A 72,089-nucleotide genomic window follows, 5' to 3' on the forward strand; every position below is an offset into this window, starting at 1 on the left:
ACACTTCTTTGCGCTTGAGACAGTAACATATAATACTCATTCATGAATAGCTCATTATGAGTTCAAATAACAACATATAATCTAACTGCTCACAAAGAATTATAACAATACATTTTCGTACAGCACAAGTTCATAATTTGCAAGATACAAAACTAATAAAAATGAACCTAATATCATTAAAGTGTTAAAATATATTTTTTTTCTATAACAAGACTGAAGATTTGTTGAATGACTTTTGTTTATATGACATTATACAAGGATGCCATCTGTTACCTGAAGGGACACAGGAATGAAAAACGAGATCGTTTTGCATCTATTCCCACATGCCCACAGACTGTTTAACCTTTAAAGATGTCAACATAGAAATCTTATATATTGATCTGAAATTGAAATATCGAGTGCCCACAGATTGTAATTCTTGCAATCACAGTGTATTAAAGCAATCACAAATGAAAATTTGCTGAAAGTTTTCACACCCCTCAGGCCAGCCAATATGTAGATGAGTTTGTTACTTCACCAGAACAGATTTGGATCAATTTAGCATTACATCACAAGAAACAAACTACATCTTGGGTAAGAAAATGTTTAGCAAATTAAAATTTTTGGATGAACAATTCCTTTAATATACCAATAATCAAAGCAATTTTGTTCAGGTTTCAAACATGTAACTGTGCGTTCAAGAAGATAAAGGGGTGTTAAGCTCAAGCTATCTGACCACTGCTGATGCTGGAGATGTACTTTCCGTATCAATTCTAGATTTGCACCCAAGGCTGGGCATCCACTGAGGACAGATGGTGGGTGGGCAGAACATGGTGTTTTAAAGCAGCTCAGGGTCAGTCCAGCTTGCATCGCATTCCCATTTGGCCTAATGAGCATCGGCATATGAAGTTGAATCCCAACACTGGGAGTGGGCAATTACTGTAGAGTGACAGAGCAATTTTCTCTGACGATTGCTATTAAGATATCTCCTATATTTTATATACAGCACTGTCTGTATTCTTTTGGTACAAAGTTTTATTTATTTATTTATTTATTTGTGTGTGTGTCTGTGTCCAGCAGCTGTCAGTGTTACTGTCCCCAGGCCGGACAGAGTCTCAGGTGTCTCAAACAAGAGGCCTATGAACAGTTTGAAGCATGGCAGCCTGTGTTGTGTCTGCTGAAGACGTGCTTTAGGCACATTATTTTCTTTTACTGTCTTTTATGTGGAGACTCAAAAAGGCGTAAAGGAACAATGAATATAAGGCAGCAAATGAGTCACAAGTTTCAGTCACACCAGAGAAGAGGCAAAATGGGAAAGGAGGGATAAGATCCAACACAACCTGGGGTAAAGATTTCTTGATTAATGACATTAAATCTCACAAAAGTTACTAAATCTCGTGTCAGTACATTATAGCTTTCAACTAAACATTTAACCCTTAAATGCATGAATGTTTCGCCAAGCATTATTACATATTCGGGTCTTTAGCGACCCGGACCTATATATGGATCTCTAACTGCTGCAATAGCAAAAATCTCTCTTGATATTTTAAGAACAATTACAGAAGAATACAATAAAGCATATTTCGATACCCTTTGAAACTTAAAAGAGTTCCATTTTTAACAGATGATTTTACCATTGCTGTCATCGTCAGAGCGCACTTCCACATACATTCAGCATCTGTCTCATATTTGCGATATCAACCATATTCTCAAAACTGTAATTTTCAATGACTTCAAAATCAATATTTTGATCACTGGCAGCTTATTCACCACATCCACCATCAAATGACAGTGACATTTATAAGTTCATTGCGTATAGTAATTGCTCTGCAGTAAAGCCATTCAAACCAGTTCAAATTTTTGCTGATGATATTCTTTTGTTTTATGCTTGCGGTAATTATGAGTGAAACCTCATGTCATCATTGTGAATCAAACAGTGCCACCTCGAGGAATAAATGTGCATTGCACATATTGAGTCATCAGATATGTAGTTGTGCAGGAAAAAAATACTTACACATTTACATACCTCGAGATTCTAGCGACTCTATATACACTTTGTGGCAGTATGGGACAATATATAAGGATTTTTTTTTATGTGTTATGGCCGCAGAGGATGGAAATCAATTATCGGGAAGTGAGGAAATGTGTATTTAGGGTGGAGCTGCAGGAGAGCGCGGCGGTAATGAGCAGAGAGATGCAGATCACCTGAACTAAATCAGACGGCGTCGCTGCATCTAGACTGGAAGGACGAATTTAATAAATTTAATTAAGATATAGTAAGTCAAAGGGAGACAATAGATGGCAGTAATGCAACACTATGGACGCCAACTGCCGTAAAACTCCAACGAAGAAGAAGAAGGCGTCTCTGCATTACGGAGACCTCGCTGTTTTTGGGCAGGGTGGATCGCTACGAGCGTGAGTTGCCAGGCGCTTGAGTGTGCGTGCTGCACCTCCGGACACCCGCTGCAGAGCGGAGCAAGTCTCTTATGCTGACAAGTGCGAGCGGGATCTCAAGGGAGTGGTGAATCTGTTGGGGTTTACATGCATCAGTGAAACTGCTACCTCAGAGGCACCTTCTTCCATTTTCGTTCAAGTTTTATTTTTTGTTATTTGTTGAACTACGCAACTAGTGGAAAGGGAACTTTGTTGGAACTTAGCCATAAAGCTGGTTTTGTGTTTTTGTTTTTTGACTTGGGTGAATGGGTGGAAAATTGAATGGGAATCAAAGAATGTATTTGAACTTGAACCAAAGTACTAAGTTGTCTGTTTGATTCCATATTGCATGTTGAAAATACCACTGTGAACTGAGATTGCATTTAAACTGAACTAAAGTTTTTTTTCTGTTTCTTTTTTTTTTTTTTTTTGTTAAATACAACTTTGAAACCATTATGTGTAACCAGTGGCTTAAAAAGCTACTCTGGGTAAAACAGATATATTTGACAAGACTGAGCTTGTCTGGCGCTCGAACTAATCTAAATAGACTGTTCAATTTATTAAATTAATTTTTGTAATAGTTTCTCCTTAAATCTGGTAGAATTTCTTTCAGGGCCCGCCACCACTGCAACTTTTTACAAAACATTAATCAGAAAACAGGCATTCTTTTATATATATTTTTTCTTGTTGTATTGTTTATATAATGAATAGATTGAGGAATACTAAGACAGTTGATGTCTAATTTTAAAAAATGGAGGGAGAGGATAGAGAATGATGTCTCGGGTCTCTAAAGACCTGAGGTGTGCATTTAAGGGTTAATGTATAGTTTACCCCAAAATTAGAATTCATCATTTACAAACCCTTATCTTATTGTATTTATGTCTTACTGGGTAATAGTGAACTGTGTATTTATATTATTCTGGATTCTGGATAATATTCTTTAATTAAGTTCATAAAGTACAAGTATTGTTTTTATTTTCATGTGAAAAGGTAATTTAGACCTTTAGGGTACAAAATATCTCCTCATAATTGGGACAGAAGGCCCCTAGTGGCATGTTTTGTGTTTAAGGTATTTAATATTTATTATAATTAATGGACTTATAATTAATTATTTAATGCTTTCATAAAAATTAGACCTATATTGTTCATTACCTTCATTATTCATCATAACCCACAGGCTACTTGAGTGTCATTATTCAATTTGGGTTCAGCTAAATAATATAAATGTATAATTTTACATAAAATATTTTATTTAATATTTTTCAAAAACTAAATTATTACATGTTGTTTTAAATATGCCTGATATATTCTGGGAAAAGTCAACATGCTTCCTACGACTGTTAAAGTCATTAAGATATCCTGCTTTTTATTTAAAGTCAAATCTGAGTATGTACAACATGATGTGACGTTTTGGTCAATTGCCTTTTGTTTATATAATACTCCATATTTCATAATAGGTAAATTAGCAACATACCATTATATTTAACAACAGGCTTGTCCACCACATCAAAGATATGAAGTATTGACAGTTTAATGAATTACAGTGCTGTGCTATTGTAAAACAAGTGTAGTAGTGAGGCACCATTCAATCAATCAAGACAAAACTAATTATGCCCATGCTGTGTGGTGTAAAGAACTCATTTGTTATGGACTGAGACAGTGTCGTGAATTGATAGACTGGGACTGCAGGTTCAGCACAGATAATGAGAGGAGTACACAGCTGCTATTTCTTTTGATGGGCTTGAAACTGCTGATAATGCGCGTAATGACAAGGTTAAGGTTATGGATTTTTAAGCAAGAGCTATTAGATGCTCTTAATGAGAAATAAATACAGTGTGACACCATGGAATGGCAAACCTGTGTTCTCATAAAATGTGATGCTGAAGATTGCACAACATGTCCAAGGTTTAATCCAGATCTTAAATAGGTTATGTTATATTATGCAATATAATACGATATACTGCAACCATTAATAACTGCATGTTCACAAATATTTGTTTTGATTACGACAAATGCAGAGTTAGGCAGATTAGGCATATATCACATTTTCTGTGAGCAAGACATGTTTTATTCATCTGCTGAAAGCTCAGCCCTACCTCACTGTCACACTCGTTCTCTCATTATCAGATTTGTTCCACCGCTAGAGGAGGGACAGGACGACTCTCTATCAGTGACAAAGACATGATGGACAGATATCCAGGCAGCTCTTCCTCTAAAGCCTGCGGTATGATTAGTGCTGACTGCCATGAAAAGCTGTATCAGGTTTGTGCCCATGTGTAGCTGTGTAAATGCTTTTATTTATTTATCTATATTTGTCTGTCTTTCTTTTTGTTATAAACAATAAGAGATACTGTACTTATATCTATAATTTTCTTATGTTTATTGTAATTTATCTTTTTTATTTTACACTTTATTTACTTTTATTTTGAATTTATTATAATTTTGTGTACGTTGGGATGGGAAAGCTGTAATTGTTCTGTATTGATAACATATACTGTATATATATATATATATATATATATATATATATAATTTAGAATTCTAAAATCTAAAGTGAAATTTGCTTGTTCATCCATTTCTACACTACTAATCCAGGTATTGGCAATTAATTATTTTCTTTAAAATGATTTAGCTCATCGAGAATAGTGTTATTTGTGGTTATTTTTGTATCTATTATAGTTTTTACTAATATTTTTAGTTGGTTTTTATTTTATACTGTCTGCTTTCATTTTAAAGTATTTAGTTAAATTATTTTATTTCAGTTAAAGCAAGGGTCACCAAGTTCGGTCCTGGAGGGCCGGTGTCCTGCAGAGTTTAGCTCCAACCCTAATCAAACACACCTGAAGCATCTAATCAAGGTCTTACTAGGTATACTTGAAACTTCCAGGCAGGTGTGTTGAGGCAAGTTGGAGCTAAACTGGCCCTCCAGGATCAAGTTTGATGACCCGCGATACGCATCTTGATGCATAGCCAACGATATGATACATTGAAGATACATACAAAGCAGCTAGCGATACGATTCACCCCTATTACGATGTAGTTCGGTTCGATTTCGATTCGATTCAACACAATGCGATTCGATGCAATACAATGCAATTGAAAAAATATGATCACTTTTATTTCTTTGGTTCAGACAGACAGCAAATCATAAATTAACTTATATGTCTTCTGACTTCTAACGCCTCGAGGCCTGTTTCATAAAACAAGTTTACCAAATAGGCCAGGCTTATTTCAGTTAGTCTGACTCACCGTCAAATGATTTGGTTCCATAAAGCAAATTTAACAAAGATTTGCTGGAAAGCTAACCTGGTTGAGGGCAGGCAAACTGACTTTCTAACATTTCCAGATGAAAAATATACTCGTGACATGTCAGTTAAGCACTGAGGAAATCAAAACGTCTCAAATGCATTAAACAGCACAGATACAGTATATTCGCTGTTTGTCATGGTGGATCGATTTGATCCATGATCGTCATTAAGGGCTGCTTAAGAATAAGCGTGCACAAATTAGTTAGATTGTGCGAACTTACATTGTCGTTTATAACCGCTTTAGCCTCGATTGATTTGTTAGGTTATTTCAAGTCAGGTTTTGGACTTTAATCCCCGCTTTTCCTCAGGTCTCCATGGTGTTGTGATTCGTTATATTCACGCGCAGCGGTGATGAGAGAACGCGCTTGAGACACAGTTTTGAGAGGAGAAATCAATCTACATATAAAATATTGGTCACAGACTGTTGGTCACTTTCTAAACAATAAAAGTGTAGCGCATCCACTAGTCATTATATATAAATAAATAGTTTTTTACCGATGCAAAATGTGTTAGAAACGATGCATCGCAATCCAAATACCAATTTGTATCCGATGCACACTTTTTAAACCGATGCATCGTAAACTTTTTTTGCCGATGCACTGAGCGAATCAGGGAATCTTCCCATTCCTAATCTGTGGTGATTGGTCCGGTTGGTCTCATTTTCATTTCATCATGCCTGTATGCCTGATAAAGCAGTGTTTGTGAGCTCAGTGCTGCTTTGTGTACAGCGTTACTGGGGAAACCGCAATTTTTTACCGCTCCAAAACAAAGACTATAAGCTGTGTCTCATTTAGAAGGCTGCACCCTCCGGAGGTCGCATTCAAAGGCTGCATACGTCATCGAGGCTGTCTCATTTCAGAAAAGCAAGTAGGACACTCTGAATGCAACCTTCGAATGCGACCTTATTTCACAGGAATGCGGAGGATGCACTAGGTGTATCCTTCGCTGCTACAGATAACCCACAATTCTTTGTGTCGCCGTAAACCGGCAGATGTACACACAAGCGCAGATGTGGTGTTTACAACTTACCTTAAATCTCCTCCGGTAAAAACGGATAAACTTTGTTCTTAATATCCTCCTCCTTTTTTCTCTAACAGATGTCTGTTGTACATACGCTGCAGCTCCTCAAACATTGAACAAAATAAAACAAGTAAAAGCATTTTTTTTTTTTAATTACTTTCCAAATTTAGAAATCAAAACTATCTGTTGTGAATCTTATTTAGTGTTGTCTGTCCAAAAAACTAGCATCACAATAAGCTCCACAATGTCAAAAAGTGCATCAAAAACTAAGCACTTGGGCGAGGGCAGATCTCACGCTCCCCCATGTCGGGACCGAGGTGGCTCTGGGTTGGGGGCTTCGAAGGCTAAGCCAAATCTGTGGACCATCCTTCAGTCTAAGAAGTCCTCAACCAAGAAGCCCTGACATGCATGGCCCAGGACTTATGAGGGCAGGCCACTCTGGGGAAGAGCGGGTTACACCGCATTACACAGTGTCCGTCTCTCCTCAGTGCCCTCAGGAGATCAGTTTGCCAACCCTGCCAGAGTTCCAGGGCACAGCGGTCTCCAGCGGTCTCCAGCGAGCGCTTCTCTCAGTTACTTCCGCTCGGAAACGTAGTTCGCACGGGTCTCCAGCGAGCGCTTCTCACAGTTACTTCCGCCTGGAAACGTAGCGGAGCTGAGAGGTTCGCCGCCCCTTCGGTAGTCTCTAGAGCTGGTTTGGCCATCTCCTGCCAGTCCTCCGCTTCAGGGCACCGAGCTAGCAGCTCTAAGTACACCAGAGGCCAGTCTCGAGAGACTGGTTCCCTTAGTAGACTATTTACTACTACGCCCTTCAACAGGATGATTCCCACACTGGTGGGCCCCGAGCAGGCTCTGGTCATGGAACAGGAAGTAGACACTCTCTTGAGGAAGGAGGCCATCGAGGTGGTCCCTCCTCACGAAAGAGGGTCCGGGTTCTACAGCCAGTACTTCATAGTTCCACAGAAGGATGGAGGGTTGCGTCCCATTTTAGATCTGTGTCAGTTGAACCACTCAGTCATGCGACTGAAGTTCAAGATGCTCACTCTCAGACAGGTTGTGTCTCAGATCAGGTCCGAGGACTAATGCGATCTAAAAGACGCATACTTCCACGTCTCCATCCTTCCCACTCACAGGAAGTTCCTGAGGTTTGCTTTCAGGGGCAAAGCATACCAATACCGGGTTCTTCCCTTCGGCCTTGCACTCTCACCCCACACTTTCACAAAGTGTGTGGATTCTGCTCTGGCTCCTCTGCGACTCCAGGGCATCCGCATACTGAACTATATCGACGAATGGTTGATTCTAGCTCAATCGGAGCAGTTGGCGATTCAACATCAAGATGTCATTCTCGCCCACATGAAAGAGCTGGGGTTAGGACTAAACGCCAAGAAAAGTGTACTTTCTCCAGTACAGAGAACCACTTATCTGGGCGTGGTGTGGGATTCAACCACAATGTAGGCACGTATGTCCGCTGCTCGGATCGAGTCGATCCTCACGTTAGTCAAGAGAGTGAGAGAAGGCCTGTCACTCACTGTCAAGCAGTTTCAGAGACTGCTGGGTCTGATGGCAGCTGCGTTCAACGTGATACCTCTTGGCCTGCTGTACATGAGACCCCTACAGTGGTGGCTCAAGACCAAGGGGAAACCAACTCCGCACTTTCAAGTTCACGAGGCGATGCATACGTGCCTTAGACATGTGGAGACACCCTTGGTTCTTCTCTCGGGGCCCGATGCTGGGAGCTCCTTGTCGCCGCGCAATGCTAGCGACAGTCGCGTCCCTCACCGGTTGGGGAGCGGTCATGAGTGGCCACCCTGCCCGTGGTCTGTGGAGCGGCCGCCATCTCACGTGGCACATCAACTGCCTGGAGATGCTGGCCGTGTTTCGAGCACTGAAACATTTTCTCCCAGACCTAAGAGATCACCATGTGTTGGTCAAGTCAAGTCAAGTCACCTTTATTTATATAGCACTTTTAACAATACAGATTGTGTCAAAGCACTTAACAGTATCAAATTAGAGGATAGTGTGTCAGTAATGTATAATGATAAGATTAAACACTCAATTTTCAATTTTCAGTTAAAATAATTTCATTATTGAATTCAGAGATGTCATTGTCTAGCTCAGTTTAGTTTAAATATTATCTGTGCAATCAAATCGGCGATAATCGCTAGAAATTAAGTGTCCCCAACTGAGCAAGCCAGAGGCGACAGCGGCAAGGAACCAAAACTCCCTCTGTGACAGAATGGAGAAAAAAAAAAAAAACCTTGGGAGAAACCAGGCTCAGTCGGGGGGCCAGTTCTCCTCTGACCAGACAAAACCCGCAGTTCAAAAGTTTATATTTCTATTTTAATTTTGTTGCAATTTCTAACAATAGTAGTATTATGTAGTTAGGTATTTTATTATATTTTAGTTATTTTGTTATTGTATTCAATCGAGGTTTTCACTGGGGATATGTCTCCGGGGGTCATCTGGGTGTCCTGGTCTCCGCTGACGATCAGGGCTGTAGACATCATCTCTTGGTGCTGATACACCATCTGACCGGATACGGACTGAGAAGCAGAAGAGGAAAGAAACAGACAAATATTAGCGTAGATGCCATTCTACTTAAAATGTAACGAGTACATCGTGTGTTATGGGGAGTGTTCCCGGTTCCGGTTGATCTAATTAATGCAGCCTAACAATCCTTTAACGGATTTGAATAATAGAAGCGTATTAGTGTATGTGTAAGCCAGGCTAAAGAGATGGGTCTTTAATCTATATTTAAACTGATAGAGTGTGTCTGCCTCCCGAACAGTGTTAGGTAGATTGTTCCAGAGTTTGGGTGCTAAATAGGAATAGGATCTGCCGCCCGCAGTCGATTTTGATATTCTAGGTATTATCAAACGATCAAGCGTGCAGAACAACCACCCAATAAAGCATTACAATAGTCTAACCTTGAGGTCATAAACGCATGAATTAACATTTCTGCATTTGACGTTGAGAGCATTGGTCGCAATTTAGATATGCTTTTGAGATGAAAAAATGCAGTTTTACAGATGCTAGAAACATGGCTTTCAAATGAAAGATTGCTATCAAACAGCACACCTAGGTTCCTGACTGATGAAGAAGAATTGACAGAGCAGCCGTCAAGTGTTAGATAAAGTTCTAAGTTATTACATGTGGGGTTTTTAGGTCCGATAATTAACACCTCTGTTTTTTCAGAATTTAGCAGTAAAAAATTACTCGTCATCCAGTTTTTTATATCGACTATGCATTCCGTTAGTTTCTCAATTTGGTGTGTTTCACCAGGCCGTGAAGAAATATAGAGCTGAGTATCATCAGCATAACAGTGAAAGCTAACACCATGTCTCCTGATAATATCTCCCAAGGGTAACATGTAAAGCGTGAAAAGTAACGGCCCTAGTACTGAGCCTTGAGGTACTCCATACTGCACTTGTGATCGATATGATACCTCTTCATTCACTGCTACGAACTGATGGCGGTCAGATAAGTACGATTTGAACCATGCTAAGGCGCTTCCACTAATGCCAACAAAGTTTTCTAGTCTATTCAAAAGAATGTTGTGGTCGATAGTGTCGAACGCAGCGCTAGGATCCAGTAGAACTAATAAAGAGATACAACCACGATCAGATGATAGAAGCAGGTAATTTGTAACTCTAATGAGAGCAGTCTCAGTACTATGATACGATCTAAATCCTGACTGGAATTCCTCACAGATATCATTTTTCTCTAGGAAGGAATATAATTGTGAGGATACTACCTTTTTTAGTATCTTTGACAGAAAAGGGAGATTTGAGATCGGTCTGTAATTCTTTGACAGAAGATATTATCTTTGACAGAAAAGGGAGATTTGAGATCGGTCTGTAATTAACTAGATCTTTGGGGTCAAGTTGTGGTTTTTTAATGAGAGGCTTAATAACAGCCAATTTGAAGGTTTTGGGGACATATCCTAATGACAATGATGAATTAATAATAGCCAAAAGAGGATCTATGACTTCTGGAAGCAGCTCTTTTAGTAGTTTAGATGGAATCGGGTCTAACATACATGTTGTTGGTTTAGGTGATTTAACAAGTTTATACAATTCTTCCTCTCCCACAGTAGAGAATGAATGGAATTGTTCCTCAGGGGATCTATAATGTGCTATCTGATGCGATACAGTAGCTGATGGCTGCAAGGATACAATTTTATCTCTGATAGTATCGATCTTGGAAGTGAAGTAGTTCATAAAGTCATTACTGCTATGCTCTTGGGAAGTGCCAACTCCTGTTGATGCTTGATTTTTCGTTAATTTAGTTACTGTATTGAATAAATACCGAGGGTTATGTTTGTTTTCTTCTAGAAGAGACGAAAAGTAATCAGATCTAGTAGTTTTTAATGCTTTTCTGTAGGATAGGGTACTTTCCCGCCAAGCTAAACGAAATACCTCTACTTTAGTTTTCCTCCAGCTGCGCTCCATTTTCCGGGCTGCTCTCTTTAGGGCACGAGTGTGCTCATTATACCACGGTGTTGGGCTCTTATCCTTAATCTTCCTTAAGCGTAAAGGAGCAACCGCATCTTAAGTGCTAGAAAAGAGAGAGTCCATAGTTTCAGTTACATCATCAAGTTGTTCTGAGCTATTGGATATGCTGAGGAACTGAGATAAATCAGGAAGATTATTTATAAAGCAGTCTTTTGTGGTAGAGGTAATGGTTCTACCATATTTGTAACAAGGAGTTGGCTTTACAGCTTTAGCTATATGGAATATACAGGAGACTAGATAATGATCTGAGATATCATCGCTCTGCTGCCAAATTTCAATGCCACTGACATCAATTCCATGTGACAGTATTAAATCTAGAGTATGATTTCGACAATGAGTAGGTCCTGACACGTGTTGTTTAACACCAATAGAGTTTAGAATGTCTATAAGTGCTGATCCCAACGAATCTCTTTCATTATCAACATGGATATTAAAATCACCAACGATTAGGACTTTATCTGCAGTCAGCACTAACTCCGATAGAAGATCAGAAAATTTTTTAATAATGTCTGTATGGTGCCCTGGTGGCCTGTATACAGTAGCCAGTACAAACATCACAGGGGATTTATCATTAACACTTGTTTCTTTGGATAACGTTATATGAAGCACCATTACTTCGAACGAATTATACTTGAAACCCGACCTCTGAGAGATACTGAAAATATTGCTATAAATTGTAGCAACACCTCCCCCTTTACCTTTTAGAAGCGGTTCATGTTTGTAACAGTAATCTTGGGGTGTAGACTCGTTTAAAGTAATGTAATCATCTTGTTTTAGCCAGGTTTCTGTCAGACAAAGCACATCTAGTTCATGGTCAGTGAACATATCATTTACAAAAAGTGCTTTTGAAGAAAGGGATCTAATATTCAATAAGCCAAGCTTTATCATGTGTTTATCTGTATTATATCGTTTTTTTATTTGTTGAACATCAATTAAATTGTTACTATTACTTTGGTTTGGATGTTTTCTCTATTTTCTAGTTCGGGGAACAGACACAGTCTCTATAGAGTGATATCTAGGTGAAAAAGTTTCTATGTGCTGAGAGTTAACTGACTTCTGTGGCGTGAGGCGGCTAGCAGACGATCGGTTTAGCCAGTCTGTCTGCTTCCTGACCTGGGCTCCAGTTAAGTCAAGTACGAACTCTAAGACTATGTGCCATATTTCTAGAGAGAAGAGCGGCACCACCCCAGGAGGGATGAACACCATCTCTTTTCAACAGGTCAGGTCTGCCCCAAAAATTCTTCCAATTGTCTATAAAGCCTATGTTATTTTGCGAGCACCACTTAGACATCCAGCCATTAAGTGATGACAGTCTGCTATGACTCATCACCCCGGTAAGCAGGGAGCGGACCAGAGCATATTACAGTGTCTGACATCGTACTTGCAAGTTCACACACCTCTTTAACATTATTTTTAGTGTTCTCCGACTGGCGAAGTCGAACATAATTAACGCCAACGTGGATAACAATCTTACTGAATTTACGTTTAGCATTAGTCAGCACTTTTAAATTTGCCAAGATGTCAGGCGCTCTGGCTCTTGGTAAACAATGGACTATGGTGGCTGGTGTCTCTATTTTCACGTTCCGTACAATAGAATCGCCAATAACTAGAGCACTTTCATCAGGTTTCTCAGTGGGTGCGTCACCGAGTGGGGAGAACCTGTTTGATGTTCTGATCGGAACGGAAGAGTGGTGTTTTGACCCGCGACTAGGCCACCTCACTGTCACCCAGTTGCCCTGCTGCACGGGCTCAACCGAAACCGAACAATGTACAGGACTCCCTGAGCTAGTCGCATCCAAAGCAGTATGTACAGCCCTCACATTCTTACTGTCCTCAACTAAAGTTTGGATGCGTGTCTCTAGTTCTAAAACCTTCTCTGTCAGCCTAACTATTTCCCTGCATTTATCACATGTGAATCCCTCGCTGCTGACAGAGACAGATAAACTATACATGTGGCAAACAGTGCAAACAACAATAACAGGAGAAGAAGCCATTACTCACCGTGATTGATGAATGATACCAACTTAACTTACCACTTACCACTGTTGTTTGATGAGGTCGTGAAAAACGGAGCGAGGAAAAAATAAAAAAATAATAGGCGCGAATAGAAATGCAAATGAAACTGCAAGTGACAAGCTAACGGGCTAACAAGCTGCACTCGCGGTTTTTAAAGGCGAACGATCAAATTAGTTAGATTAGTTTGAAAGATAACACCAGAAATATGGTGGGAATTAAGTTATATATTATCACTTTAGACAAAAGGGAGTGAAAGTAAGGTAGAGATTCAATAAAACGCGAAGGTACACGGAGCTACAAACACAAACTTCTCAGCAGCACAACAGACTGAAGCAATCGAACAGTAATGTGTTGTCGGTGCACACCGACAACACAGCGGTGGTCTCTTACATCAACCACCAGGTTGTCCTTGTTGTCCTTGTGTGGTCCCAGGACAGACTCCTCTCGCTGAGAGCCATCTACATTCCTGGGTATCTCAATGTGGGAGCAGACTAGGGACTAGTAGCCCCGTTCTGGCCGGGCCGAGTATGGTTCTCGGACTTGATTTCTCTCCTCGACGGCTCTCCATGGGAGATTCCCATCAGGAGGGATCTCCTCTCACAGGCGGGGGGCACTATCATCCACCCTCGCCCGGAGCTGTGGAAGCTGTGGGTGTGGCCGCTGAGGGGGCACATCTCATAGCTTCCGGTCTCTCATTCGAGGTTGTTGAGACCATCCTCCAATCCAGAGCTCCCTCTACGAGGAAACTGTATGCACTTTAAAAAATGCTGGGTTAAAAACAACCCAGCACTGGGTGAAATATAGACAAACCCAGCGATTGGGTTGTTTTGACCCAGCAGATGGATTAAACGTTTAACCCAACCTTCTGGGTAGTTTTATTTAACTCAACTATTGCTCAAAAACGACTGTATTTCTCACTTAAAATTAACCCAAAATAGGTTTGAAATGAACATTTATTAACTTGTTCAATAAATTCACATTTATTAATAAGAGGTGGGGGCTCAAACAGTCAAATTGTTTTTTTGTTTTGTTTGTTTGTTTGTTTATTTATAATTTGCATGAACTGTCTGATTGAATATTCTGAATGAATCAAACCTTCCAACTATAAATATGAGAACTGTTCATGCCTTTAATCAATCAAACTTTCCAATGTTACTCAAATAGAGAGTGAAAGGACTGTTCAGACGAAACAAGTCACTAGAATGAAATTGACATTCTAACTCTACTCATATGACAGAGACAGGACTGTTCAGGGTGAAGCGAGTCACTAAAAATGAGTTATACTTACTAACTCTACTCATTTGAGAAAAAGGAACATTTAGGATGAATCAATTCACAAAGTACTGCCAAACTACTTAAGATGAGTAGTTTACCTACTTTTAGTGAGTAACACCCCAATGCTGTTTTTGTAGTGCAGTACATACCTAAATACTACCATACATTATTTTAATGAAGAGATGTTACAAAGTTAACCATTCTCTTATAGTATTTATCCAGCTCAGCAGACTTCATTTATGACGATTAAAAAAAAATCTTCTCTTTGAATAGAGATCTGAAGCAGCTTATGATCACTTTTCCTGTGGTGATATTTTTAATACACCTAATACCTAACACAATCACAGCCTGTCTGTGTCTATGCAAATTATCCATCTGCTCCTGGGAACCTCATGAGGGTCTATTGTGGAGAGCAGCGTGATTGGGTCCTATTGTCTGTCTTATCTGCTGTGTTCGTTGCAGATTGGGAAGCACTGCTCATTTCCTTGTCTTTTGATGCCAATGGGAGTTGGATTTTTGACGGGATTTTTCTGTTGCTATTGCTCCTTGAAAACCTTGAGACACTGTGATGATGAGTGACTATATTTATTTATTAAAGTTTAAATGTGTTCTCATTAAAAAAGAAGAAAAGTCAATCAAACCACTACCATCTTTTTAAAAGGACAGGCATTAACTTGGGTAAATGTAAACAAGTTGTTTTCCTGATTTTGCAGAACTAAATTTATCTTGCATGACAGGCTATTTTTCATTATCACTCCTAAATGTGTAAAGATGTTTACCTCATCACACCAGCTATAAAATATGCTTTAGCTTTTCAGTCAAATTTACGTTATGGTTTATGCATTGAAATCATGGATGAAGTTGGATGTTGCCTCATAAACCAGACACTAGCAATTTGTAACACCAAGATAATGAAAGTTAATACTGGCCAATAGTTAACAAAATGGCACATTAATCAAGCTATTCATTATAGAAGAAAGATGACTGCGCTGCTGTATCCAAACAACACAATAAGCACCCTTTGCTTTACCCTCATATATTTTGTAACATGTTTTCCTGTATTTAATATTCATTAACGCTTCTATTTATGCCTTAAGTACCAACTCAATTTGTCTCTGGCTTATAAAGGACTACGGCTGTGTAAATTCAACCCTGCTAAAGTGTTTTATTGCCCTAATCCATAATATGTAATTGCATTCATAACCAGAACAATATATTTGTGCCAAGAAGTAAGCAAACAAACAAATGCATTAAAAAATCATGACAATTTCCCTTTTCAATCAGTGACTTGAGGTCATTTTGAAAGCAATCATTTCATCTGTATAAATCAACAGCTCCCCCAGATGGGTCAGCGTGCCTCCCTGAAATTAATTTTAGAGATGCATATGTTAAGCAAAATGAAACAATAAATCACTTGCATTGGAAGAAAGACAAAAATTGGATAGAGTGAGAGAATCTGTGGGACGGAAAGAGAGATAAAATGTATTTGCATGCGTACATGAGCAGGTTTAAGTGTCTGTGGGCGTCCTGACTGGGTTTATGCATTTGCCATCCAGCAGGACCTTGAGGGCAGACCTCACACACTCATTTTCGCAATCACTGTCATTCACCTTAGACACAATGACCACATTTACGAGCCCCGGCATCCAATTTACATGAGAGCTCATAAAACCTGACCACAATTTTATATCATTGGCCATTAATGACAGGGATCACTGCCTTCACCATCAGGACAGAAGAAGAATGGAAAATGAAGCCCAAAGGGACATCAGGCAGCACGTATGGAAGGATGTTACACTCACATACACGCATCATTACAGCCATGAAAAAAACAGTGGGTCAATAAGTCATAAAAATGTCTCTTGTTAGCAACCTCGTGTTTTTTTTTTTTTTAGGCCTTAGAATAAATGACCCCTAAAACTTATAAAGCGTCATGTCCACAATGTTTCAGCAATAAAAAAATAAAATAAAATAATCTGTTCCACACAGTACATAGTCGGTTATTTTAAATATTTGCTTAATATTTTATTGTTCAATAATATCTATTTTATTTTTCATATCCACAGTAATTAATTCATTTTTGAAAAATTATGTAAATAAAATGGAAATACAGAGTCATTCCTGTTAGGGGCTATTCGCAGACAATATGCACTCAATATTTTTGAGGGGGCACGAGTGAAGCGGGGGGTTGTGGGGGGGATCTTGTCTGACACAGCAGCCATGATAGAACTGTAGATCGGATATAGGCTTATGTTTAATTAAAATATTTATTTATTTATTTTTATTCGAAATTCTTCCAAACGTCTTAACAATATGACATATCTCGATTCTCAAATATGTGTAAGTAAATGCATTTTGCACTTTTATAGATTATAGTTGATCTATAATGGGCGATGGGCAAAGTAGGCTAATAGTGTAATAATCTTAGCTATGCATTAAAAACCCGTATTTTTACTTAAGTACCAGATATGGGTTTCATGCCATAAAATATTTTTAATAGGCTACAACTGACTTTATATTTAATGTGAATTTAATAAAAAAAAAAATAATAATAAGTTAGGTAACTAATTATAACACATTGTACAGAAGCAAATAACATTTACATTATCAAAGAACATTTTCATTGTCTAGCCAGAGTTCAAGCACTCTCAAAAACTCCCATTATAATCACTGAAGCTGTTTATACTGTGAAATGAATATCTTACATTCTTACATCAGCACTTCATTGTTTCTGATTGTTTCACTTCATTTCGGAGAATGCGCCAGTCAGCTAGCAAGTAAAGAAAACACCGGCATTTCAGAGATGACTCATCTGAACGCCTCTGATTGGTCATTGCATTCATAAGCTCAACAGAATCGAGTGTGATTGATTATTATGCGCAGCGCTGTCAAAACGCCTTTGTCTTTGGCTCAGCGCCAGCCAGCGAACTCAATTTGAATTTATCAGCTAGTGACGTGACTCACTGAACGTTCAAATGACGCCGGTGTGATTTGTATCAAACATATACATATAAAAAATAATATTCGGCTAATTTTTTTTTTTTTTTTTGGAAGCTGCATTCAAAATCCACTTGGCTCAAAAATCTGAGGGGGCACATGCCCCTTTAGTTTTAATGGGCATGACGCCTCTGATGGACATGTTTTTATATAAAAAATATTAAATAAATAATGAGCTAGGTATTGCTAAGTGGGGGGTTGAGAATTCTAATCTAAATTTTATTAGTATTTTGAAATTTTGATAATGTCAAATTTATTTCTGCAGTTTTATCTACAGGATGGAATATTTTAGAATAAGTGAAACAAACTACAACCACAAAACATTACAGAATTCATCAGATCCACTGCTTATACTTTTACCGTTGTTTTACTCAAAAATATTAAAAAAGATTCAAGTACATGGCACAACCAATTACAATAATATTCTCAAGAAAGAATTAAAGGAGGAAAAATTACATTGTCAACTTTTCATATTAGATCTTTTAAATGACATGGGGCATGACTAAAATGGCAACATCCACTCAAACCACAGTTATTTAAAATCCACTCCTATGTTTATTTAATTATGATATTGAGACAAATACTAACTAACTAATATGATTAATGAAAATGGCTCATTGAACATTTAATATAAAAATATATATTGTGAGTTTAATATTTTATCCAACAACGTATTAGTTACAGTATGATGTATATATGTGAAAATGTACAGCATAAGAGGAATGACCCAGTTTTTCTGCAGAGATGGTTTGTAGATGAATCTCTCTGTTCTGAGAGAAGCTCTGGTGCACTTTCCATCACACTGCTGAGGGAATTTATTGTTCCATGCACAAAAACTAAATCAATAGACGATTATGTGGATGGAATGGTCAGACATTATCGCTCTACCGAATCATGCCTGCAAACACACACATACACACAGACTCACAGATAAGGGGTGAGATGGATGTCTCACTAAAAATACAATAGCAGTCAATCGATAGTGCTGAGATGGATCCAGATTCCGTCAGAGATGAAACTGTTACCTCTCCATATTAAAAACTCATAAACAAACCCAGCTAAGACAACATTAACTGTCATTAAGACCAGCAGTAATAAAACACTCAGGGAATAACCGTTTGGCTCTGGTTGTTTTGAACAAACTAAGATAAATGCCAAGGTTTCTAATCCACATTGAAACTACTTTATTTTTTTTTATTATTATCATTATTACTATTATTATTATTTTTATTATTATTATTATTTTTAGAATTAACATTACAAATAACCGATTAATTGTAAATGAAGAGTTATAATGAAGTTATAAGTGAAATATAATGAAGTTATGAGTAAAATATTTGGGGTTTAAAACAACTATTGTAATGCAATCATGATTTCAAAGAGTAGGGTGAATTAAGGTTGATTGGGACACTTTTTCTAAGTAATTTCAATGACAAAAAGTGTCCCAATCGTTTGATTTTGTAAACTATCCAATATCACAATAATAAAATATAGTTATATAGTTATATTATCTCAAACTGACTGTCAAAGTGCAAAATTGCTACAAATGTAACATCAACGCAAGAACAAAATGTATCCAACTTAAACTGGATACGGATGAGTCCTAAAATAAGCGAAGACTGGGATTGGGAAACGCTGCTTTAAGTTGTTTTTCAGTGATTCCAGTGATTGGTTAACCCGTAACCGATTTGTAGATTTGAATATATCATTCAGAGTGGTTTTGAATCAGTTGGTGCATTGAACAGACTTATTTTAGTGTTTTTTTTTTTTTTTTTGTTTAAGTAACCACTGTTTTCTTTTGATTCAACTATCCTTATTAATGCCAAGTTCTGTCATAAAACTCTAGATGCCGCAGGCTGTTGGGTCATTAACACAAACTGGTGATTTTCACAGCGTTAAACTACTTGGCCCAAGCTGATTGGTTCATGTGGCTTTCGCAGTCAATGAGTTTAAATGGCTGGTTTGCATTCACTAGAGCATTTTGCAGCACACTTCAGAGCTCCTCTGAAACCCTTCACCTTCCCCAGCTCCACCTGTACAGATGTGCTATGGGTTATTATATACTCAACAGCAGCAGCATCGGGACAAAATTCGGTGTATTCCAGCCTTTATTTGAAAACAATTTTTTTTTAAAGAAATTAAAAAGATCAATTTCATAAGAATTGTTTATTGTTACGTCTGCCTTGAACTCTCATTATACACCATATAGAACTACTAATGAGTGAATGTTCAAATCTGCAGTGAATAACAGCTCAAATTAAACTCTAACATAAAGCTTGAGAAGACTTATGGCCCCTTTTTTGATAACTGTATGGTCTTTTTTTGTACTTTTCCTCATTCACTTTTTATTTTTTTGAATATAATTGACAGAATATTTTCCTTTTGTGTTCTAAGGAGTATGAAAATCCATGAGTAAATGTGAGTAAATTATTAGTTTCTGAGTGAACTCTCTTGCAAGTCTCTTTAAGTTTGTTATTTATGTGCAAGATAAGCATTCAGGCTGACAACACTTATAAAGCACTCTGATTTAGTATAATAAATATGTAGAAAAATGGATAGGTCAGAAGCATTTTAAAAGCCAGAGCATGAAGTAAAAAAAGTCGAGTTCAGACAATGCCCCAACCTTTCTAAAAATTCTCACACATCTTCCAACGAGAGTGTGGCAGACAGGGTGATGTCTTCTGTCTCAGAGCAGTGTTCCATGGTGACCCGAGTCGACGAGCTAGAACACAGTTGGAGACATTCACACACATATTTGAGTTTGGACGCCAAGAGAAGTGCGAACTGGGAATTGTTTTTGCAGAAAGTGAAACTCTGAAAACACAAGCATAAGCTGCCCTCTGTGACAAAGAACAAAAGATGAGATGCCAGAATGCCGCCTGAATGTTTGTGGCAGTTTTTGTTTGTACGTGACTATGCACTCTGCTCATGAAAGAACAGACTAGACAACATAATCAGTCTATTTAGACGCTTCTAGTTAGTAGCATTCACTTTTAACACAAAAGCCTTGTGTACCAGCACAGTGTGAAGGACTATGGCAACTCAATTTAAAGATGATGCAAAACACTTCTGCAACACTCAAAACAAGCTGAGCTACTGAAATGATGATGATTATAGACACCAGAAAGATAGTATTACCCTTGAGCAAAAGCAAAAGGGCACCCATTCCTTCTGAATTTATTTTGCTTGCTTCAAAATGTTCTAGGACCAGGTCAAGGACTCTCTATCCTATTATGCCGATTAGACTCAATTCCAGCTGTCCTGAGCTCTGTAATGTTATCTCGACATGGCCAAATCTCATTTTAAACCTGTCTTGCTAAGTCAAATAAAATCAGATGTGGTTGTGGTTGTCCAGAATTCCAAGTAAACATTAAACATGACAGATGTGTCTTTAGGGGTTTCCATCATTGTAGCGTATGTTTTTGTACAGTCCTACCAACCTTTCTAGAATGACCCCGAAATGAAGCTTTGACCGGTCTAATCAGGGCCAATAGGATCAAATTCTCAGCGTCTTGCCCTCTATGCTGATATGATAAAGGACATTTGTTAGACATCTGTTGACCTCAGGCATAGGCTGGGACAAAAAGCAGCCCGGGACTCACAGTATGCTGGCAACACAATTCAGTTACAGAGAAAAAAGTAACAGTGAAGCATTTAGATGGTTGCAAAGATAAAAATCTTGAAATCACAGAGACAGTTTAAATCAAGATGTTCGATAAATTCAGAAAAATTTTTTTACCAAAGTTTTTGTTAAATTGTCAGTACTAAAGTTTTTGTGAAATTGATTTCTCCATTTTGAGAATTTGTTTTTATAATAGAAACAATTACAGAATATTATCAATCTGATGTGTATATATACATATATACATTTGGCTGTGAAAATACCCCCAAAAGATTATTTAATGCAATTTTTGTGTTAAAGTATTAAGTAGACATTGCAAATAGTATCTTTAGGACAAAATATTTTATTTGATTCAACATAAAATTTGTTACACATAAACGTTTAGGCTTCAACGCCCTAACATAAACTATGGAACACAAAAGAAGATGATTTGAGAAGCATCTCAGTTTTTTTTTTTTTTTCTTTCCTGCAATTCTTTCTTTCATTGGTAACCAAAACAGCTTTGTTAACAACAGTCTTAAAAATACCTTATTTTATGTTCAACAAAAGAAAGCAAGTCATTTAGGTTTGAGTAAATGATGACAAAATTAAAATATTTTGGGTGAACTATACCTTTTGAAGTTTTCTTTTTTTTTTTTTAAGGGGTCATATGACGTTGCTAAAAAGAACATTATTTTGTGTATTTGGTGTAATGCAATGTGTTTATGAGGTTTAAGGTTAAAAAAAAAAACACATTATTTTCCACATACTGTACATTATTGTTGCTCCTCTATGCCCCACCTTTCTGAAACGCTCCGATTTTTACAAAGCTCATCGTTCTGAGAAGTGAGGTGTGCTCTGATTGGCCAGCTATCCAGTGCGTTGTGATTGGCTGAATACCTCAACCGTGAGACGGAAATGTTACGCCCCTTATGGTATTGTGATACCATGTCCCCGGCGCGACGACACAAAAACAATAAAACCCATTACAAGCGATGCATTTGTTGCATCAAGTGGGGACATAATTACTGATTATAATGACTTATACTGTCTTTATACGCCCAGCATTGCATCGCGCTGCGTAACCATTACCATGTCTGCATTTGTGATCGGAGAAACGACAAACAACAAGCACTACTCTACACAACTCAAAACTCACGTTTGAATAGTCAGTGGCAAATTCTTTAAATATGAAAACATACTTACAGGCTGTGAGTCAGAAGCATCAGACTGTCCTTGCAAAGTTGGAATTACCCCACTTTACGGAAACAGTCTTTGAGCATATATAGCTGGCAGGCTACTCCCAGGTTCAGGAAATAGTCCTCCGTAAAATGCGTTGCACACACTCTAATATTTGGGTTGAACTGTTCTGATTCTGTTCTGAACTTATTTCTAGTTGCGTCCTCTTTTGGAAGCCCAAACAAAGTAGTTTCACTTTCACAACGAAACACAGCATCTCCAGGACATGATGCCGGCGGCAACAACAATACTACAGCGAGAATAATAGTTCCGCCCTCTTTCTTTGAGTATATGTTTGGGCGGTGTTTTGCAAATCTTTCCACACCGTAATGTAGACATGTGGGGGCGTGTTTGAATGAGCCGTTTTAGGGGGGTGTGGTCGAGTCTTAACTTTTATAAAAAATATCTCTTTGGTTTTGAGACTTTAGTCTTTGCAACTTCAGGGATCTTATCTATGCACAAACAGCTTGTAACTCTCCAAAGAGAAAGGAAAACTTAAAATCGCATCATATGACCCCTTTAAATGAAATGATACTCTATATAATAAAACTAACTAAAACTGCCAGCAGGTGGTGGAAAATGTCTTTATGAGTCTTTCATATGATCCATTCAAAAGGCTGATTTATTCAGGAATTAAGTAAACAGCTCTCTTTATGAATGGGCCTTTGAATCATTGATTCACCTCATTTCATTCAGAAACTAAACAGCGCTGTGTTTCTCAGAGGCGCACAACAGTTCTTCTGTGGCTTTATAGGTAATATTTTTGTTGGCAAAACTAAGCAAAAACATACAATATTGTGTTTAAAATATAACACAATATTAACTTCTTATTTTCTGAACTGTTGTGCAAAATCACATTTGCACTCGTGCTATTCGGGACAAACAGCACTCTTGTGATATTGCTCTCGTTGCTGGTGTAATATCGTATATGTGATATAATATCAGACAAAAACTCACACAGGAGCATATGTGCCCCAATATCTTGAATTTTAGGGCATAATTGCATTTATGAAGTTGTTGCCCTGCATCATATTTGTCAACAGTCAACTGTATTAAATGTAAGATGACATACAGGTCTGGGGACGGGGCCAGTGCGTTAACTGCATTAAAATATTTTAATCGCGCTATTTTTTCATAACTAATTAATTAAGTTAACACGTTAAACTGACATTTATATATTAAATATATGAAGGGTTTGGTTCCAAAATGCTATAAATCCATTTTGATTAATTTGAGTAAAAATGTGTTTTCTTTACCAAGAAAGTGGCAAGATGAAAACCACTATTTCACATAGCATCTTTAGGTTATAATAACATTAAAAATTCTAATCCAGATTTTTATTTTTTATATTTAGATTTATTATAAAAACTTCTATTATTTTTCCCCAAAATGCAATAAATCCATTGAATCAATATAAAAGTAATTTTTCATATTGAAACTGTTGAAGATACACAACAAACTAAGTTGATCCACATATGTGTCACACAGTCACCAGCGGAACCAGCCTCCTACACACGCTCCCTCTCTCCTGATTACTGATCACCTGCACGCACTTACCAACACCACATTTAAGCACACTCCACTCACTCACTCATCGGCTAGTCTCAAGGTAGCAAGCTATTCTCTGGTTGCTGTCTACCTCTTGCCTCGGATCTGCCGGCCTGCAGTTTGCCCGCCAAGGAAGGAACGAGGGCCCATATAAGACTCTTTATACTGCTTCCTCAGATGTTTTAGTTACTCTTTACCTGGAAGCATGATCTTTTGATTTGAGAATAAATTTACTCACCTGCTTGCCTGAACCCTCTTGTCTGCCTACTTGACCAGACTGTTACAATATGACAGCCTCTGAACTTGGTCAATATAATCTTATACAGGCACTGGACTAAAATAGCCTACATTCAATCAGTCATCACCCCAAAAATTAATTCAGCAGGTTATCTTGTTAATGCTTTAAATGAATTTCAACAATAAAAGAAAATTTCATCATGAACAAGATCATGAACAACATCACATTACACCACAGAAATTCCAAAATGACATTTCCCTTACATTCAACTCCCAAACATGCATTGATCTTCACCATGTTATATTCATTTAGTTGACTAGTGCTATACGCTGTATAACAAAACATTAACAGCATTAATAAAACCACTTACACTGACAAGCTACGCAATATCGCGTTCATAATCGAATGCGATTCATCTGCAATTATGAACGCGATAGTGCATAGCTTGTCAGTGATCTACGGCTCTGTGTATTAAATGCCGCTCCATCTGAAAGCAGGTGATGGAGAGATCACAGAACTGGCTTTACTGACGAGATGCACATGACAATTACATGCAATTTATTGTGTCTTGCAGCCCAAAGTACAAAGTAGATGAGGGAAACTAGGATGCTGGGTGTATTCATTCAAAGCGCCGCCGTTACCGGTTCTGTCTACAGTGCGTGGAATGCTGCGCTGTGATTGGTTGAGCGGATTTATCGCATTCTGCAGAGAAGGGAGACTGGCGTTCTATTTCCTTGGCTGCAGACCACCAGAGGGCGTAACAGAGTGGAAAATCTTCCTGTCCTTCCCTTTGTCGAGAACCTAATATAAAAGCTGTCACCTTATGACCTTAATGATGTGTCTGTCTATAAGTACCTGCTTACACGTCATCACTTCCTCTTTCGTCTTCTCGTCAGAGAACCTGCAGTGGTGTGAAGTGCAGCTAATTAGGACTAAGTTCCGACAGCTGTATCCCTGCAATACCTAGTAAAACACATTGTTATCGGGTGAGCGTGGTATTTCCGAACCGCCCGTTGTAATGTGAAGTATTAAAAAAAAAAGACATTGTGAGGGTACTGGTGTTTCCATTTTACCTTCCTGATTCTTTACTCTAAAAACAATTTTTAAAAATGTCTGCACAGTGTTCGTCTTGCCAGGTGCAGATGGGACTTGATGATGGGCATGACCAGTGTCCGAGCTGCCTAGGCGTCGAGCATCTTAGGGACGCTCTGGAGGATCCATGCATCCATTGCAACATGATACCCCTAGCAGTGCGACGTGCTCGCCTCGCCGGGTCAAGCAGTAATACGGGAGGTATGAAGAGAAAGGCTGCGGCTTCAGCCTCTGCTACTGTTCCGAAGCAAAAGAAATGTAAAAAAGAACTTGCTCGTAGAGTTGACGAATTGGCTGATGGAACAGGAAAGATTCAGGAGTTTCTATCCAAACTGCAACCCCAGCCAATTCCTGAGGTTTCCGAATCAGGCAGCGAGGAGACCGGTATGCCACCATTCTCGCAGCCAGATTATGCATTATTTTCAGACAACATTGATTGTGTTTCCGTGGCAGCCACAGACTTGCTGTTCTCGGAAGAACAGTCCGTTTCAGATAAGGAATCAGGAGTGATTGACAGTGATGATTTGGCGGATGGTCAGAGTGAAGGATCGCTTGTGTCTGACGATCTAGTAGACACTATAAAAAATGCTTTAACAAAATTAGGAATCGATCCCAAATCAACAGCGGGAGTTGTGCATGCAAATCGCCTTTGCCATTCCCTGCCATTCCCTGCTAATGTATTTACTATTCCACAATCTCCAGATTTTACGGAGGTATTCTCGCAAGCATTTAAATCCGCCCACTCAACCAGACTGGATCGGGTCTCGCGGCTGTTAGCAGCAATGGAGGATCCGGGGACAATAGGTTTGGGTCCGATGCCTCCAATAGAACCAGCGGTGGCCTCTTTAATCGTGCCACCTGACGAAGCATTGAGGTACGATCCAAGATGTCCAAATATGGAGTGTAGACGGACGGGCAACTTGATAGGCAAGATGTACAATTCAACAGCCTGTTTAGGTAGAACTGTTAATACGCTTGCCCATTTGTTACTGGCTATCAATGCCTCGCTCAGCTCTCCAGACACTACAGCCACCGAATTGGTTAATGTAGCTCTGCGATCGGTAGGTTCAATAGCGGGTCACTGTGGTAAGGTTATGGGGTCATTGGTCCAGGCGCGCCATCAAGTTTGGATAGCGCAGTCGCCTCTATCTTGTGGCGTCAGAAGCACGGTGTCAGTTACAAGAGCAGCGCACTTCATTTAAAGTGCCTGGTTATTCGCCCTATTTGTTCCGCAGGGCTACATTTCTCTTGCGTCGCCAAATTTCAGGGCGAGGCCTGCCGCCAAATAGATCATATAGGGTTCAGCAATCCCGGCCATATGGGCCTCCACTGAGACCATATCATCGTTCGAGACACGCGACGGTGGCTTCTGATAATTGTCCCCCCAAAGACAACAAATCCACTCGCGGACAGCGTTGACTCGCTAAGGTCGGCGACGAACAGGTTTTCAGCATCACAAATTCGTTATTGGCGTTCAGTAACGACAAATCAATGGATTTTAAAAACAATTTCACAAGGTTACAGTCTACAATTTCGTCACCGGCCCCCTGTAAACACTGGGATTCGTCCTTCCATTACGACGAACCCAGAGAAACACAGAATTCTTTCCACGGAAATCCAGACACTACTGGAAAAAGACGCTATAGAGGAAATAAAACCACCTGCCGCAATGCAGAGGTTTTTTTCCGTTTACTTCATCATCCCAAAAAAAGACGGGGGTTTCCGTCCTATATTGGATTTGAGAGATCTAAACAAAACACTAAAATACCTGCCTTTTCGCATGCTTCGAACGTCAGATGTCCTACGAGTAATCGAGCCTCATTGGATGGTAAAAGTGGATTTAAAGGACGCATATTTCCATGTTCCAATTGCGCCTCATCATCGCCACTTCCTACGCTTCCATTTCGAAGGGAGAACATTTCAATTCAACGTCCTTTCATTTGGTCTGTCTTTAGCTCCAAGGGTCTTTACGAAGGTTGTTCAGGCAGCTCTTGCTCCCTTACAACAAAAGGGCATATGTGTGCTTCCATACCTAGACGATTGGCTTTTGTGCGCGGAAAACCCGACAAAAGCAACAAACAATTTGCGACTTATTTTGGCCCATATTGCAAAACTGGGGTTTTCAATCAATCAGACCAAATGTCAGCTTATTCCAGGGCAGCGCATTCAGTTTCTCGGAGTTCAACTAAACTCCCGAAATATGACCACTTCCATCACGAAAATCAGGGCTCAAAAGATTTTGACCATGTTAACCAAGATAAAAACAGGCGGATCAGTCAGGCACCTCACATTGTTACGGCTTGCAGGTATGCTGGCCGCGGCGACGCCGGTGGTCAGATTAGGCATGCTGAACCTAAGACCCTTCCAACGTTGGCTGATTGGGAGACATCTGTCAGCCAAAACTCAAAAGTACACCTTAGTGAAGGTAACGTACGCAGCGCGGCAGTCGCTAAAACCTTGACGCAGCAGGGAGTTTCTTATGCAGGGGGTTGCTATGGGTCCACCGCCTGCGAGAAGGGAAATCGTTACTACAGACGCCAGTCAGCAAGGCTGGGGAGGTGTCTGGCGACAAATGGGTGTGAGGGGAACTTGGGGAACAACGATCCAGTCCCAACACATCAATTACCTAGAACTGAACTCATTTCTCGAACCAATTGAGCGACAAACATGTGCTCATACGGTCAGACAACGTGTCGGTTGTATTCAACATAAATCATCAGGGGTACGAGGTCACTAAAACTCCTTCAGGCTGCGCACGAACTTTGGGTTTGGGCAGACACCCATCTGTCTTCCCTGAGAGCAATACACATACCAGGGCACATGAACAACTTGGCAGACGCGTTGTCACGAAGTGCGCCTCGGGCAGGGGAATGGCAACTCTATCCAGAGATAGTGCAGCTAATCTGGAACACGTACGGGGCAGCAGACGTGGATCTGTTCGCGAGGAGTCAGTCAACACAATGTCCGAGATGGTTCTCACTGAGCAAGGAAGTGGGATCGCTAGGGCTGGATGCGATGGCCCACAGTTGGTCTCCTATACGCGTTTCCTCCATTCCCGATGATTTGGCTAGTTCACAGTCGCATTCGAGTAACGGGTCAGCCGTTGTTATTAATAGCCCCTTGCTGGCCGAACAAACCGTGGTTTCGACTCCTTCACCATCTTTTAACGGGTCCGCCAACCCAGTTGCCGATCAGACCAGATCTCCGGACACAGTTGAACGTCTGTTCGCAGGGGGTCCGGAACACTGTTCTAAATGCTCACGCGCCGTCAACTAGGGCGCTGTATCAGAATAGGTGGAAACTGTTTTTACGATGGTGCATCGATCATCAGTTGAATCACCAAATGTGTTCCATATCTGACATTTTGGAATTTTTGCAAAGTTTACTGACGATGGGCCGATCGTACTCCACAATAAGAGTTTATGTGGCGGCGATTTCAGCGCACAAGGGGCTCATAGATGGTTGCTCTATTAGGAAGCATAAATTGGTGGTTGCTTTTTTAAAGGGTGTTAACCGATTAAATCCTCCCTGTAGAGTCATGATTCCACAATGGGATCTTAATGTTGTTCTTGATAACCTTTGCAGGCATCCGTTTGAACCACTGGCATTAGCGGACATTAAATGGCTTTCTTTGAAAACCGCTTTTTTGATGGCCATTTCTTCAGCAAAACGTGTCAGTGAATTAAATGCGCTCTTTGTGGCCCCTCAATGTTTACAGTGGGGTCCAGAAGAAGCTGTGGCCAAACCCAGCTTTTTTACCGAAGGTTTTGTCCAGTAGCTATGTTAACACACCAGTGATATTGCCAGCGTTTCACTCAGTAGACCTCCAGATGCGTCAAGAACTTTGTCCTGTGAGATCCCTACGTGTTTACGTGGGTAGGACAGCTCCCTGGAGGACTACTGATCAGTTGTTTGTTTGTTTTTCAGATCGTGAGAAGGGTTCTCCTGTATCCAAGAGCAGACTTGCTCATTGGATAACCGAGGTCATCACGAGCTCTTATGCCTCTGCCCATAAAGTCCTCCCCAATCCAGTGAAATGTCAGTCCACACGTTCAGTGGCAACATCATGGGCGGCTTTACGGGGAGTTCAGCTCACAGACATTTGCGCAGCGGCAACTTGGAACTCACCTTCCACGTTTTCACGTTTCTATAGGCTTAATGTTGTTTCTGCCCCCAACAGCTGCTCAACAGCGGTATTGGTTGAAGGAGCACGCATATGAGAGAACGTCATTTTGGTTTCATTGGAATTGAGAATCAGAATAAAATGAATTAAGCATCTCATATGTTTGTATGTTGTTCTTTTTTTCTTTTTTTTTAAACAAACTTGAATTATAGTCGTTTCACTTCTGCACAGAGTCACATTTTCTTATTGGTTACGGCACAGTTATGCCAATGCATGCTGACAAGATCCTCATGACATATTTTATATTCATCTTCCACTCTGTTACGCCCTCTGGTGGTCTGCAGCCAAGGAAATAGAACGTTGGTTACGTATGTAACCGTGGTTCTATGATTGGTGGAAGACCACCAGAGCCTCTGGTCACTCGGGTCAATGAGAAGACTCTGAGGAAGTGATGATGTGTAAGCAGGTACTTATAGACAGACACGTCATTAAGGTCACGAGGTGACAGCTTTTATATTAGGTTCTCGACAAAGGGAAGGACAGGAAGATTTTCCACTCTGTTACGCCCTCTGGTGGTCTTCCACCAGTCATAGAACCACGGTTACATACGTAACCAACGTTTGTCGCGGTTTGGAAAAAAAGGGAGAAAATATGACACAATAACACGGCAGATATCGCATTTTTCTTTTTTTTTTAAATGGCGTTTATCGCGTTTTGGAACCAAACTCTTCATATATATCTGTAAAATATATAGGCTACTGTATGTGTGTGTATTTATATAACACATATATTATGTAAACAAAAACCTTTATTTTGGATGCGATTAATTGTTTGACAGCACTAATATATATACAGTGTATATATATATATATATATATATATATATATATATATATATATATATATATATAACATTAATGATATATAGGCTATATATTAAAATAATACAAATTAAAACAAATCATAGTAATTGGCATAATAATTACAATTTATATAATATAATTAAGATTTTGGTATGATGCATGACATCCATCCTCCACCTCGACATGTTTGGCTTTTAGTGAGGAGATTCAGATAGCAGCAGAAATGGTATAGGGCATTAAAAGGAAGTATTGCTTGGAAAAAGTTGGGTAGGTGTAAAATAGAGCGGGCGTAGTCCTATAAACAGCTGCTAATATGTGATAGAAGATGGGAAGTACACATCTGAACACCCAGTGCAGCTCTACAAAATAAATTTGTATATATTTACATTGCACATACAGTATTTGCTTTCTAAAGTTGAGAAAAGTCCCGCTGCTACCTATGGCCAGTCCCTAGCTGACCCCAGGGTACTGAAAAAAGTCTGTCCTCACACTGTGGTTCTTCAGTCAGAGCCCAGCATGTCCCAGTGCTCTTCATCAGCATCTAGCAGCCCACACAGCCCATTTCAGCTGGGATTTAACACACACGGTTGCTTTACAAATATATTGGCAATGTCTTTTTTTCTTCTGAATGCTAACAATTGGGTGTTATCATATAGTGTGAGCACATGTTTTTGACGAATCAACCTTGCAATTCAATTACAAAGTAATTTCCCACCTAATGCCTTGAAGTGAGAAAAATCTAAACAAAGGTAAAATGTGTCTCACCCTTCCCCTGTCTCTCTCTTTTTTCTTATTATTTCTGTTCCTTTGTTTCTCATGGTGTATCGTTGTGCGCCAACACTGCCAACCCACACAAAGCTTTTAATTTTTAATGTGCTGCCTCCTGCCTGGCCATTAAAAAAAGCTTCAGTGCATTTTCTTCATTTTTCAGTCTAAGTGCAGAAAACTCTATTGTCATTGCAGTATAAAACCACCCACACACATACACACACTGGATTTTTCTTTATTATTTGAGGTAAGAGGCAAGAGTGAGATTTTTTTTTTTTTATTGTGCCGTATACCCACTCCCCAGCTTAAACACACATTTCTCCTATGATTTGTGCTCATTAAAAATGAGCAAAAATAGGTAGGAAATTTTTTTTCTGTGATTATGTTCCCATTCACTGACACACACATACACACATAATCCACAATCAATGTTCTCTCTATGAAATGGGCCCAAAAGAGCCTCTCGGCAAGCTGCTGCTTATACAAAAGACAAGCGCACAATTTCCAGTTTAACTAGACATCAGGTGTCAAGCTCTCTCCAGCAAACCCCCAACTGAGGGAATGAAAAATGTGAACAAATCTTCCTTCCATTACTTCAGAAACACCCAAGAGAGGGTGTTGCAGCACAAAATCAATGCATGAGCGGCAAAAACAAATCCAAATTCAAAGCCAACAGAGAGAAAGAACACGACTGAAAACTAGATAACGGCAAGTGACAAATTTAACTGCAGCAGAAATATTCTGAAAAACAACATTATTAAATGAACCTAAGAGATGGACACATCTCACAAATTTAGAAATTAACTTTCATTGTTGTTTGTTTCCATGCTAATGGCACAATATAATTCTGAGAACAACTCACATTTATTCAACAATTAAACTGATCAAAAGCGACAGTACAGTCATTTATAATGTTACAAAGAAAATCTGTGTGAAAAAAATCCTTCTTATTTGAACTTTCTATTCATCAAAGACACCTGAAAAAAAAAAAGAAATACTAAAAATATATTATGTTTTACACAAAATTATTAAGCAACACATCTGTTTTCAACATTGATAATAATAAGAAATGTTTCTTGAGCAGCAAATCAACGTAATAGAATTAATTCTGAAGGATCATGTGACACTAAAGACTGGAGAATTGGCTGTTGAAAATTCTGCTTTGCCATCACAGGAATATATAAAACACCCTTTTGGAACCTTTAGTTTTAAGAGTGTATACAGTATTGTTCAAAATAATAGCAAAAAATAATGGCCACTCCATAACATTAATTTTGTTGGTTTGGAACCAAGACTTTGCTCGTTTACTAGTGTGTTTGGGGTCATTGTCTTCTTGAAACAACCATTTCAAGGGCATGTCCTCTTCAGCATAGGGCAACATGACCTCTTCAAGTATTTTAACATATGCAAACTGATCCATGATCCCTGGTATGCGATAAATAGGTCCAACACCATAGTAGGAGAAACATGCCCATATCATGATGCTTGCACCACCATGCTTCACTGTCTTCACTGTGTACTGTGGCTTGAATTCAGAGTTTGGGGGTCGTCTCACAAACTGCCTGTGGCCCTTGGACCCAAAAATAAAAATTTTACTCTCATCAGTCCACAAAATGTTCCTCCATTTCTCTTTAGGCCAGTTGATGTGTTCTTTGGCAAATTGTAACCTCTTCTGCACATGCCTTTTTTAACAGAGGGACTTTATGGGGATTCTTGAAAATAGATTAGCTTCACACAGACGTCTTCTAACTGTCACAGTACTTACAGGTAACTCCAGACTGTCTTTGATCATCCTGGAGGTGATCATTGGCTGAGCCTTTGCCATTCTGGTTATTCTTCGATCCATTTTGATGGTTGTCTTCCGTTTTCTTCCACGTTTCTCTGGTTTTGCTCTCCATTTTAAGGCATTGGAGATCATTTTAGCTGAACAGCCTATAAGTTTTTGCACCTCTTTATAGGTTTTCCCCTCTCCAATCAACTTTTTAATCAAAGTACGCTGTTCTTCTGAACAATGTCTTGAACAACCCATTTTCCTCAGGCTTTCAAATGCATGTTTAGCAAGTGCTGGCTTCATCCTTAAATAGGGGCCACCTGATTCACACCTGTTTCTTCACAAAATTGATGACCTCAGTGATTGAATGCCACACTGCTATTTTTTTGAACACACCCCTTTCAACTAATTCAACTAATTGCCCAATTGCACAGCCTTAAGAGGGTCCATATCATGAATGCTGGGTCTTGTTTGTTTTCTGAGAATCTACTGCACCTACTGGTAACTTGTTTGCCACGTAGCAATAAAAAATATACTAAAAACCTTGATTATTCTGATTAGTCACATTGTACTGCTATTATTTTGAACAATACTGTATGTACAGTGGATGCCAAGGTACTTAATAAGATTGGGGGGAAGTCATGGTCTAATGGTTAGAGAATCTGACTTGTAACCTGAAGGTTGTGGGTTCAAGTCTCAGATCCAGCAGGAATTATCGTGGGGGGAGTGAATGACCAGCGCTCTCTTTCATCTTCAATAACTTGAGCAAGGCACAGAACCCCCCATACTTCACTCACTCAAGATTAAGAAATTAAAAATTCAAGTTATTTTTGAATAAATTAAAAGATAGACAAAAAAAGTTTGTCATTGACCCATTTACAAATACTTCTTATTTTATACAGTTTTTAAAAGAAAAGACTCAACTGAATAACTTTCTACAAAGGGTAAGATGTGCACAACAGATGGTGGTGATTGCTTGAAAACAGGTCTTAACAATATCTAATGGCTACCCGTGGACGGAACGGTTGAAAAAAGGGCTGCACACACTCTCTGCGTGTTTGGACGTGGCCTTGAGGCAGAGAACACACACATATGGTGTTGACCATCACGCTCCACAGCGACAGACGGAGCAGACTCATTACCGAACAAAACGACAGGCAGCGTGTCGGAGGGGAGGTTTCAGACAGAGGAGCAGGACTGCTGTGTGGAGAGAATACGATGGAAAACTGAGAAGGATGGACAGTGAGTTCTTCTCATTTGTCTTTTTCTAACACTTACTGACAGCTAAACATGGCTACAAAGACCTTTGACTAATGGGATAAAGTCAGAGATTTTGTTTTGGAAGATTTTTTAATTTAATTTTTTTAATTTTTTAAATGACAGCTGCACATTTAGGGGTTAGTTTTGGTTTAGGTAGCACAGATTACACAACATTAAAAGCACTCACCAAATGAATAAAAACATCTGTGTTTAGCCTTAATCAATTATGTCATGAATCATCATGAGAGGGATTTGTCTGATGCTGTAACAATGCTAACCAAGCACATCCTTATGCCTCTGTGGAAATTACCACAATTAGCTTAATCTCCTTGTCTCTTGTGTTGATCCCTCTCACTTAATGGCCTGGGAACAACTGTTAACCGATATGAGAGGTTCCCAAACTTTTTTGTCAACGAACACCTTTGATGGAAGATATTTACTTGAAGTATACTTCATAAGATTTTTAATAGCAATTTATTGAAACATTTGCATGGTTACAGGTTCTCTAATGTCAGTTAATGTTCAAATAACAAAGAGATAATAAGTAAGTGTTATATTTTAATTGTTTTTATTTTAAAATGATGCATATATGGCTTTACGGCTTGGCCAAAAGATGTGGTTAAATTAGTCACATACTGCGACTGAAATTTTAACTGTGACTGATGATATTTAATTTAATATGAAATATGTCTCATATTGCTGCTGCTGAGACATTCAGATACAAAGAAAAATACACTATTGCAAATAAAAATAGTTACTTTAGTTACTTTTAAGGATGTTAGCACTTGGGTTCACGTTTTACACTTTAAATAATATCCCGTTAAATTTACGGGGGAAAAAGACAATAAAATATAACACGGATAACAATAAATAAATATTTTTTACCAGGTTAAATGTTGAATATTAGTAACTCAAACCCCTTTTTGTAAACATCTCTACCTAACGGTCGATTGCGCGCATCCGCCACGTTGTAGTTTTTCTAATGCGTTTTATTCGTGTTTGTAGTTCTGGATCAAATCCTTTGCTAAAGCATAATGGATTGTGGACAATTTTAGCCATTAGAGTGTGCACGGATCAACATTTCAAAAATCGACCTGAAATAGTAGACCATCCGGGGACTTTTGGCATACTCTTTTCAACATATATGCTTTGGGACACACTTATTGTAATCTCACATACTATTTAGGATGGATAGTATGAACATTGGGACGCAGGGATTGTGTTCCCAAATGGAAGTTGAACTTAAAACACTTGCAAAGATGCAACCTGAAGAAAATTAGCATTTACTGTGAACCAAGCTGCTCCGAAAACACAATAAAGCGGTACACATGTAAATGAACACAGTACAACTCATACTCTGAAACATGCAGAGCAACTGACTATACACAAAGTCTTTTTAAGACAAGTCATGTCACTCGGCGGCCATCTTTGAAACGCCTCTTGGGCATGCAAGTGCAGCTCCTATCTCTTTGAATGGGGAAACATCAAATTCTTCAAAACTGTTCACTAAGCTTACGATTAAATTTCATATTTAAAATCAACAAAGAAACCTGACAACAACTGTAATCATTAATGTTGTTTCTTTTGCTCAAATAGTGTTATAAAAAGCTTATTTCTCAGGCTAGATCAGCCAGTGCGCATGCGCAGTCCTGAGAGCACGTCTCATCAGAATGCCAACTGTTTCTACAGCAACCGGGACTTCTAACTGCAGCTGCAGTGACAAGCTGACTTTACTGATTAGCGATTAGCTCTTTCATTCAGAAGGCGGGGCTTCCTGCGATTGAGCAGCCATATTGAGCGTTGCATTTCCCCCCATTCAAAACTATACGAGTGACACGTCTTGGGTATTCTATAGTCTTTGCTATACACTTCCATAAATTGCAACCTTTGAAATGATATCCGTGATTTGATATTTAACAACTTGAAATTTCGCCATTTGTTTATTTTAATGTTATTCTATTTAACTCAGAAACCCCTGTTTGAGAAACCCTGGTAACATTGACTGCAAAGGACAAGCACTGTACTTGAGATCATGCATGTTAATATTCCACTCATGGCTGAACTCTTAACCTGAGAGGAACCTCAGTTGCTTACATTAATAGCACTTTAGGCCCAAATGTCCAGAAACTCTCAAGGTGCGTTTGGCCTTGGAGTGCATGTTCCTAATTTTGCACACTCTTAAATCCTTAAGGTTTCAAGCCTGTAAAACACTGTGTCTGGAGAAGAGGCAGAGTGCTTGTCTGTGAGCATGTCATACCCTGTTAGCTATTTATCTGGGTTCAAACATTTATGGAAAGCTGCTGGTGAAATGATCATGACAATATATTGAGGCCCCACATATTGAACAGATGATCTTTTTAACAGCCTTAATAGGCACACTGAACGACAAAAAATAAAAATAAATGCATATATGGTTGAATGTGCTAAATTACTTTTTTTCACTGTGGTTGGTGAGTCTATTTTGTAACATTATTGATTAATTAACACTGACAAACTCTATATGACAATATGACAACTAGTCTAAGTTTATCAAATTTTAAACATTCCGCAATGTTACATTTATACAGTATGCATAAGCATGATAAGCGTGTCTAACAAAGCCATTACTCTCACTGCCCTTCATACACCGGCAACACAACACAAGCTATTCACAAAAGAGATCACACATTTAATTGGGGTAAAGTGACAAATGTTCACCCCTTTAAAACTGCTGATGGCTTCTTGGGTGTCTCCAACAGCTAAGATCCATTAGAATCTTGACATATCATTCAACATGACAATGAGCATTTTGTTAAAATCATTATCAGATGTTCAAAAACAGGCTTTCTGAAGATTGTTTTCTTTACAGTGAATTTTATGTGTTGGTGATTTATAATCATAGGGTTTTATTAATAAATAAATAAATATATGTACTATTTCTCATTTTGGATTTTTGCTCTATTGTAAATGTCAAAGATGTCATATATGGAGGGTACGAGGAGCCTTTAATCTCATTTCAAGTCCGATTAGAAGTGCAACTGCAACATGACGAGGTTGATTCAAATAAAGTCCATTTAACCCATTTACATATTGTTCAGCATGACACTGAGTTTATGTAAATTGAATCAGTCCAATTAGCATCCATTTGGGAGAGCTATTTTTGTCCAACAATGAACAGTTTTTCCCTCTATTCATTTGTCACCATGGTAACATAATTTAGGTGAACCAAATAATGCCCTGTACTTTTGGACTGCTAGTCTAGGTGATATGTGAAATTTTTTAACTTTTTCATAAAAGCATGAAACTTGGACACTTGTATAGTTTGTGGCCCTGAACATTTTCAGAAATGGAGCCATCTCAAAAACACCTTTTGGTGCCTTGATTTTACTTCCATTTTTTACAACCATTTTACTTCCCGCCATAACCAAATAATGTATTTTGTGTCATACCTCCTGAACCAAACATGATAGCACAAAAAATGTGATGTCTAACCTTATGTTTTAATGATCAAGGATTACAATGATATCATATACAACAACATAAACTGTTCAGGTGAACAGTTAATGGTGAAATAAGCAATGTGAGAAGGAAATCACAGTATCTGAGTATCACAGCGTAACCCCTATAAAATTACTATTATTATATAAAGATACTAAATCAGAGGTAGTAGCATATAATTTCCTATAGAGGGCGCTCTACTCCTCCTAGTGGAGTGGAGCATAGAGTAAGCAAGAATCACATTTTCCTGTCGATGATTCTTCCAGAAACATGCATGCAGATGAGCTCCTGACTTTTTGTACTAAACTACTGCAAAATTAGCTTTAAATCCTGAGTTTCATTCATCCAGTAGTGGAATTTACTACTTAGATTCCACTTGAACATCGAATGAAGCACTGTTGGTCAACTTGGTTAATCTCCGATTGTTTTTTGAGGTTTTAGAAGAATTGGAGATGGCTTGCCCAGCCCATGAGACTAACGATCGTGAAAGTGGTGTGGCCAGCCGCGAGATTCGTCACATTCAAGCCACTGATTGGCTTGAATGGTCCATCGAAACACCAGATAAGAGCATCAACCTTGTTTCATCCACACTGGTAGAAATACTTAGTTCACGCAACAAACCTACATTCGAGGAGCGGAACTTCCCTTTTGTTTGGAATCCATACACTCATTCAAGGAACTGATCGCTTTTGGAATCTAAGCACACACTGATTTAACTATACACACTATACGCGCCATTTTTCCCGGACGCGTCCTGGCCAGGATTTCTATATTGCTTTGATTCAAAGTACCTCGAGAGCGTTTCGAAAACATAAGGAACCGATGTCATACACCGATTGGTCTGCACACGCAAACAAAGCCAAATCCTAGATATTTTAGGCAATATAGAAATCCTGGCCAGAATGCGTCTGTGAAAAATGGTATGTATGGTCACCTAGGGCTGTCGCGATAACCGCAATACCGCGCTATTGACGAGCATAACCGCAGAGGAATGCAGCAACCGCGATATTTCAGTGTTTTCTTTTTCTAAGGTTACGCCCTTCTCGTTTTACACTTCCTGCATGTGTACTGAATATTACTAATGATAACAATGTGTATCATGCTGATTTGCACGGAGGCTCAGTAAATTTGCACTTAACAAGCCTAAACAGACAGCGAATGAGAGAGATCGACTGATCGCGTGCGATTACCTGCGTCTGTCCTTCAGGCCGAGTCATGTATATTTGTGAAAACAGGTTGTCATGTCCAAGGAAAGCGAAATCTGTCTTAGCATCGACGCTCTGCTGGTCAGCTGAGCCTTTAAAAGTGGCGCTCAAAGTTAAAATGATTTAAACAGCGTGTTTCATTACAAATTTCTGAATGAATCAGCGCTTTTGAACGTGTAGTTGAATGAACGGTTTAAAGGCTCACTCAAAGACAGTCTCTTGCCGCCATCTTGAGGCGAAACAATGAAGCTGCACTTCTTAAGCAACCCCTGTCCGAGCCTAGATAGATGTTAGTGCTTATATCACTGGTCCAGGAATAAAGGCGCTACACCAGTATCACAGCATTTTCAATGGTCCATTTTATGGCTATTAATTTTTTCTTTCTTTAGTAATTAACTAATATTTTATTCAATAATACAGTAAAAGATTGTTTTCAAGAATATATTCATATATTTCAGAGATATATTTAAAAAACCATCCGTTTCCAATACATTCTTGTTCTCTCTCAACGGGAACGCTATCAGGTGAACAGTTAATGGTGAATTCAGTGACTTTATGAGAAGGATTACAAAAAATTGCAGTATCTCAGAAGATGCAGATTGAAATTTCAAACATATTTCATGTAAACTTACGTAAACGTGTGCTCGTATGATGGGTCCCAGTGATGTAGTGTATTATGGTGAAGAGGAGGGGTCCAAGAAGTGATCCCTGAAGAACCCAGTTAGTTGATGTTCTTTGGATACCTCTCCTCCCCAGGAAACCCTGAAAGACCTACCTGTGAGATAAGATTGAAACCTGTGGAGTGCAGATCTTGTGATGGTAGACAGGAAAATCTGATGATTTACAGTGTCAAAAGAGGCAGATATATCCAGCAGAATGAGAACTGATGATTTGGAATCAGCTTTTGCTATCTACAGTAAAGCAGTTGAATGGCCACTTCTGAAACCTGATTGATAACGTTCAGTTGGTTACTCTGTGAAAGAAATAATGTAACTGTGTCTATAAAGGTGTGAACCAAATGGTACATTCCATTAGAATAGCAAAGGAACAGCATTCCTCAGGAACGTCTTGTAGATTGCAGGATATCCAGTGGGAGGTCCTAATAGTATCTGTTGTTTGTAGCCCTTTTGTCTTCAGGTATAAAATTCTATCCCACAGACAGAACTTAAGGAGAAGTTAAGACTCTTACAAGGGTTAAGATTGTTTGAAGGATGACATGCTAACATCGCTACTGAAGAACTGCTACACCATTTTCAATAAATTATTTTCCCCACAAAATTTTGGTCAAACCTACTTAATTAGGTTTGAAGGTTAGAAGGTTAGTTAGTATGCACTGGCCTGTCTAGACAGATAGTGTCTTGACAAGAAGTTGACAACACTTTAGATCATAAATTGTCTGTATTCACATCCAGAGATGAGAAATGGGTGAGCCAAGAGAGGATGACACTACAGAGGAAAGATGAAAGGGTGAAAGGGAACATAGGTTTTACCTAAAAGCAGGGCCGTCGCTAGTGGGGTGAAAGGTGGTGACGATTATAGGGGCCCACGACTGAGGTGGGCCCCCCGGCAATCTCAACCGACTGGCTGAGGCCAGCCTAAAAAGACACTCAGGACAGTTGATGGGCCACTGCTGCGTATCGTCACGAAAGCTCATCATTTGCACTTGTTTTTAAGCCTTGCCAATTGAAACATTCAAAAGAGTTTAAAGCATTCAAACACAAGACGCGGAAAAACTCAACTGAGTACTCTTGAGCTGTGTTCGGTGCGCACGCAGAGAGCCGTGTCTCACGGACAGCAACACCGAACCGAGCTCTCCTTCGCATCCTCCTGCACCTGAACGAACAAATACAAATTGCAGTTTAAACAAGCAAACAGAAAAAGATGTGAAAGACCCCAATTTAGCACCCACGCACGGTGTTCTGTGCGCACAGGTCGCACGCAGAGAGACGTGTCTCAAAGCACTTGAACAACGAACTTGCCTCTTTTTGCTCTTGTACCGACAAATACATACAAAATTATGTCAAAATACCCGTCTTGGAGAGTATCCTCAAAAAAACTGTCGGTTATGTCTTAAGTGAAAGTAAACAGTGGACAAAGAAATCGGATGTGTATCATTATAATGGATGCATTTTCTCTTAAAGTGACCGCGCCTAATTTACTATCTGCTGTCGTGTCCTTAATGTTAATTCAAGAAAATGAAAGAAAGAAAATCACTCACTGCTCTTGACTGAATTACTTTGTAGTTTTAACAAGAATTAATCCACAGATCCTCCTTACTACAAATTGATTGCTTTGCTAACCCAAATTTGTGTCTTCTTAATGATGATTCTGGTCTCTGTATAAGCTTAATACAAAAGAGAATGCTGTTTGCTGGTTTTACAGCTGCGAAGAAGACAATAATACAGAACTGGTTTACACCAAAAACATATTGGATCCATAGCCTCCTGAAAATAGTGACTTGTGAATGTACAACAGCGCGCATTAACGGGGCCAAGCCCTTTACCATTGATGCTTGGCAGTGTTTTTCCTATAACATACTTGATTATATAAAGGAATGACTTGTTTTGTTTTTTTCTTTTTTCCCTCCCTCTCTCTCTTCCTTTTGACTGGACTCTTTAAAGTATTGATTATGTCTGTTTTGTTTTGTTTAAAAAAAACAAAACAATAAAAAAGAAAAAAAAAAAGAATTAATCCAGTCAAACCAAAAATTATTCAGACACCAGATATAATTGTTGATATTTTTTTACTAGTGGGTGCAGGACACTGTAGATTTATGTAAGTGAGGATTGCAAAACAAAGTAAACTGTGATATAATACCCAAAAATTCTTCATACAGTGGACTACCAGTACAATTGATAAGAAAAAAAAATTGGGACCAAAAATTATTCAGACACTTTGACCTGACCATGTTTTGCTTAAGTGTTTTTTCTTTAATTGCTAATGCGACCTTTTTACACCACAGACTGAACAAAATTAAGCATTGCTTTGTAATTGGTCAACAAAGTATTGATAATTGAGTAAATATTGTCATACTAACAGTCGTCTGAATTTTTGGTTAATTGTAACCTTTCTATCAAACTTATTTGACATTATCAAGATTAATTTGTTCTGACACAGTTTAACTCTGAGTTCTTGTCATATGTTATTACCATTTTCTAAACTATAGCAAATAAACTGTGATAATGTGAGAAAAGTTGAAGGTGTCTGAATTTTGGTTTGACTGTCTATTTAATTTCTACAGTTAAGACTGTGCAGTGCTATTTTACATTTGATTATTCGGTTTCTGTATCTGGACACCTACAAACTTGAAAAAACTTACGCATTGTGTAAATAGCACAAATAAATAAATAAAACGAACATACAAATAAAACAATTTCAAACAGGGCCCACTGGTACAACCTGCACTGGGGCACCGCAAACCCCAGCTACGGTCCTGCATAAAAGTAACTGGTAGAGGAATCGGTGGCACACAGGTAGTAATATGTATGTTAAATGTAATAAAGAAACGATCAGAGATGTCTAGAGTTTTTCCCAAAATGTTGTCAAGTCACCTTTATTTATATAGTGCTTTTAACAATACAGATTGTGTCAAAGCACTTAACAGTATCAAATTAGAGGATAGAGTGTCAGTAATGTATAATGATAAGATTAAACACTCAATTTTCAGTTAAAGGCATTTCATTATTGAATTCAGAGATGTCATTGTCTAGCTCAGTTTAGTTTAAATATTATCTGTGCAATCAAATCGGCGATAATCGCTAGAAATTAAATGTCCCCAACTGAGCAAGCCAGAGGCGACAGCGCAAGGAACCAAACTCCTCTGTGACAGAATGGAGAAAAAACCTTGGGAGAAACCAGGCTCAGTCGGGGGGCCAGTTCTCCTCTGACCAGACGAAACCTGCAGTTCAAAAGTTTATATTTCTATTTTAATTTTGTTTCAATTTCTAACAATAGTAGTATTATGTAGTTAGGTATTTTATTATATTTTAGTTATTTTGTTGTTTTTTTTAGTTTTATTGTATTCAATCGAGGTTTTCACTGGGGATATGTCTCTGGGGGTCATCTGGGTGTCCTGGTCTCCGTTGACGATCAGGGCTGTAGACATCATCTCTTGGTGCTGATCCACCATCTGACCGGATACAGACTGAGAAACAGAATAGGAAAGAAACAGACAAATATTAGCGTAGATGCCATTCTACTTACGATGTAATGAGTACATCGTGTGTTATGGGGAGTGTTCCCGGTTCCGGTTGATCTAATTAATGTAGCCTAACAATCCTTCAACGGATTTGAATAATAGAAGCGTATTAGTGTGTTATGTGTAAGCCAGGCTAAAGAGATGGGTCTTTAATCTAGATTTAAACTGACAGAGTGTGTCTGCCTCCCGAACAGTGTTAGGTAGATTGTTCCAGAGTTTGGGTGCTAAATAGGAATAGGATCTGCCGCCCGCAGTCGATTTTGATATTCTAGGTATTATCAAACGGCCAGAGTTTTGAGAACGCATTGGACATGGAGGACTATAATGTGATAAGAGCTCGCTCAAGTACTGAGGAGCTAAACCATTCAGGGCTTTATAAGTAATTAACAAGATTTTAAAATCTATGTGATGTTTGATAGGGAGCCAGTGCAGTGTTGACAGAGCCGGGCTAATATGGTCATATTTCCTGGTTCTAGTAAGGACTCTAGCTGCTGCATTTTGGTCTAACTGTAGTTTGTTGATCAAGCGTGCAGAACAACCACCCAATAAAGCATTACAATAGTCTAACCTTGAGGTCATAAACGCATGAATTAACATTTCTGCATTTGACGTTGAGAGCATTGGTCGCAATTTAGATATGCTTTTGAGATGAAAAAATGCAGTTTTACAGATGCTAGAAACATGGCTTTCAAATGAAAGATTGCTATCAAACAGCACACCTAGGTTCCTGACTGATGAAGAAGAATTGACAAAGCAGCCGTCAAGTGTTAGATAATGTTCTAAGTTATTAAATGTGGTGTTTTTAGGTCCGATAATTAACACCTCTGTTTTTTCAGAATTTAGCAGTAAAAAATTACTCGTCATCCAGTTTTTTATATCGACTATGCATTCCGTTAGTTTCTCAATTTGGTGTGTTTCACAGGGCCGCGAAGAAATATAGAGCTGAGTATCATCAGCATAACAGTAAAAGCTAACACCATGTCTCCTGATAATATCTCCCAAGGGTAACATGTAAAGCGTGAAAAGTAACGGCCCTAGTACTGAGCCTTGAGGTACTCCATACTGCACTTGTGATCGATATGATACCTCTTCATTCACTGCTACGAACTGATGGCGGTCAGATAAGTACGATTTGAACCATGCTAAGGCGCTTCCACTAATGCCAACAAAGTTTTCTAGTCTATTCAAAAGAATGTTGTGGTCGATAGTGTCGAACGCAGCGCTAAGATCCAGTAGAACTAATAAAGAGATACAACCACGATCAGATGATAGAAGCAGGTCATTTGTAACTCTAATGAGAGCAGTCTCAGTACTATGATACGATCTAAATCCTGATTGGAATTCCTCACAGATATCATTTTTCTCTAGGAAGGAATATAACTGTGAGGATACTACCTTTTCTAGTATCTTTGACAGAAAAGGGAGATTTGAGATCGGTCTGTAATTAACTAGATCTTTGGGGTCAAGTTGTGTTTTTTTAATGAGAGGCTTAATAACAGCCAATTTGAAGGTTTTGGGGACATATCCTAATGACAATGATGAATTAATAATAGCCAAAAGAGGATCTATGACTTCTGGAAGCAGCTTTTTTAGTAGTTTAGATGGAATCGGGTCTAACATACATGTTGTTGGTTTAGATGATTTAACAAGTTTATACGATTCTTCCTCTCCCACAGTAGAGAATGAATGGAATTGTTCCTCAGGGGATCTATAGTGCGCTATCTGATGCGATACTGTAGCTGACGGCTGCAAGGATACAATTTTATCTCTGATAGTATCGATCTTGGAAGTGAAGTAGTTCATAAAGTCATTACTGCTATGCTCTTGGGAAATGCCAACACCTGTTGATGCTTGATTTTTTTGTTAATTTAGTTACTGTATTGAATAAATACCGAGGGTTATGTTTGTTTTCTTCTAGAAGAGACAAAAAGTAATCAGATCTAGCAGTTTTTAATGCTTTTCTGTAGGATAGGGTACTTTCCCGCCAAGCTAAACGAAATACCTCTAATTTAGTTTTCCTCCAGCTGCGCTCCATTTTCCGGGCTGCTCTCTTTAGGGCACGAGTGTGCTCATTATACCACGGTGTTGGACTCTTATCCTTAATCTTCCTTAAGCGTAAAGGAGCAACCGCATCTAAAGTGCTAGAAAAGAGAGAGTCCATAGTTTCAGTTACATCATCAAGTTGTTCTGAGCTAATGGATATGCTGAGGAACTGAGATAAGTCAGGAAGATTATTTATAAAGCAGTCTTTTGTGGTAGAGGTAATGGTTCTACCATATTTGTAACAAAGAGTTGGCTTTACAGCTTTAGCTATATGGAATATACAGGAGACTAGATAATGATCTGAGATATCATCGCTCTGCTGCCAAATTTCAATGCCACTGACATCAATTCCATGTGACAGTATTAAATCTAGAGTATGATTTCGACAATGAGTAGGTCCTGACACGTGTTGTTTAACACCAATAGAGTTTAGAATGTCTATAAATGCTGATCCCAACGAATCTCTTTCATTATCAACATGGATATTAAAATCACCAACGATTAGGACTTTATCTGCAGTCAGCACTAACTCCGATAGAAGATCAGAAAATTCTTTAATAAAGTCTGTATGGTGGCCTGTATACAGTAGCCAGTACAAACATCACAGGGGATTTATCATTAACACTTGTTTCTTTAGATAGTGTTATATGAAGCACCATTACTTAGAACTAATTATACTTGAAACCCGACCTCTGAGAGATACTGAAAATATTGCTATAAATTATAGCAACACCTCCCCCTTTACCTTTTGGCGTGGTTCATGTTTGTAACAGTAATCTTGGGGTGTAGACTCGTTTAATCATCAATCATGTAATCATCTTGTTTTAGCCAGGTTTCTGTCAGACAAAGCACATCTAGTTTATGGTCAGTAAACATATAATTTACAAAAAGTGCTTTTGAAGAAAGGGATCTAATATTCAGTAAGCCAAGCTTTATCATGTGTTTATCTGTATTATATTGTTTTTTTATTTGTTGAACATCAATTAAATTGTTACTATTACTTTGGTTTGGATGTTTTCTGTATTTTCTAGTTCGGGGAACAGACACAGTCTCTATAGAGTGATATCTAGGTGAAAAAGTTTCTATGTGCTGAGAGTTAACTGGCTTCTGTGACGTCAGGCGGCTAACAGACGATCGGTTTAGCCAGTCTGTCTGCTTCCTGACCTGGTCTCCAGTTAGTCAAGTACGAACTCTAAGACTATGTTGTGTGTTATACAATTGCGTGTGTGTGTGGAAGTCTGCAGTGTAAGGCTTCTCCAGATGGATGCTGAAGTCACCAAAGTCTACAAGCGGACTGCCATCCCCAGAGAATGAGGAGAGCTGCCCATCCAGCTCCTCTGTAAAGGTGCCCAGTTGACCAGGAAGGCGCTAAATATAGAAAGGGAAGTCGTTAGAAAGAACATAAGGGGTTGCTGAGTCTTCTGAATAAATCCAGGTCTCAGTCAAGCCCAAGATACTAAGAGTAGACTGAGAAGCAATGACTGGAATTAAATCTGTTTGTTGATCGCTGATTTATAATTCCAGAGACCCACAGAAAAAGAGAGAGGTGCAGTATAAGAGGTACACATACAACGCAGGTTAGCAAGATTGCATCTGCGTTTGATGTTAGAGCGTTTCTGAGAGAGAACAATAATGTATTGAAATCATACTACCGCCTACCTGACTCTGCCTGAGAGGTAAGGAAAATACACTTACTTGAATTGATTTTTAAATATATATATATATATATATATATATATATATATATATATATATATATATATTTCTTGAATATATGATTTTATTCTTGAAAACAATTTTTATTGAATAGTTATTAGTTACTTATCAAAGAAATAAAAAATAATAGCCATAATATGGACCACTGTAAATGCTGTGATACTCAGATACTGTGATTTCCTTCTCATATTGCTGATTTCACCATTAACTGTTCACCTGAACTGTTTATGTCTTTGTATGTGATATCATTGTAATCCTTGACCATCAAAACATCGGGGTAGACATCACCTTTGCATCATGCACATATCACCTGGACTATGCAGTAGTAGCGCTTAGAATTTGCCCTTTTTCTTGTCTTATAGCTCTTGTCTGACTGGAATGTCCAAAAAGCTTTTCAGACGATCTTTGGATCTTTATATAATCCAAGTAAAATGGATACAAGGCATAATCAAAATGCCTCAAAGGGGTCACGTTTGGCCGGTTAACATGGTTCAGTTAGTCCCTGCCTTACCTACCGAACAGTCATTCAAAACCAGTGTATTGTGAAAAATAAATAAATAGATAAATCAGAATCAGAAACAGCTTTATTGCCAAGTATGTTTGCACATACAAGGAATTTGTTTCAGTGTCGCAGCTTCCAGTACTCAGAAACAACAACAGTAACAACAACACAGAGATAATAAAAATAAGATGTGAATAATATACACATTATTTATATATATATATATATAGTAAAATAGAATAATAATAATAATAAATTGTATGTACAGGTCTGCTATAGATATACTAGAATGTAGCATGATAAATAAATATGCACAGTGGGGGAACATTTAATGTTCATAAGGTAGATTGCCTGGGGAAATAAACTGTTCTTGTGCCTGACTGTCCTGCTATGCGGTGCTCTGTAGCACCGACCAGATAGTAAAAGTTCAAAAAGGAGATGGTGTGGATGTGAGGGATCCAGAGTGATTTTCTGAGCCCTTTTTCTCACTCTGGATGTATACAGTTCTTGGAGTGTGGGCAGGGGCGTACTAATAATCTTTTCAGCAGACCGAGCTGTCCTCTGTAGTCTTCTGATTTCTGATTTTGTAGCTGAGCCAAAGCAGACGGTTATTGAAGTACACAGGACAGACTCAATGACGGCTGAGGAGAACTGTGTGAGCAACTCCTGTGGCAGGTTGAACTTCAGCTGACGAAGGAAGTACAACCTTTGTTGGGCCTTTTTTAGCAATGGAGTCTATGTCAGTGTCCCACTTCAGGTCCTGAGAGATGATGGTGCCCAGGAACCTGAATGTCTCCACTGCAGCCACAGTGCTGTCCATGATGTTGAGTGGGGGGAGTGCAGGGGGGTTTCTCCTGAAGTCCATGATCATCTCCACCATTTTGAGCGTGTTGAGCTCCAGGTTGTTATAACTGCACCAGATAGCCGGCTCTTTAACCTCCTGTCTGTAAGCAGACTCGTCACCGTACTGGCTGATGGCTATAGTGTCGTCCGCAAACTTCAGGAGCTTGACAGAGGGGTCTTTAGATGTGCAGTCATTGGTGTACAGGGAGAAGAGCAGTGGGGAGAGAACACAGCCCTGAGGGGCACCAGTGCTGATGGTGCAGGAGTTGGATGTGAATTTACCAATTCTCACTAGCTGTTGCCTATCTGTCAGAAAGCTGGTGATCCACTGACAGATAGATCTAGGGACAGAGAGTTGGGTTAGTTTGGTCTGGAGGAGTGTTGGGATGATAGTATTGAAAGCGGAGCTAAAGTCCACGAACAGGATCCTCAAATAAGTCCCTTGTCTGTCCAGATGTTGAAGGAAGTGCAGTCCCTGTTGACTGCATCATCCACGGACCTGCTTGCTCTGTAAGCAAACTGCAGGGGGTCCAGTAAGGGTCCAGTGATGTCCTTCACTTAAGCCAACACCAACCTCTCAAAAGACTTCATGACCACAGACGTTAAAGCAACGGGTCTGTAGTCATTAAGTCCTGTTATCTTGGGTTTCTTTGGGATGGGAATGATGGTGGAGCGTTTGAAGCAGGTAGGGACTTCGCACAGCTCCAGCGATTTGTTGAAGATCTGTGTGAAGATGGGGGTCAGCTGGTCAGCACAGGTTTTCAGACAGGCTGGTGTGACACCGTCTGGGCCTGGTGCCTTTCTTCTCTTGTTCTTTCTGAAGACCTGGTGCACATCATCTTCACTGATCTGGAGTGCAGGAGTGGGGGAAAGGGCGGTTGTTGGAGGTGTTAATGGTTGTGTGGAGAGATGTTCAGGGTGGGTGTGTCACGGGTCAGGGTGCCTTCCCGGCTCCTCTTGCTGTCTGTGTTGTCCTGTCATGTTCGGCAGCTCATGGTCTGGGCAATCAGCGCTGATGGTGCAGCGAGAGTGCTCGGATCACGAGCTGACTCTCCTCCACCTGTTGCTTATTCCCCCACTCCCTTATATGTCCCTACTTTCCTGCTCTGCGTTGTGAGTAGATTGTTTTGTCCTGGCTAGTATTCTGTGTACAGTTTATGCTGCTTTCTCTGACCTTCTGTTCCCTTGTGCTGCAGGACTAGTAGCACGGAGATCCAGCAGCTTGTATGGTCCGCAGACGCTGCCGGCCAGCTCTGGAATCTCCGCTTTCTTAAGCAGCTGTTAATTATTGTTTGTTATTTTGTGTTTTGGGTGGCGAGAAATAAAGTTTCTCCGTTCTCTACTCTGCATCTGAGTCCTCTTTCACTCACACCTGACAGGGTGTAGGGTGTTAGACTGGGAGTTTCAAATCTACAGTAAAACTCATTCAGGTCTTCACCAAGTTGTTGATTGGCCTCAGTACTGGGGGATGGTGTCTTGTAGTTGGTGATGGCTTTCAGACCTTTCCACACTGAAGCTGGGTCATTGGAAGTGAACTGATCTTCCAAATTTTTAGCGTAGCTCCTCTTAGCCACTCTAATCAACCATGGCTTGTCATTGTTGAATGTTAAGTGAGTCCTGGTAGGAATGCATATATCCTCACAGAAACTAATATAGGATGTTACAGTCTCTGTGAGCTTGTCCAGATCGTTGGTGGCAGCTTCAAAAACACTCCAATCAGTGAGGTCGAAACAGGCTTGTAATGCCCGCTCTGTTTCGTTGGTCCATCTCTTTACAGTCTTTACTGCAGGTTTAGCAGGTTTAAGTTTTTGCCTATAAGTTGGTATAAGATAAACCAAAGAGAGTGAGAGAGTCCCAAAGCTGCCTGTGGGACAGAGTGATATGCATATTTTATTGCTGTGTAACAGTGATCTAATATATTACTGTCTCTGGTGGGACATGTAACATGCTGCCTGTATTTTGGCAATTCACGGGAGAGATTTTCTTTATAAAAGTCCCCGAGAATTTTAATAACAGTGTCTGGGTGTTGTTGTTCTGTCTCTGTGATTTGATCAGCGAGTTTCTGTAAAGCTGAGCTCACGTGCGCTTGCGGTGGAATGTAAACACTTATGAGAATGAAGGAGCAAAACTCCTGCAGCGAACAGAAAGGCTTACAGTTGATGAAACGTGCTTCTAGATCTAGACAGCACATCTTCTTTAACACTGTAATGTCTGTACACCACCTTTTGTTGATATAGAAACATGTCCCGCCGCGGCGTGATTTCCCCGTTGATTCTGCATCGCGATCCTCTCTGAACATCTGAAAGCCGGACAGACTTAACTCACTGTCCAGAATGGTGTCATTCAGCCAGGTTTCTGTGAAACACAGAGCAGCCGAGTGTGAAAAATCCTTATTTATCCAGGAGAGCAGAAGGAGTTCTTCCGTTTTGTTGGGTAGAGAGCGGAGATTCGCGAGATGGATGCTAGGCAGCGCCATTCTGAATCCGCGCTGTCTGAGTTTCATGAGCGCACCGGCTCGCTTCCCCCGTCTGCGCATCCTGAAGCGTTTGATCAGCGCCGCTGCTCTGCCAACTGCAACGTTCAGCAAAACGTCCGAATAAACTAAATCCGGCAGAAGACCGTGTGGTGTGTTCTGCCGAATGTTTAGCAGTTCACCCCTGGTAAAGCTGATCGTGTTAGACAAACAAAAAGCAGGAAAAACTAACAGTACAAAAACTGGAGAACCTTTTTAAATAAATAATATTTAAATATTAATAAATAAATATTTCATTAAATTATTGTTTTGAATTTGTTTAATTTAGAATTTAATTACAGCTTAGTTATTGAAGACTGCATTAAAATAGCCAATTTAATACCCGAATACAGTTTAGGATATGTTTTATTGTTTGCTTGTAGCAGCAAATTGCATGTTATTCTAAAATGCATAATTAAAATCAAGAAACACTGAGTTCAAATGATTGCAAATACGGTGATAACAATCACAACCAGATTAAAGAAAAATAAATGGAACACAAACTGAAGGTCGATCACAGAATAAGTGATTAATTAAAAACAGAAGAAACTAAATGAACACAATACTGAGCTTTACAAAAACAACTGAAGTCACGCAAGAGACAGGTGTGAACAATGTGCTAAAATGAGGAAATACAGGAGAAGCAAGGTGTCGCGGTCACCCTGTGGCTGTGACGTGAAATCAGCGGAGCTGTCAAACTCATCTCTCAGATGTAAATATCTCCGGCTAGACTTAAAAACAGGAGAAGGAGCAGAACACTCTTGTGTGGCTCAGGCGCTTTGAAAATCCAATTTGAGCACAGCGCACATGGAAATGTGAAAAGCTGGCTTTGATTGAGATAAGGGTACGTTGAAATTGCACGTCCGTCTATTTTTCCTCTGTTCACACCATATCAGGGTTCACATGCAGAGAAAAACACTCAATACCACATGCTGGGGGTAAGTGAGTGCTTTAAAGGCTCTCTGGAACGCGTTGGTAAACAGCGCTAATGCTGCTCAGCTATTTTTAAATATTTCTGTTTGGAAAATACAGCAATCTCATTTCAATGCTTCTATACAGAGTTGCTACAAAACCCTATAAAGCATACTGTATTATATTTGCTATATGCATTTTTGAGTAAGCAGTCTGCTATACTTTTATAAAGATCTTACTGATTTACATTACAAGCTATTAGAATTTAATCTTAATTTTGGCCATATAAATATCAGCAACTGCACCAAATTGCATATTTTTGATAAATTTACATATAACTAAGTGTTTTTTCCTCCTCGAGTGAGGATGAGCTCCATTTTCTCCTATATACTATATGAGCCATAAAAGCCTGATGTGTCACATATGATAACAAAAAATACATATGCAAACTTTTTTTATATACTTATTTATTCGGTCATACTTTATATTAGGTGGCCTTAACTACTATGTACTTACATTTAAATTAATCATTTGGTACAATGCACATATTGTGTACATACATGCTTTTACATTGTACTTATATTTTTAAAAATACCTATTTTTAATTACATCTGTAATTAATTTATGTAATTACATTTATAATTACACTGTTGACCGATCCCTTACACCTTAACCCACCCTTAAACCTACCCATACCACCAATCCTTTCCCTAACCTTACCCGTATCCCACCTCAATAGCAGCAATAGTGTTTTGCAATACATGCAAATTTACATACATACATTTGTACTTATTTTTTGATGTAAGTAGTACATAGTCGTTAAGGCCACCTAATATAAAGTGTGACCATTTTTTATTTCATAGATTCATTCATTTTTATATATGTTTTGTATAAAGGTTCAATATATGGTTAAAAAAAAAATGTTTAGACTATTATTCATGTCATATTATACGGTTAATATTAATGTTGAAAATTAATGATGCTCAGCTGTACTGCTGTACAGTAAATATCAATAAGTATAAGTACTGAAATACAGCACTCTAAGGAAAAAGGTATTGTTATGCAGAACTTTTAATGTGATTTGTGCACAAAAGACGCTTTGATAAGAAAACATCTGCTGAAAACATAAATCCAAACAAAACAATGGGATCCCTAGGAGCCATGCGACAATAAACAATAAAGCAATAAAGCATCTAGATCTACTAATCACGCTCCTGTTTTTACTGAACCAAACTGTAAATCTGGACGGGCATTTTTTTTTTCTCCAATACACATTTGATGTTTACAATTGAGTTTTCAACCTGTGTAGAATTGCAGTAACGTTGATGCAGTCATTTATAGCGTCTAGCCTAGTAGACAGACACCCCACTCAAACACTCTGCCAACAGGAAGAGAAGACAGAATTATGTCCTCAGGTCAGGACAGTTGGACATGAGTGTGTCCCCCATTCTAATTACTTTAAGGACACGGTCAGATTCTGACACATGGAGTTGAGAAAAACAAATGAAACCTGCATGCTATCAAGACATCTTGATTAAAAGTTGCTCATTCATTATTTAATGCAGAGAAGATGACACTTTGTTTCTTGAGCAAGTGACCTTTGCATGCATAACCTTTCACATACTGAAGAATTCCTCCATAAACATCCCATCAGTCTGTTAACTAGCTCTCTGTATTCACACCTGTTTGATCAATATGTCAGTTCAGTCACCCTTTCTTTGGATGTTAACTTGAAATACCTCATATTTCTTGCTGAAGGAAGAAATCCACAGTAAAGCACTTGCTGATACAGCTTTGCTGTAGGACAGCCAGCCAAGTATCTTTTTTTTTTTTAACTGTTCAAAATGGTCCTTTGCATTTCTGTTTAGCCTCCTTCTATATTTTACAGTTTTAAATTCCCAAGATGATTTAATTGCAATTAGTAAAGTATGTTTTCATCAATATATTAAGCAGCACAACCGTTTTCAACATTAATAACAATTACCAATGTTTCTTGAGCAGTAAATCTGCATATTAGAATGATTTCTGAAGGATAATGTGACACTAAAGACTGGAATAATGGCTGCTAAAAATTCAGCTCGTGACATTGAAGCTCACGTATCACTAAAAGGAAGCGTCTTTCTATTTATGATTGTGCATCTTTCACATTCACGCATCCAACAGAACCATCACATTCACTACAATCACCATCACAACAGCTGGATATTGAACACTTAATAAAACCCTTACACAGCCAAGCTCAAATGTCACTGTGTTGAGCTGAGCCCATCGATATTTCCATCCTGACCTTTAGCAGTGTTTACCTACCCAGGACATCCTGGGCTGGCTAATCTAATAGCACACAGTGGAGGTGGCAGGAGAGAAGACTGACCGCTGAGTGCTTGCTTTAGTATTGGGCAACAGCACAGATTAATGCTTCAGGGTATCTGCCATTGGGATTCACACAGGATATTTAAAAGTCAAAGAATATACACGGCTACAGTAACTCCCAGGTAAAGATTAAGTGATTTATTTTTAAATACACAGAATGACATAACAGAAATATTTGTCATACAATGTATCCATATTTTTTTTTTCTAGAACTACAACCTAATTAGTAAGGCTCAAGTATCTCTTTGTCAGTGCCAACATTTCGTTAATACAGTTAAAGTGGTCGTTATTTCAAATATCCACTTCAAAACTAATCAATGCTGTAGTTGAAAAACAGACTCATCAAATCTCATCTCACCTTCCCCTTTAATGAGACACCTAAGCTCGTCTTTCACAATTTTCGACAACTCTGGGGACAATATGAATAAACTTTCAAGATAAGTAAAGAGTGTTGCTGCATAAGTGTACCTCTTTTTGGTAATTTATTATACATGCACACACAACAACAACAAAATTACAACAGAATTTCAATGAAGTTAGACACAGTTTTGACAGGTAGCTCTTAACCATGGTGTTTAACAGCCATCATCTCTTAAAGGGATACTCCACCCCAAAATGCAAATTTTGTCATTAATCACTTACCCCCATGTCGTTCCAAACCCGTAAAAGCTTTGTTTCGTCCTCAGAACACAATTTAAGATATTTTGAATGAAAACCGGGAGGCTTATGACTTTCCCATTGACTGCCAAGTAAATTACACTGTCAAAGCACAGAAAAGTATAAAAAAACATCGTCAAAATAGTCCATCTGCCATCAGTGGTTCAATCTGAATTTCATGAAGCGACAAGAATACTTTTTGTACGCAAATTAAATAAAAATAACGACATTTATTCAACAGTTCGTCTTCTCTCTGTCTCTCTGTGTCAGCGTAACGGCATTTTGAAAAGAATCCGATGGACGCAAAGTGTGTACGCTATTCTGTCATCAGTAACGCATGGATACGTATTGTAAGTTTATTTACGCTTTTGATTTGAATGGAAACAGTGAATTGTTGAATAAATTATTTTTATTTTATTTGCGTACAAAAAGTATTCTCGTCGCTTCATAAAATTCAGATTGAACTACTGATGGCAGATGGACTATTTTGACGATGTTTTTTTATACTTTTCTCTGCCTTGACAGTGTAATTTACTTAGCAGTCAATGGGACAGTCACAAGCCTCCCGGTTTTCATCCAAAATATCTAAAATTGTGTTCCGAGGAGGAACGAAGCTTTTACGGGTTTGGAACGACATGGGGTTAAATGATTAATGGCCAAATTTGCATTTTGGGGTGGAGTATCCCTTTAAGGTGTTTAGATGAAGCCCTGAGGTGTCCTCAAAAAGACACTTGTTCGGAGTATTATGTAAGTAAGTACAGCTTTGGTTCTTTTGAACTATGGTTCTTTGTCTTTTGACAATAGAAAGTGCCTGGGGAGTGTATACTTCATAATCAAGATGTAAAATTTGTTAAGAACTAATGCTATGTGCATACTGTGTCATGCTAACAACGAAACCTTACATTTTGTAGCCTGGTATAAACCAGGATTTCTGAAACTTTTTATTTTTGATCTTTTTTGAACCAAAGACCCGTTTCATAGCCCCAAACTGCAGCACAGACTCAGTTCTAGCAAAAAGCATTGCAAATCCCCACAATGTCAGTTATCTCTGCAGTCCTGTATTCTCATTACAGCTTTTAATTTTATTGGTTCAGAAATGCATTCAGAAAAACCTGTTCATTTAAGAATGCAATAAGTAACTGTCTTTATGAGTTATCACTGTATCATTCCTTAAACCAGGGGTTCCCAACCACATTCCTGAAGCCCCCCAACACTGCATGTTTTCCATGTCTCCAAAATCAAACGCATCTGATTCAGATCATCCAGCTCTTTAGTAGAGACTCCAAGACCTGAAATGGGTGTCAGACAAAGGAGAGATGCAAAATGTCCAATTTATTCAGAAATAAAGCAAGACTCCTACACCCCAATTCATGCTCCTAAATCGTATTTAAGATAACTAATCTAAAATATTGTATGAGTGAGTAGTTGAATCAATCAATACACTGATTTGTTGAAGCACAGTGATTTGTTTAGGGATGAAACACCCATGTGCTGCCCAGAGATGCTTATCAATTGATTATCTGAATTAATTTGGAATTATTTTCTTTGGTGGAGTAAAAATTTGATAAAACAACTGGAAATGTTAACTTTTTGTTTATTGAACTGTTGCAGGCCTTTAAAGCAATATCACACTCTCCTTGCACCTATACAGGGAAAAACAACAACTCTTGCTAGTGTGATATTGCTTAAAAAAAAAAACTGCTAAATATATTGTTCTGGTGTTCAGTTAGCATTTAATGAACTACAGTTTTAAATGTTTTCTTTTTTTCTGATGCTTTGCATACCTTGTAATTTCAAATAAATGATGATTTCAATTGATTCATGTTATGATTTTAGCTGACCGGTTTGGTCCAAGGCATTTTTATTTATTTTTTTCATATCTATGGAAAATGACAGAAATAACTCAGGCTGTTGACAGCTATTTATGATGGATGCCCCTGAAATCCCCAATCTGAGAAAACGCTGGAGTAAACCTCCTTTACATTAGTGGAGTTAAAGTTCTCTTCACCTATAGCTTTAGAAGAGCAGGCCAGAAGGTCCATGTGGTAAACCGTAAATCCAGCCAGTTGGATAGATGTATGAACTTTGATCTAAGCCAAATCTGAGAGAGTAAACACAGTAGTGTAACACATCATATTGTGAATGAATGTGATGTGAGGTTAATGTAAAGCTGCGGGGTTTTCTGGCATCTCCACTATGGACAGCTCAGGCAGTCTGACATGACACACTCCTCGTAATCTTCCCAAGAGTCTCGAGGCTGCTTTGATGAAGCAGCAGCACATAAAAAGATCCTGGCAAAGGGTGTCTTAAGAGCTTTTTCAACAACCTCTAAGGCCTCACCCTAACTCATTTATATTCTATTGATGTGACTTACATTTTCAGGGCACAATCTGGAATAGTGACAACTGGCAGGGAACGGTGGCGAATGGATTAACAAAGACCTTCAAACAATAACGTTACACAGATGTGTCCACTTACGCTGCTCTTATTGTGTATTATAAAACCGTTTTCAGAAGTGGAAGTAATACAAGCGTGTCAGAAGGGCTATTGTGCTACTTTCAAAGTCTAAACTTTAGAACAGAGACTTGATTAAAGCTGCAGAAAGACATTGATGACCACTGACACAGAAGTGTCATTAAACATTGGAAAATTAACAGGAATATTTTGAAATGAATAATTTATATCCCTGTATGCACGTACACAAGACACTGTTTTTCTTCACTCTCTGACATTTGGGTTGTCTGCTGAGTATTGTCTCCTCTAATTTCCAATTCAGCTCTCCTGCATCCGGCTGACTCTCTCTCTTTCCCCCATGGTTTTCTCCTCATTAAGCAAACACTAGGATCCGTATCAGCTGCCATCTTGATTTCTCATGGATAAATCTTTTGTTTTCCCGCAGAGCCTCCTCCGCTTCTGTCATTTCATCAGGTGTCTCCATCTGAAGCAATCTCGCAGTGTTAACCAAACATTTAAAATCTGCAGAAGACATTGTAAGGTTTGAAAACATTCTAAATGCATCTATGCCTCTGAGATGGCATGCTTTATTTTTAATGATCATTTAGCATAGGATGGGGAGATGGTTGTATGTGAAGGGCAAAACAAAAATATTCAAGTATGCTTGTGATTTATTCATTTCAATTGCTTCTTTGCCAGTTTTCTCTATTTACTCTTTTCCTCTCCTCGTTGACCTTTGCCATCACTTTCCTTGCATCTCACTTTATCATTACCTCTAAGGTTGAGGTTGAGCTCTCCAGACATCTCTTCATCCTCGGTTTTAATGATGGACAGTGATAAATGATGACCAAACCATTTAAGGAGGAGCTTCTTTCTCCTGTGGCTATAATGACCTCAACTGGCTTAGTTTCCAAACTCACTCAGCGAGATGATTAAAAAGCAGAGACCTATCAGGCTAAAAGACAATGACTTCTTTTTGCTCCAGCCATGGTTCAGTGAGTCCTCTCAGAAACTATGAATCACTGCCGAAGCTTATGAAGAAAGGAGCACAAAAAGTTGAGTATGTGACAAATAAATCATTTAGAGTTATTGTAGGACAACAGTAATATCATAAAAAGGGATTTGGTCCAGTGATTCATTTAGTCCAGTCCAGACCATTCAACATTTTAATTATAAATTCAAATTCATAAAAATACACAGAGGTCACATAGAGGCATAGAAAGTTCCCAAAATACAGCTGGGTCCAAAAGTTTGAGTGTCTCTATTTTATGGATATTTCATGCAGTATTTCATGACAAGATGATTTTAAATTTTAATGCATTTCATACACAAAAAGGCATAAGCCAGTTGCACTGCATCAATAGAAATTTAAAGTCAGCTTCAATACCATTTCATGCATAAAACCTATTTTGAAAAGAAGTGCAGACTTTACTATTCATAAAATGCAACTGGCTTTTGTCTTTCTGTGTATGAAATGCATCGAGGCAAGACACTAACCACTGTTTTCAAGCACTGGTCAATTTTGAGTTTTGGGGATATGCTTCCATAACATGTCTTGCAGACTTGTGGAAAGAAAGCATCCAAAATACAAATGTAAGTGCTTATTTTATCACTTTTTATTTTTGTCTGTAGATTTCAAGTGCAATACATATCTCTTAAGGCCATTTTCTCAAAATGAGTTTTTTTTCTTCCTGCATTGAGCCAGAAATTTCCACTTCAGTAGCACTTACACCAACTTTCCAGTTCTTTTTCAGGAACTCGAGCTGTGTCCAAAAATGTTAGGGGAACGCCTCCAGCGTGAGCATCTTTGAATATCGTTTGCAATGTATCCAATGGATGGGCGAGACGTCACGGACGGGGTGACGTAATGACCAGCTGGTATAAAAGCACATGCGGTGAAACCGGCATCAAGCTTTTTGTCATTCAGCAAGTGCTCTGTGTGTGTATTGTCTATTCAATCTGTTGTGAGTCTTATTTGGTGTTGTCTGTCCCATAACCCGGGGACTCAGAGCTCATTCGACACGAAGTGTGGCGGCCTCCAAGGCCTTCCTCGTAGGTGTCCCAATACAGGACATCTGCAACGCTGCGGGATGGTCTACGCCCCTGACCCTTGTCAGATTTTATGGCCTTGACATGCGGGCCACTCCAGGCTCTTCCATCCTCTTGCCCTATATGTGCTCTGCAGGGATACACACTGGGCAGGGACTTGAAAGTCTGGTAGCGTAGGTATCTCGTTCCACTAGCATTTTCGGACACAGCTCGAGTTCCTGAAGAGTTCCTTTTTTAAATTCATATGTTTTATAGAGTTTGTTGTTCATATATCATTTACCTAATTTATATAACAATTTGTTTCCTAAAATTGTGATTTTTATTTTTATTTTCTGGCTGTTGACAGTATTTTCTGATGTACTTATCTTAAAGGGGTCAACGGATGCCCGTTTTCCACAAATTGATATAATTCTTTAGGGTCTTAATCAGGGGTGACCAAATTTGTTCCTGGAGGGCCAGTGTCCTGCAGAGTTTAGCTCCAACCCTAATCAAACACACCTGAACCAGCTAATCAAGGTCTTGCTTGGTATACTTCAAACTTCAATGCAGGTGTGTTGAGGCAAGTTGGACGTCGCCTTGGAATTATAAGGTTCTATCTGCATTCTGAGTGGTTCAGAGATACTGAGCTTCAAAGTTTTTGCATTCCATATAGCAAAAATGATATGGGGAACAAGTCTCTTTCCTACATGAAAATGACAGAGACCCTAACTGTATTCTAAATGTACAATATCAAAATCCTCTCAAATTTTTAAACGGGATTTTTGGAACAGGTCAAATGCAGATAGAACCTTCTAATTCTAAAAAGTCATTTTCCGCTTGGAATTATAAGGTTCTATTTTGCAAAACATTAATTGAAGCAACAATTTTCTAGCCTGGTAATACCAAACTCTGCTACTTTGCTTTGCTTCGCTTCGTAGACAGAGTCTGGAAGGGCATAATTGACAAGTGTTTACTTTCTCATGGCCGGGCGCTTGTCTGAAGTTTAAAATCATTGGTGTACCCGTAAGCCAATCACATAACGGTTGGTTATGACGTATGTTATTCGCCGGCTCAACCGCCTCGAACTTCCGCTGTAAACACAGGTATGCGGCGAAAACAAAACCATTGAGCGAAATACCGGAGTGAAGATGGCTGTGAACGACTTTTGCAGATTATGTGAAGTAAATCTACCCATCCACAATTATCGACTTGCCGAAATTTGGCCTCCCCAGTTTCTCGCTGACGATCGGTAACAGTTGATAAATTCAACTTTTCTCAAAACCTGTCAGGAGTAGGGCCACAACATCACCTCCATTCAAAATGTGAACCAAACACTCTTCTTGTTCGGGCTTCAGTTGGCAAATGACGGGAATATTCTCCACAACAGAGTGAATGTCTCCCGTGTCTCCATGTCCGCTGTCATTTTATATTTCCCTCACCTAAACTACAATCTTAAATTCGGCACTTAGCGTCTACGTCACGGCTCTCAGCCCGCCCTCTGTTCGTTGGTTGGCCCGGCTGCTGCGGAGCCGGAGATAAACTGGGAGATGGTTTGCTATATCAGACTGAGTACAGAAGCGAAATGAAATTGAGCGGAAGTATGAAGTCTGACATAGTCAGGCTAACAATTTTCAAGAAATACAAATAGTTTTTTTATCATTTGTTTTAAAACATAAAATTAGTGTTGTAACAATGTGTCAACATGTACGAGAAAGGTAAATTTAATGTGATAAAGTTTTCTTTATCGCATTTATTCCACATTTTAGGACAAATAATTTTTTCTTGGTTAAGTTAGGCACAAAGGGCAATACTAAATATTTTGTTCAGTGCTAATATTAATTTTAGGTAGGATTATAGTGGGTAATTAAACACATTATTGAGGGAACAGTTAAGGCAGCTACTCTAATCCCTCTGACCAGGACTTTATTCCACAAAAAGCGGGACAGGGAAAATGTCTTTCTCTTTAAATCAGTATGGCCGAGATAACATGCTAACGTTTATTGTTGTAATTAAGACCCCATCATTTAAATTGTTGACACTTTGATATTTAAGGCTTAATGTTGTAAAATTTAAGACATTTTAAGACATTAAACTGCATGAATATTTCGCCAATCATTACATATTCGGGTCTTTAGCGGCCCAGACTTATATCCAGCATGGATGGATCCCTAATTGCTGCGATAGCAAACTCTCCTGATATTTTAAGAACATAAAATGAAATAAAAAAGAATAAAATAAGCATACTTCCTTACCTTTTTAAACTTAGAAGGGTTCGATTTGAGCTGATGATTTTTTCATCACTGCCAGCATTAGAGCGCATTTCCCCACATTCAGCATCTGGCTCATATGATCTTAATATATTCTCAAAACTATCGTTTTCAGCATCTTCAAAAACATTTTGATCGCTATTCACCACATCCACCATCAAACAACAGTGACACTTATATTTCATTATGTACAGTAATTGCTCTGCAAGTAAAGCCATTCAAGTTAGTTCAATTTTTGCAGATGATTATTTGTTTTATGCATGCGCTAATTATGAGTGAAAAATCATGTCATCATTGTTTTAAACAGTGCCACTTTGTGGAATAAAGGTGAACTGCACTTATTGATTATGCAGACACGTAATTATTGTTGTTTAATGGTTGATCTTTCCTGCTGTTATGGAGCAGTCCGGCGGCATGACAAAGAAGGTTGATCCTGATTGGTCCTCTTGCATGCATTCGAAGTGCTGATTGGAGGATTCACAGATAGAACCAAGTTAGAGTTCCACTTTGTAGAGAGAACCTTTTTGTTTTCTAAATAAAAAGTCCTAAAATTTACAAAACTTTAAAAAAAAAACATCACATAATGTAAATAAGTTGTCACAGAACAAGAATATGTGAATAACTCAATTTTGACAAAAATGTCAGATAGAACCATATAATTCCAAGGGGACATTACTCTGCAGGACACCGTCAGATAGAACCATATAATTCCAAGGGGACTGCTCCTGGACGGCCCTCTAGGACTGAGTGTGATGACCCCTGCTCTTAATGAAAAGTCTATAACATACTTTGGTTAAAACTTCTCAATGGTAGTGTAAAAACACACTTTTACCCTGTCAAAATCAGCTCTGTTCATAGCAAGTCATTTGCTTGCATGTTGCTTTAAATGCTAACTCATGGATAGCTCTGCTGACCCCGCCCTGACCCTGCCCCTCTCTTCTGTGGGGTGACGAGCAGACTGTAAACTTTAGCCCATTTAGCTGCGAAACTTGCTAACTAGCACATTATTAGGAAAGGCGATTTGCAAAGATTCATAAAAAAAAACTTATATTCACTTCTTCTGGGTGAGGCTGGATCACGAATGATTCGTGTGAACTTAAACGCATTTAGGCAGATCGGGGATCGGCGCATTCCCTTCAAAAACGAAAGTAAAGTTAATCCTCTGCATCTTCAGCGGCTCAGATGTCGGGAGTAAATGAGGACTGCTATGTTCATTATTACATCCAACAACAAAACATCTCATTCGCTTAATTGGAGACATTCTTGTTTTCCCCTGCACCGGAGTCGACACAATGGCGGACTGATGACAGCTCACTCAGGGCGGGTCTAAGGTAAGATGGCCCTGTCAATCAACTATCGTTGGAGGGGTCTGTGCAGAACTACGTCATTCTGACAGGAATCTCAGAACAGCCTTATTTGAGAAAGGGGATTTTAAAATAGGGATTTAAAAAAAAAAAAAAAACATTGGGTGGACTTTTATCATTATAGGGAGATGTGTACACACATTTCCAACACACATATATGTTCAAACAACATGGAAAGTGAATTTTGCATCCAATGACCCCTTTAATGTACTGAGATTTAGCAACTGGGGAAGTATGGTGACAGCTATTAGTTAACATTTTTAGCAATATTCACCTGTGACATCTTGCCTTAAAGCATATGTGCATCCCATCATTAATACTGTATTTTGTATTATGTAATTAAATGGCTCAATAAAACGCATTTGGCCCATACTACTGCACATATTGTCATTAGAATTTTGAAATTAGTTATCTGTTAAAAACGACATTTTAACAGACACTTCAAGAAGCTAACACAACCAACTGAAACAGCCATAATTGAATTATGTTTTCTGAATCTAATATAGTCAACAGAATGTTTTACAGTATCCTACAGTACAGTATTGCATTAACAAGTAACTGTAGCCTAAGTGCCTTTCTCAAGGGCATAAACACTGATGAAGAAGTAAAAGGTGTTAAAACAACTTTTAATAAGTCACCCCCTGAGATAAAACCAGTGATATTTGTGTTAATCTTTTTAACCACTAGAGACCTATAGCTCTTCCACAATAGTCAATATCCCAAAAATATTTCTACCGTTGAATAATCTTCTAAATTAGATATTTTAAAACTGGTTAAATTTAATGCATCGGATCAACACAACAAACACTAAATCTTCTTAATGTTAATATGACTTTCTCTTTGATTAAATACAGACAAACAAAACCTTTTTTAAGACCTTCTTATATATTGTCTGGTAAAACTGCTTTAACATCACTGAGATCTAATAAATCAGTTTATCACTGCAGACTGATCCAGTCACAGAGCAGCACATTAATAAAACCCCCAATTAAGTGTGCCACAGCATAAACGACACTTTATGATAAATTGTCATTGGCGTTGTTTTTTTAAAATATGATCCAAATGGCTACATCAGTGTCAACCCATATTAGTTGAGGATGAACTTAATGCAGATTTTAGAAATGATTAAGCTTAAATGTTCATGCCCTTATGGAAATACACACACAATGTCTCTTAAGCTCACCAAGGCTGAATTTACCTAAAAACACAGTAAAAACAGTAACGTGAAATATTATTGCAATCTTAAATAACTGTTTTCTATTTGAATATATTTTAAGATGTAATTTATTCCTGTGATGCAAAGCTGAATTTTCAGCAGCCGTTACTCCAGTCTTCAGTGTCACACGATCCTTCAGAAATCATTCCAATATGCTGATTTGGTGCTCAAGACATGTTTTATTATCAATGCTTAATGCTTAGTATTTTTGTGGAAACTGTGAATATTTTTTTTTCAAAATTCTCTGTTGAATAGAAAGTTAAAAAGAACAACTAAATAACTTTTGAAACAGAATAAATGTTTTTATTGTCCCTTTTGATTTGGTGAAAATTGAATGCATCCTTGCTGAATAAATCTTACTGGCCCCAAACTTTTGAACACTATATACACAATGGCTAGGTAATGTGCATTGATTCTGATCCTAAACAGATAAACTAGCTCAGAAAGCCCCTTTCATTTGTGTTTTATCTTATCAGATTCAGCTGTAAAATTACTGCTTGGGCCTAATTTGTGTTTTTGTTTAAGAGACAGAGAGAAAGTGTGCAATACAGTGAGTAAGTGAGTTTGTGTGAGAGAAAAAGAGAGCGAGAGACAAAGACAGTGAATGATGGTAATTAAACTCAGGCTGCATTAGTAATAACATGTGTCCTCCAGACCTGCCATTGTTGCCTTATTAGTTAATGACTCTTGAACACTGTAGGATGTTGATGCCGCAGCAGGTGCCATGATATCACTGTTAGGGAGGGAAATAAACAGGGCCCTCATGTACCTGAGGGATTTCATGGGCATTAAATCTGTGATAATATTCACAGGTTAGTGATGGGTTTACAAAACATAAATACATTTGCTTGTGGACTTTTTCTCAGGCTCATGGGTTGGAATACTAAACACTGGCTTACTTCTGAAGTACAGTATGTGTATATATATTACATCCTTGACCTGCAACAGAATTAATGCTAATCTGTTTACTGACATAAAAGGACTCCACGAGAATAAAGCCGCCTGATTTGTTGATGCTTATCATGAAAAGCTTCAATCAGAGCTTGTTACTGAGTTTGTCTGTGCTAACAAGCCAAATGCTAGTTGAAGGCTTTGAATAATCTGCTTCATTTCGCTTAAATCACACAGCGGCCCACATCTTCAATACTGAATCTGTTCCATGTAGTTCATTCTGCAGACTGATGAGATGGCATGATTTTATTCCTTCTATCTCCATTCAATCTTTTTGACTGTAATAGAGAATGTGTATGTCTCATCGAAAAGGAAAAAGAGCGAGCGATGGAAAGCAGGAGGCAAGAGAGTGCACTTTCCATCAGGTCCGTCCCAAGCAGGCAATTTGGGGCCCATTTCAGAGGTCTAATGGGAGATGGGCACTGATGGACAGCTCGTGTGGGTTACTTATTAATCCAGAAGAGGCAATTGGAGAACCTCCATCGACCTGCAGTAAATTAAATAAGGCCTCTCCAGAAATGGCATTATTCTCGCTGCTCCCATTCCCATCTCTCTCTCTTTCTCTCTAATCCCCTCCTTCCATTTTGATTAAATGAAATACAAAGGGAGATCTGAGCACTGGGAACTGATATTAATCACCCCCACAATCTAAAGGAAAACTCATATCCAGAGATTGATAAGACGAAACTGATATATTAATCACAAGAGTCAGATCTGCTATTTATTTTATGCCCCTAGCCATGTTTGAAGAAAAACAGTGGCAAAGTGGTCTGTGGAGGTTTAATATTCACTGAAGGTCTGTTGCACTTCAGAGTAGATAATTAATGGACGGCTGAGGACCTTGTGTGCTGGCCCAATTTTAGCCTTACGAAGCGTTTGAATATTTTTAACTTTGTATCTATGGTTTAACATGGACGAGTTTGAGAAGAGTCAAACACTGAGTGTAGTGATTAAATATCTGTGCTGGCAAAGCAAAGGTTACAGGTCCTAGGAGCTCACTATGCACTGGAGACCAGCATACACCTATCAACCTTGAATATGGCTTTTGAGCCTACCTTGCTCTGGGAGCTATAAGCCGCTATAGATAACAGCATCCATCAACTGGCAAAAACTACAGAATATACAGTGCCTGAACCAGTGAATGTATCAATATTATAAACCTATGAATATTGCTTTAAAGCTGCAGCCCATAACTTTTTTGGGTTAAAAATGATCCGAAATCAATATTTGAGCAAGTACATAACGAACAGTATTCAAAACAATCACCTTACTTTAGCCCGATTCACAACGGTTAGCTTATAATAATGTTTTCTAATTTGATTGGTACGGGTAGGTTTACGTGGGAAATTCGAGCATGGCACTGCATCATTACGTCACGTCTGTAAACATAAAGAAGTTGTCCCGGCTAGTAGCCTATCGTATGTGAGGATCCTGCAGGTGACAGATCGTTTATAGCCTTTTCTCGCAGCAGCTGGGGTAATTAAATGTATAATTTTGATGGCGGATTGTAATCCAGAAAGGATTATGTGTTTATGAAACACATGTGAATGAAATTAAATTATATTCCAGTTTTAAATGTGCTTCTGATTACAGAGAGCCTGGGATAACACAGGATTTGTATTTTTAACAGAACCAGTTCGAAGGGAGCATAGTTTGCTTTTTGGGTTAAAATAATTTCTTAACATGAAATTCGAATTGTATGACAATTAGATATTAGACTGTACATAAATTGAAATCTACACGCTAATACACACTATCCTCATTGTCACGCAATGCTGATGTTGTTAACATTAATAATTTGAGAATAAAGTATAACAATAATAATAATTTGCACAGTTAGATGTGATATGAGCAAACCGATCGTTAGATTTAATTACCATTGGTAGCTCGATTTGTTGTAATTCTTTTTTCCTCAGGCAGAACAAACGTGGCAGATTTGTTACTTACTTGTTCAGATGGCAATATATGGTGAAAATTATTATTTGGGTCATATATTCCAAGATGTAGGCTGGAATCTGTGATTCATGAGTACAGTATCCACACTGGTGCGGTGACTGACTGCCACACATTCACCTCAAAACATTAGATTCATCTACGCTGGAGCCGTGCTGGAACACCGGATCACAACCCCGCACACGGAAGATAATTCCGCACAGAGCTGCAATTCCAGGTTTTCAAACAGAGATGGCGACAAAGAGGCAGAATTTACGGACTGCCGCTTTAAAGAAAAACTGTTTTTCCACAATTATTATTATTGTTATTATTATTAACTGTTTATAATTAAACAACATTAATAATAATATACTATAATATAATGAATAATATTAACTTTGTTAATAAAGATTAGTCAATAATAAAAATAATAATATTAATAGATCGGTCGATAGATAGATAGATAGATAGATAGATAGATAGATAGATAGATAGATAGTTTTTGTTGTTTTTTATTTATTGAATATTAATTATTTTAAAAAGCCAAAAACAACAATATGCATAATGCATAATTATGTAATAACAAAATATTTGAATGAATTAATAATAATAATACCACAACAATATAATAATTAAAACAATCTAGTTATTTCTATTTTATATAAACACATGTAGTTTTCTTGTTTCTACTGTATATCCTACCACAAGCTGATTAACTCTTCAGATGTGTTAAGCAAGCAATCAAAAATAAACTTAAAATTATTAGTCCTCAGGCTTCATGTGGAAAACATGGATGAATTATCTTTACAAGAGCCTTTGGTAGGGCTGGATCATGAATGATGAACAATATTTTTTTTTTATAAGTGCTTATTTTAGACATTTTACTTCATGATTCATTCATTCTGATCAAGGTTGCATAAACAATCTCCAGGCTGCTCACTGCTCCGTTGCTGCTATTAGCACAAATATTAACATTTGCACTACAGCCACAGGCAGAAACAAGCTAATAAACAATAAGGTCAACTCTCTTTATTTTTGGAGTCTGTGTCCGCTGACCCCAAAACAACAACATGACTGTAAGCTTTTAGCTTTCCACTGCTGCTATAATTCACCCTTAACAGCCGTAATGGCAGAGTTACGGTCTCAATAATGGCCTCTAGTACGATACAAAGCTCAGCTTTCCACAAAAGCCCCTCTCGACCTAACCGGTATAACCTGCTTCTCTAAATTGCTTCTATAAGTTACTAACAGGCAAGACCCAATGACACCACTGCTGATTACTGAGGGAAAGAATTATTTGTAAGTATGAACTGCTCAGGAGAATCTGGTCAAGCCACCATGAAGACCACTCAGGAAAATAGGAGGAATCTGCCAAATGGAGGGATGTGTTATACGTTGATAAAAATACCAGAGTTTCTAATAGAGAATTTTGATGATTTGGTTGATGATATTCATGATGATAAAATGAAGGGCTTGTGTCATCAAGTCAAACAATTCTAATATCAGACAACAGAACCCATATTGCAGGTTGTGAGTGTTTGCCAAGAGGCATTAGAAATGCAAATACATGTCTACACACTCATACATGCATACACAGAAACACTCTCACAGAGTTAAGAGGGTGTAGTTGCAGGGTAGTGCTGCCCTAGTGGCCAAACCTGAAATTTCATGATACATCATTTCCTGCTATTGTGATTACAGTACATTTATGCCACCTATGTCAAGTCAAAATGATTTGTATAGCATTTTTTACAATACACTTAGTTTCTTCATTGTTTCATTGTGTCAGATTTACAGAATAACATGATGTTATAATGTTAATATCACAATATCTTCAGGCCTTACAGTTGCATTTAGCAAATTAGAGGTGAGCTTCTTAAATTTTGTAATGATACAAACAATCCATTTCTGCTATTTTGTGCATTAAAATATCTATATGACCACACTTTTGTAGTATTTATGCCCAAGGTCCAAAAATTCCAAAGGACAAAATGACCTAAAATATGTGAAGTATGGATTTATTAGTCATTGGGCTGGTAATTGTTTTAGGAACTGCATAATGTATGGTTTAAATTACAAGAACGATAGTTTGAATCTTTCACAATCTGACAAAAGTGATGTAGGTGAACCAAAGCAATACAATTATGAAAGTGAGTTTCTAATAGTTATGGAAGAGTTTGTGCTTACATCCATGTACAGTTTATCGGCATCCATGTAACTTTTTCCGTAACTTTTCCTTTTGTATTTATTTATTTTCCTCCAGAACTCCATTTGGTATAAGAAACTAAAATAATTATATTGTTCCAAGGAAAGGGATATAGGTTTCTACGTATTTCTCATATAAATGATGCAAAATATAGTTTCATTGCCAGTAAATGTTCAGTTTCCCAAACTATTGACTGGTGTAGCAAAAGTTTATTTTGCATTGACAAATGAGGTTGAGAAATTATCAAATTTAGCAACCGATTGACCAAAAATGTAAAGTATAAAATTTGCCACATGGGTGTGTTGCACAGAACTCAACAACACCCGATCATATAACACACCTCAGTATACACAAACAAACGAAGTGAAATATCACAGACCATACGCACACTACAACACACACACACACACACAGAGAGAGTCAAATATCACACACCTTAATACACACATCTTCAAATATCACGCACCTTCTTAGCTACTCCTTTGGGTCTTCAGAGGTTCTAACACAAGCCAAAGTGCTCAGCTAATGGAAAAATCGTTCTTTTAAGCATTTTATTGGTTGTACCATCTGCATCATCAGTGCGGTAATTGCTTCCGCAACAAGAGTGGTTTAAGATGTGCCTCTTTAAGCGTCATGTGGGAATGACTGACTGGCAAAGATTTCCATCACAAACTCCCAGTAGCACTCAATCAATGAGAAGCACCTAATCAGAACTACTTGGCCACAATACTCATAAAGATATAAGACCATTTACTTTCATTATGAGAAACATATACATCCCATTGATTTATGAGCCAGATTGATATTTGAAAAGGCTCTAACGACATGATCGTGGTAAATTGCAGGTTTTGGGAAAGGAAGCTTAGAAACGGAGACTGAAATTGTCTGAATATGCAATAGAAACAATACTTTTACAACACTACTAAAGCTTTTAGATCTGTCACACTGAATATTCAAATAAGAATATGGATAAAATCATCTAAGCATCTGTCATAAATGACCAAAGTGTCTGAGAATGTAATGCAATTTGCCTTTTTTAAAACTAAAATAATAAAAAAAAAATATTTTTTTTTACATTTGATTTTAGATTAGTTTAGTCTTTTATATACCCAATAAACTAAAACACTGCCAGAATGCAAAGAAAAAAATTAGAATAAATCCACTTTTGGATGTGTTGAACTTGGTTTTTAGATATAAATATGGATAAATTTATCTAAGCAATTAGCTTGGTGATTGAGAAATGTATTATTCTGACAAATGTAATTAATTTCTTCGGAATATGGCAATCAATCAATCAATCAATCTATCAATAAATTAAATAATGTTATCATCATCAACAGCAACATCATGTGTTTTTATGCATTCTATTCAGTCTTTTCCACCGTCCAATAGAGTGAAAAACTGCCAAAACACGACATTATAGAGACATTATAAATTATTCAAATACTATACTAATAAAAATGTGAAAATTAATCAAATTTCAGATGCGTTGAACTTTATTGTCTGTGCTGAAATAATATAATAGTAAGGCTTTTAGAAGCTTCCTGCTTTAAAATTTAAATTCCACTTATCTGTGTTTCATCTGCAAAACACTTTTGGTCTGCTTAGATAAATCCAATTAGCACTTCAAAGCATCAGTGAAAAAAAACAAACAAAACATTCTAATAACAGGCAAACCACTCCAGCAAGGTACAGCCACCTGTCATTCACAGCACCATTTTGTTCTGAATGTTTAAACTGCTTTTGGGGTAACAGGAGAAGCAACAGTAATCCAATGAAAGCATTAGAGGGCCATTAGAGGCCTTTCTTTGGGCTCACATGTGACATAAAGGTTTTGTTGGGGCTGATGGAGAGCAACTAAAAGTGATTATTTATAGTGATGTGATGTCAAGCATGTCTGGCATTAGAGATCACCTTACCGAATAGGTGGATATGATCTAAGAATTTTAATTAATTTTTTTTTTCGCAGCAGAAAAGCAAGTTAGAGTTGCTAAATAATATAATACTGTTGCTTTGTTTGCATCATGTAAAACTTGTCGCTAAGCTAAATGAAGCAATCACACCAACTCCTCTGACACTTCTGTATATACTGTACTTACACATCAGAGCAGTTTTGCATGTGGGAATCTTCCAGACAGAGATTATACATTACTGTGCGCTTCTCTCAGAGCTGAGAGACACATCTACAGCAAAGGTGTACTTTTCAGTACTTAGAGCCATGTTTTATTCATGCCTTAAAAGGTTTCAGCATAAAATGTGTGTAGATATGACAGTGATTTGTACATGGTTTCATTCAAATACACAATGAGTCTCAAGGTTGGACGATTGCACACTTGCAAAGTTGATGTTGCTGAGAAATTTTTTTTGGGTGCAATTATTGAACAAAATAGCTGCCTCATCATATACTTTCTGCTGGAGGCAATTAAGGGAGAAAATAATATCAGATTAGATGGAGCTAGACTAAAATTGAAACTAAATCCAGATAAATTCAGAGGCGCAAATAAAAGACCGAACATGCATTAAACCTTCGACCAGGCTGCTGGATTCCGTTTTTTGGGCTGGCGGGTGGAACCTTACAAGCTCATTAGCTTTTAAAGAAACATGGACTAAAATGGCTTGCTGAAAACAGAGCTGATTTTGACAGGGTAAAAAGGGTGCTGTTTTACACTACCATTGAGAAATTTGAACCAAATTATGTTATAGACTTTGTTAAGACCCTAAAGTAGCGGTAATCAAACTTGATCCTGGAGGGCCGGTGTCCTGCAGAGTTTAGCTCCAACTTGCCTCAACACACCTGCCTGGAAGTTTCAAGTATACCTAGTAAGACATTGATTAGCTGTTTCAGGTGTGTTTGATTAGGGTTGGAGCTAAACTCTGCAGGACACCAGCCCTCCAGGACCGAACTTGGTGACCCCTGCCCTAAAAAATCATATCAACTTGTGGAAAATGGGCATCCGATGACCCCTTAAATTGATCAATATTGACAGTAAATATATGTAATGTTAAAAAACTGATTCTATTTAATGCTCTTCTTTTGAACTTATGATTTCCACAAAAATATTAATAATAATATTAATAAAAAATGTTTCTTGAACAGCAGATCAGCATATTAGAATGATTTCTGAAGACTGGAGTAATGGCTGCTGAAAATTCAGCTTTTCCATCGCAGGAATACATTATTTTAAAATATA

At 38.4% G+C, this 72,089-nt stretch overlaps 1 long non-coding RNA gene across 1 annotated transcript; it reads left to right on the forward strand.

Moving 5' to 3' along the window:
• Positions 1–2,330: 2,330 nt before the first annotated feature.
• Positions 2,331–29,699, forward strand: LOC131547303 (uncharacterized). Its single transcript, XR_009272895.1, has 3 exons — positions 2,331–2,394; positions 4,540–4,674; positions 29,188–29,699. It is a non-coding gene; the product is annotated as an uncharacterized LOC131547303 (long non-coding RNA).
• The last annotated feature ends 42,390 nt before the right edge of the window (positions 29,700–72,089 follow it).

This window comes from Onychostoma macrolepis, chromosome 09 (genome assembly GCF_012432095.1).
Source record: "Onychostoma macrolepis isolate SWU-2019 chromosome 09, ASM1243209v1, whole genome shotgun sequence".
Classification (NCBI taxonomy): domain Eukaryota; kingdom Metazoa; phylum Chordata; class Actinopteri; order Cypriniformes; family Cyprinidae; genus Onychostoma; species Onychostoma macrolepis.